The sequence below is a fragment of the Balaenoptera physalus genome, assembly GCF_965194825.1.
Source record: "Balaenoptera physalus genome assembly, chromosome: 21".
Classification (NCBI taxonomy): domain Eukaryota; kingdom Metazoa; phylum Chordata; class Mammalia; order Artiodactyla; family Balaenopteridae; genus Balaenoptera; species Balaenoptera physalus.
In genome coordinates this window covers 11,328,214-11,389,161 of record NC_138902.1, presented here as the reverse complement: position 1 = coordinate 11,389,161, position 60,948 = coordinate 11,328,214, and the positions used below count along the sequence as shown (strand labels likewise).

The 60,948-nt window shown below is 42.5% G+C and overlaps 4 protein-coding genes across 16 annotated transcripts in view; 2 read left to right on the top strand and 2 right to left on the bottom strand.

Annotated features, from left to right (window-relative positions):
- Positions 1–843: 843 nt before the first annotated feature.
- POLB (DNA polymerase beta) lies at positions 844–20,037 on the top strand. Of its 2 annotated transcripts, none has more exons than XM_082444362.1 (14): positions 844–1,042; positions 1,367–1,424; positions 3,713–3,779; positions 5,056–5,130; positions 5,748–5,806; positions 7,238–7,287; positions 9,148–9,199; positions 10,775–10,829; positions 10,927–10,999; positions 12,144–12,214; positions 12,803–12,889; positions 18,101–18,165; positions 18,662–18,801; positions 19,802–20,037. In XM_082444362.1, exons 1-14 carry the CDS (start codon positions 982–984, stop codon positions 19,894–19,896), a joined length of 1,008 nt encoding a protein of 335 aa, XP_082300488.1. In that variant the 5' UTR covers positions 844–981; the 3' UTR covers positions 19,897–20,037. The 2 variants fall into 2 exon arrangements, with proteins under 2 accessions (XP_082300488.1, XP_082300489.1); XM_082444363.1 differs by having other exon boundaries at positions 968–1,042; positions 1,367–1,446.
- A 123-nt stretch (positions 20,038–20,160) lies between these two features.
- On the bottom strand, positions 20,161–34,472 carry DKK4 (dickkopf WNT signaling pathway inhibitor 4). Of its 2 annotated transcripts, XM_082444373.1 has the most exons (5): positions 32,254–34,472; positions 23,985–24,206; positions 22,819–22,969; positions 22,234–22,386; positions 20,161–21,360 (listed from the first exon to the last, which is right to left on the bottom strand). In XM_082444373.1, the coding sequence occupies exons 1-5, from the start codon at positions 32,317–32,319 to the stop codon at positions 21,110–21,112; spliced, it is 843 nt and encodes a 280-aa protein (XP_082300499.1). In that variant the 5' UTR covers positions 32,320–34,472; the 3' UTR covers positions 20,161–21,109. The 2 variants fall into 2 exon arrangements, with proteins under 2 accessions (XP_082300499.1, XP_082300498.1); XM_082444372.1 differs by lacking the exon at positions 22,819–22,969.
- A 175-nt stretch (positions 34,473–34,647) lies between these two features.
- VDAC3 (voltage dependent anion channel 3) lies at positions 34,648–47,601 on the top strand. Of its 4 annotated transcripts, none has more exons than XM_082444365.1 (10): positions 34,648–34,872; positions 37,065–37,133; positions 37,956–38,005; positions 40,981–41,133; positions 41,971–42,023; positions 43,113–43,340; positions 44,885–45,035; positions 45,859–45,916; positions 46,915–46,944; positions 47,072–47,601. In XM_082444365.1, the coding sequence occupies exons 2-10, from the start codon at positions 37,067–37,069 to the stop codon at positions 47,161–47,163; spliced, it is 882 nt and encodes a 293-aa protein (XP_082300491.1). In that variant the 5' UTR covers positions 34,648–34,872; positions 37,065–37,066; the 3' UTR covers positions 47,164–47,601. The 4 variants fall into 4 exon arrangements, with proteins under 4 accessions (XP_082300491.1, XP_082300494.1, XP_082300493.1 ...); XM_082444367.1 differs by lacking the exon at positions 34,648–34,872 and adding an exon at positions 35,074–35,098; XM_082444366.1 differs by lacking the exon at positions 34,648–34,872 and adding an exon at positions 35,145–35,473.
- A 9,791-nt stretch (positions 47,602–57,392) lies between these two features.
- The window catches only part of SLC20A2 (solute carrier family 20 member 2), a 107,197-nt gene continuing 103,641 nt past the window's right edge, over positions 57,393–60,948 (bottom strand). For all 8 annotated transcript variants that reach the window (XM_082444335.1, XM_082444337.1, XM_082444332.1 and 5 more), the window contains one exon: positions 57,393–58,853. In XM_082444335.1, the coding sequence (XP_082300461.1) occupies positions 58,689–58,853 (165 nt within the window). In that variant the 3' untranslated portion in view covers positions 57,393–58,688. The remainder of the gene's footprint in view (positions 58,854–60,948) is intronic.

Sequence of the window (60,948 nt, the reverse complement as noted above, 5' to 3'; positions counted from 1 at the left end):
GTTACTTTTCTATTCACCTTTTATATATTTCTTAGATTTTCCTACAGCAACCATGTATCATTTTGTCAAGCTTTTAATTTATTTATGCACAAAGCAATTGCCTGGAATTGGCAGTTGAGTATGAACCCCAGGAGTTACTCTTGTAAATAAAATATTGCTGATGTCACATTTCCATTTCTTAAGCAGAACTGTAAATTTCTCAGATATAGGTCATCATGTTGTAATGACAGTTGCATTGCTCATTATCTAGGTTAAGGGCTTCTTAGTGGTTTTTTCACTTTGGCCCCTGCCGCAAAAGGAGGGGAATAAAACATAAAATATCTTTTGACACTGGTTGGCATATCTGTTAAAAAGTTTAGTATGGGAGGCATTCCTGTGATCGGCAGATTTCATTCCAGGCTCCTGCCGCAGCCTTACAGGACTCCTCTGCAGCGTGGATTGCATTGCGGTCTATGTACTCTACTCGCACCCCATCATCTTACATACCCCACCATCTGAAGTTTTGACTTCAGAGTCAAAACCAGACTTCCCTTCTAGGGAGACGACTGCAGAAAACGTTATGCCTGGGAAGACAGGTACAACGCCTTAGGTTAGGAGTCCAGGTCTTCCCATAGGGACCCCACTGGGTTGTAATCCTGAGGCTCCCATTTCCTGTCCGCCAAATCTAAGCTTGGGTCCACCATCCTTCTCCCGGTCCTGCGCGCGCCAGGCTCCTTTTTCTCTCTCGCCGTTGAGGCCCCGCCCCGGCCCCGCCCCCTTGCCCCTGGGGTCCCGGCCCCGCCCCGCCCCGAGCGCGTGACGTCACTCGCGCGCCGCGCCCCGCCCCACCCCGTCAGACGCCCTCATTGTTCAGCCAGTCGCTCTGGTTTCGCCGCTTTGGGTTGGCCCTGCGTCCTCTTCAGGTCCCAGCCCCTCCCGAAAGCTGGGCGAGGGGACCGTCCCTGGCTGTGAGCTCTCTGCGGTCCTCGGGTGCAGGCCACCATGAGCAAACGGAAGGCGCCGCAGGAGACGCTCAACGGGGGCATCACCGACATGCTCACAGGTTAGCCCGGCCCGGCGCTGCTGCCTTTCTCCTCTCCTCCCTCCCCGCTGCTTTCCCTTCCTTCTCTCGCGTCCCGACAGCCCAAGGATGGGGTTGGCCCCTCGCAGCCCGGAGCCCTCCGTGCGGATCTTCCTCCGGCGCCGGTGGCAGATTGTCAGTCCTGCTGGGGACCCTTGAGTCACGCTTGGACTGCCCTTGGCCTGGCCGATGTACAAGCGGGGGTCCCTGTCCCTTACGAGGTCGTTACGCCCCCTTCCAGGAAACTCAGTTCTCGTTTGTTTACTCGTGGTTCTTGTTCACCCGAGCCTCTTGTTGCCTTTTCAGAACTCGCAAACTTTGAGAAGAACGTGAACCAGGCTATCCACAAGTACAATGCCTACAGGTGGGACGGGGCGGCATTCTCTGTTAGTATGCGTTCTCGGATGTGTGGCAATTAACGGGGCTGAGGGTCCAGTGGATATTAGGACCGTCTGTAGGAAGAGAAAAAAAGCAAGAACTGAGGGTATTGATTCTGGTGGCACTTTACTGCGATATTTCTGGGAGAATTTGGGCAGAGTTCTGTAGGATTAGTTTTGATTAGTTGCCAATTCTGATTGAAAATAGGCTAATACGTATTTTTCCCATCATCGAACGTGAACTACTGACAATGCAGTTTGATTTTAAGTCATAATGAAAGATAGTGGGTGAGGTCTGTGCTGTGAGATAGATGTGGTTCAGGGGACTCTTTCCATCTGGTTGGTGTGCGGCTGATCTGTCACCTTTTAGATCTCATCCTTGTCCATTTCACCAGGGCCATTATCCTAGCCGTTAATGCCATATGCGCCTGCTTCCGCCCCTTTAATCTGTAAACATGTCCAAGTCCCTCAGCTCTTAAGAGTGAAAGCAAAGCAATCTTCTTCACCTCCCTCTGCCCTCTAGCTAGCACCTTTCTCTTTCCTCCACTTTACAGTTAACCTTGAATAATCTGTATTCCTTGCCTGGATTTCCTCATCCCCAGTCATTCTTTATCTCATTGCAGTGTAATTTCCATCCTGCCATTCCTCTGAAAAGGTTCTCACCCATATCTCATCTTACTGGGCTCTCAGTGGCATTCATCTTGACTCCCATGATGGCACAACCTTCTGTCCTTTCTCCTCTTCTATCTTACCTTTTAATGTTGGTAGTTCCCAGAGGTCTGCCCTTAGCCCTCTTTTCTCACTTTTATACTTTCCTTGGCAATCTTACCATTCTTGGCTTTGAATACCAGTCAGTGACTCCAGATCTGTGTTCACTGGGCTTTTCTCTAGATTTTCAAGCCTATGTTACCTTTGTCTCTACCCTTTCAAAACTAAACTCAACTCCCATCTTTCCTTCTCATTCACCATAACTAAAAACTGATTACACTCCCTTTCTTTACCTCCTGTGAATTCCTCTGTAAAATATTTGTACTGTTGTCCACACATTTGATGATCTCAAAATCAGAGAGAGATTCAACCCTGTATTCTACTTGAGTCTTAGGAGGCTTCAGAGAGGAGGTGTTTAGTCTTCAAGGAGATAAGGGAGAGGAGGAACAATCTAGAGAAAGGAAACAAAATGAGCCAAGGCACTGAGACATGAAGGGGTATTGCATTTTCTAGGAAGTCAGTAATTCAGTTTGCATAAGGGGTATAGTGTGAGTGGGCCGTAAGTCTGGAAAAGCAGGTGATGCCCTACCACCCCTGCAGGCTCCTCCCCACCCCCCAGTCCCCATATATGTTTCTCTTGATGTGACCAAAGTATTCTCTTGAATTAAATACTTCCTCTTTACCTTAACAAAACCCCAAAGCATCTGCATACAAAAGGCTTTTCCTGATTTAATTCTTCTTCCCTTTCAGGCTTTGTGCCATAGTGCCAGTTATGTGGAACTGCTTGTCTTTGCTGAAACAATTTCCTCCACAAATTGCCCTCAACCTACCTTTCCAGACTCATCATCAGTAACATGCTAATACAGAAGTCAAAATCCAAATCTGGAGGTTATATGTGCTAGAACAGAGTGAAAAACTAAGGCTTCAAAGACTATCCAAAAACTACATTTAGCATTGAAATTATAGACAGGATACCATCAGTGAGCTCCCAGGGTGGACCCAATCTGTCACCAGACTACTAAGCTAGGTATGTGTGGAGATGGCAAGGATACAGGTCACTGCTTTATGTGGAACCGAAATGAGAGCAATGAAAAAAAAGAACTGGTACAAGGACATAGGGGAATACAGTTTTAAGCCATGAATTTAAAAATAACCATCCATAAGCCAGTTTGGTATGTAGTAGTTTGAATACTTCGAGGTGGCACATTTTTTATGAAAGAGAGTTATGAACAATTTCTAAAAACTAGCTATTAAAAAAAGGCTCAATGATATTTTCCACTTAGTCCCAGAAAGGAAAGGCTACTGGTTTCCTGAATCTCCCTGGTTTTACATATACGGTTAAAACTGTGTTATTCTCAAATGCGAGGGTTTTCAGGATACTTTTACAAGTTAGAGATGCAGGTGGTCTGTCAGCTCATTGAGTTTTAAATTTTTACACGGATGTGGAAAATAAGTTATCTTGGTGAAAGTTTAAGCTGCATATTTGTTTGTATGTATATTCCAGTTTAAGAAAAACTAATACTTTGCTGGCTTTCTAATTGGTTTTCCTTTTTTTTGTTACTTGTAGAAAAGCAGCATCTGTGATAGCAAAGTACCCACACAAAATAAAGAGTGGAGCAGAAGCTAAGAAACTGGTAAGTTTAGGGAGCAAGTTGATCGAAGAGCTCACACATGTACCGATCTGATGGGTTCCCACAAAATGAAATTTGCCTCCGAAGCTGCCTTGACCCACACGGGCAGATTTCACTGCTTTCTTGGAATAATATTAATGCTATTTCAAGCATACTTTTTCAAGCTTGGAGTGTTTTTATTGGGGGAGGGGGTGGATTTAAACATGTTTTTAACCTACGTAATTACAATTTTCTTTCTCTACTTTGCCATATATATATGTACTCATTCTCACACTGCATTTCAGCTTGAGTGTTAGTCCTCAAGGAGAGTGTGGTAACAGAGTGGTACTAGCATGTCTGCTCGCTAGCTGTTCCTTCTGGTCCCCAGGTATAGGAACTTATGTGACTCAGTGTTCCCAAGGAGATCTTACCTACTAATAAGCACATGATTAAGCCCCTTTGCATATTATGGCATTTAGCCCTGTTCTCTGGAATTTCCATGAAGCCCTGTATGCTATAGTGTCACTCAAAGGTGGGACTTGGCATCCTCTGTTCTAACACATCCCTCAGGTGATGCAGGTGTATGTAAAAGCCTGAGAACTTCTGTTCTAGAGGAAGTCCACGACAGCATTGTTGTAATTTCAAAAATTGGAAAACATCTAAATGTTCTCCTGTAGGGTATTTTTAAAGTAAATTATGATACATTCATACAATAATACACTATGCGGTCATTAAAGATGTTGTAGTTTATTTATCGATATAGAAATTTGTTCATGATGCATTTTTAAGTTAAAGCACTTTACAAAGCAGTATGATTCTATTTTTGTAAGAAAAAAGTAGGCGTATGTATACACACACACACACACACACACACACATATATATACACGCACGTAACTTTGCATATATATATATGAGCAAAAAAAGAAGTCAGTATATAGCAGATGTTAAATGGCAAGGTTACAGGTTATTTTAATTTTCAGGGTGATGAAATTAACAAGTGATTCTAATATTTTCTTTATGCAACTTTATATTTTCTAATTTTTCTACAACAGAAGTTAATTTTGAAGAAGCAAGGTCACTTAGAATTGTCTTATTAGGGCTCCTCTTTTGCCAATTATTTAAACATTTTGTCTTTGGGAGAATATATTTTTACTGGTGCTCAATTTTCTGTGTCCTTTGTTTGAAAACTGGTCATGTGATGATCATTGTGTTTTCATTTCTCATTTTTTCCTTTATCTTTTAGTGATTTGGTAAGCATAATATTTATGTGACTTTTATATTTTTTATTTTCTATGTAGCCTGGAGTAGGAACAAAAATTGCTGAAAAGATTGATGAGTTTTTAGCTACTGGAAAATTGCGTAAACTGGAAAAGGTAAAATGCTAACTTATTCGTTTGCTTATAGTGTCTGCCTTTATGGCCGCTGTCACGTAGCACCATTGCAGGGTGGGTGATGTCATCCGCCCTCTGCTAGATTCAGTGAGAAAAGGAAGGAGCAGTTTATGGCTTTGTAAGTGTCCTGTATTTTAAATTTTGAATATTGTTCTTATAAACTGTTCACTTATTTTATGTTGCATTTAAGAGACTATTAGCATCTGTGATAGAATTACTTCTTTATTTTCAGTACCATTTAGAAGGGAGATTATAAACTTTGACTAAATGATTGTTATCTTTTAGAATTTCTATGCTTAAACTCTCGCAAGCATTTTTATGGTTTTATTTCACCCTGATGATAGTCATTATATCACTTCTGGTCTTTTTATGAATAAGCCTTTTAAAAGTATTGGATAAATTAGAGAAGAGCCGTCTTCATCTGCTTTCTTACTCACCTGTAACCACTGGGGTTTTGCATGAATCCTTCTGCATGGGTTATCCGGGCAGTGTTAATGGCTCTTCAAGTCTCTTAGCAGCCTAGTGTATTTCTAATAAGATCATCTGAGTCCTCAAAGCATTCCTAAATCATTGTAAGACTTTTTTTTTTTTCCTTAAAGATTCGGCAGGATGATACGAGTTCATCCATCAATTTCCTGACTCGAGTTAGTGGCATTGGGTAAGAATTATTTTTTAAGCAGACACAGTAGTAGGGTTGTTTAATTTTTTTATGTCAGCCAAACTAAAGTACATGCTGTTTCTCTTCAAAGCCTGTACCTTTCCACCTCTGCGCCTTTGCCCATGCAGTTCACTCACCCATATTTTACACGTCTCAGGCTGGTTCTTCAGAGGCTGCCGCGACTTTAAAAGCCCCATTCAAGGCACATGAATCCAGTTTGAGTCCCCAGCCAGAAATAATCTCTCCTTCCTCTAAGCTCCATTAGCACTTGCTCTGTGGACTTATTATCACTCCCTCCAAATTGTGGCTCTTTTGCCTCTCTGAGCGTGGTATTTATCTTAAACATTTAAGCTTTTTCTGTAGTACCTGGCATATGAGCTTGGAACAAGCACTCAAGTATTTCCTAATGAAGGCATCTCTATCTTAAATTTGAGCTAGCAGAGGCTTCTTTGACACCGGAGAGAGTAAAGGTTAACACTGAAATATTAGGGCTGCAGTGCATTACTTAACTCTCATCTTGATGGAATGAGGCCATTCTTTTAGGTATATGATGATTGTTCCTTAATGGCAACCATTTGATGAATGTTATTTTAAAATATATTAAATTCCTAAACCTAGTATACTGAAAAGGAGCATGACTCCTTGGGGACCCAAGACAATTATAAAATGTTAATATTTGTTTAGAGAGCGTCTGTTACATTATTCTCATTTTCCAGGCAAGAAAACTGAATGCAGAAAGTGAGATAGCTGTTGCAGGGCCAGAATCAGAACCTAGGTCTCCTGGCTCCCAGTTCAGATCTATTATTTCTATGCCACATTGCCTTCCTGATATGAATATCAGTTTCTGTACTACACAGTTTCTGTACCAAGGCTCTTTGTCATTAAAATCTCAGTTTAGATATCATCTGAGAGGCCTTTCCTCACCACCCAATCTAAAGAAGATCCAGCCACTCTGTCATATTACCCTATTTTAATTCATCTACCAGATATTTTTCTTTGTTTATATATCTGTTTATTGTCTCTCTCTAACCACTGGAATGTAAACAGGTAAGACCAGGGCCCCTATTTGTCTTATTCCTGCTGTATTTTCAGCACTTAGAAGAATATCTGACACATAATAGGCCCTCATTAAATCTCATTTGAATGAATGGTTTTCAAGTGCCTGTATGTCTGGTGTATGAATAATGTACATGGGCATTATGCCACCTAGCTGCTTGGATGTCTTTTTCATATCTAAATTTATGACTGTCTTCCTAGATTAAGGCTTCAGTAATTTGAACATTACCAAAGTAACCACACAATAGTTTAGCAGGTGTTTTCTTTAGCTCAACAGTAGCTTTTATGTTTGGCAAGAGGAGACATAACTGGTTATTTGTTACAAGGATCCTGAGTTTCACCTGATACTGAGATAATGCTCTTCTTTCTTTGTAGTCCATCTGCTGCAAGGAAGTTTGTAGATGAAGGAATTAAGACATTAGAAGGTGAGTCTGTACAGTAGGTCACTAATTTCAGGTCAGATATAGTCCTGAAGGACCATGCTCTAACAAACTGGAATTTGAAAAACCTTTCTCAATTAGTAGCAACAAATGGTAAGATTTTCTTTTTAACTCTGCAGTAGAGAACAGATATAAAGTATAGTTTATATTCCCATTTTAAACATGTTTTGGTCTATAATTTAGAAAAAAATCAAAAAGAACAAGAAATGGCTTCTTGGTTTAAAGGCAATGATTCACTTGTAGATTTTTAGACAATTTTTAAATTGCTTTTGTTTCCGTAAAGTCCTATACATTCAGCCTAAAAGCCAAGTTATGTATATTGAGAAAAATTCTGTCAAGAGGCTTGCAATGCTTATTGAAGGGATTTTTGCTTTCAAAGAAGTGATAAAAATAAAAGTCAAGTAATTATAAAACATTTTCCTTAAACCTAATATAGCAATCTTTTAAATATAATTTATCTCTTCATGCTTTCAAGGGTGTATACTATATGGATTCATTACAGCACATCTGTGGCACTTGGGGATTAATATTTGTGGGCTCAACTATTTATAAGCAACCCAGATGGTTAGGTGGACAGATTTTGGAGACTGACCTGGGTTTGAATCCAGTCTCCACCCCTTTATTAAAATAGATGACTGTGATGCGTCAGTCTCTCAGCTACAAAATGGTATCATAATATCTCTCTCATATGATTTAATGCAGTAATGTATGTAAAAGACTTAGCAGAGTGCTTGGTACCTAGTAAGTACTTAAAAATAGTAACTGACTCTTAAAAGGCATGATTAATTAGTAATATTATTAACTTAAGAATTTGTGTGAGTCACATAGCTAGAGAATGAATTGTTCTATATATGCATCTCAGAGAGGGTTTGTGCTTTTCTGCTTGTGGCATATATAATTTACCTGAGTGAAATATTGGTTAAAGAGGCCAAGAGTTTGTTTCTCAAAGGTATTCCGTTGCATCCCTTGGGAGTGTCAAGGATCTACTGTGGTGGTTTTACATTATTTCACCATTCACAGATATGTAATGTAATAGCTGTCGATATCCCTCTCTCCGTATATAACAAACTCAATATTTCTGTGGCATTTTCGTTCATATACCTTAGTGTTTTCTGTGTGCACACAATTATGAGAAATATTACGTGCTTATTTTTAATAATAAAGGTGCTTATTTTTCTCCATTTTATGTCTCCAGAGAGAATTTATGCTTGTGAATATAACGGTGACCATAGGAATTGCTTTTGAAGCATACTTATCTTGCCGTTTCTTTAACAAGGCTCACTCCTGTGCCTGTACCCACTAAAGGACCACCCAGATGGAACTTGGTCACTTTCAATTTAAGATATTACAGTTTTCTTGATTAAAAAAATGATAATACTACCTCTCCTTTCAATGGGATTTTTAGCATAGTGCCTGCACAAATCGGTGCTCAATAAATATTAATCCAGTGAAGGAGTGAATGAACAAATGAACAGTATGAATGAACTTCTCCTGCTGCTATTAACTGTAAATTAAGCAATATAGGTTCTTAGAAGGCTGCTTTTTGCTATACTCAGTGAAGTTTGGTATGATCCTGGTATGTTTTATCTACTGTTCTATGTAACTATAATTGAAATTTTGATTCAGTAAATAAAAATGATTATGCAGTCAGTGTTGGGTTTTACTATTGACTTGAAGAATCACTTTTATCTAGTTCTTAATATCTGAAAGTTTTTTTCATTTTCTCTTCAAAGTCATTTCAGTGTGTTTTCCAGGTTGTTCTTTGAAAAAAAGGATCACTGAATTTAGCATTTTTTTTCAAAAATGTTTAAATCAGCATCTCAACTTTATTTATCTTCTATACAGATCTCAGAAAAAATGAAGATAAATTGAACCATCATCAGCGAATTGGGCTAAAGTAAGATAGCAAATTTTCTTTTGACACTTGAAATGTAAAAGTAAAATTTTTTATAGCCATTCTTCCATACACCATAAGTCTTCAGACTTAGCTAAACACAGCCATTTTACTATTCAGAAATGCTAAGATTTGTTGCAGACTCCTGTAGAGAATAAGCTTGTATTCACACGTGTTTTTTTACTGCCCTCTAGTTTGCTTGTTTTGAGTATATCCCACATTCCCTTGACTTTAGCTGGGAACTTCCCCTTAAAATACATAGAACTGAGGGCCTCAGTCAGTCAGGGTGTTTATTTCATGCTTACATTGTAGAAAGCACTGCCTCTGAGGTTAGGATATAAACAGGTTCAGTGTAGCTCTTAAGAAGTTTAGAGTCTACCTGAGAAGATGGGACATGACCATGAAACACTAAATTTTTTTAAAAAGGGAAAGGAAAAAAACCCATACACCTAAATACCAGAATAGGAATAACTAGTAGACGTGTCGTCTGTCAGCATGGGGAATTACTTTGTCAAGTGCAAGATACAGACCCCCCCTTCTGACTGATTATTTACAGCACGTAGTGTACACGCATAAGCATGTATCTCCTCTGGTCTTAGGTTGTCTTTTTGGCCATTCAGTCCTAATAACCTTCTGAACTTCCCTGTTGATGCCTTACCACAATATTTTAAAACTTACACTGCCTTTCCAAAACTCTGAACCAGTAAAAGATCAGGATGGTGTAGTTCTCACTCTCCTTGCATTTGCGTAGTAAATGGAGATCTTCTGAAGAACTTGCTTGTTGTGAGAATTGGTTTTGAACAGGCACTTTATCATTCTTAGATGTTATTTAATACTAAGATAATATTTTTAATAGCCTTATTGAAATATCATTTCATATACCATGTAATTCACCCACTTAAAAGTGTGCAATTCAGTGGTTTTTTATATTCACAGAGTTGTGCAACCATGACTGTAGTCAATTTTAGAACATTTTTGTTATCCCCAAAAAAGCCCAAACCCATTAGCCATCACTCCTCATTTCTTCCCAACTGCCCTTCCCTCCCCCAGCCCCTGGCAACCACTATTCTACTTTCTGTCTCTATAGATTTGTCTATTCTGGATATTTCATGTAAATGAAATCATAATATATGGTCTTTTGTGACTGACTTCTTTCACTTAGCATAATGTTGTCTCGGTTCATCCATACTGTAGCATAATATTTTAAAATACAAGTATTTTTCAGGATTTAAGAGCAATAAACTGTAATCCCTGGATTTGCCAGTAGGGAGCAGTCTAACTTGGAACCATATTAACTTAAATATATTTATTTACTCTTGGTATGTGAATGTGAAGTTTATTTAAAATAAGTTTGGATGGAATATCTGAAATATCACAAAGCATGACACTTAAGGATTTTGATCCAAGTTAAGGAATAAACCTCTCCGCACCCCCCCAATTTTACTCTTGTCGTAATGAATTTTAGTCTTGATTTTTGAAAGATCTGCTTGTATAAGGACACTTGATAAGGTAGGCAGTTTAATTTCTAAGATTCAAATTTCACAAAAAATCTTTTGTCTACTTATTCTGTCTTTATAGATATTTTGAGGACTTTGAGAAAAGAATTCCTCGTGAAGAGATGTTACAAATGCAAGTAAGAGTGTGCTGAATTGTATTCTTTGATTAGGATTGAGAATGTCAATTGGTGAAAAGCCATTTTTAGAATACTGACTTAATTTTTCTTCTATTAGGATATTGTACTAAGTGAAGTTGAAAAAGTGGATTCTGAATACATTGCTACAGTCTGTGGCAGTTTCAGAAGAGGTAACATACTTCCTAAGCTTAGGTTATTCATGCCTTGCTGTTAAAATTGCCCAGTGTATATGAAAAACATGGATTAAAAAGATGTAATTTATGTTACTTTATAGATTTACTAAGATCTAGTAGTATTAGCTAAATTTATTTGTTTATAAATGAGAATATAAATTAGAGGAAATTCATCCTGATTTTATTATAGGACGGGTTTTTTTGATGACTAATTCTAATAAAATTATTATAAAATAATTTTAGGTATATTAAATATTAATTGTGGTTATCTGGCTAGATGCTAGTGAAGCCATGAGTAGTTTTTTTGTTTGCTGTTTTACTTTATTTAATTTTCTAAGTTTTCTGTAATGGATCTAAGTTTAATGTCTCAGAGACATCAGTTCAGAACCAATTCTCAAAACAACCAGGTTCTTCAGAAGATCTTGATTTACTATGTGAATGTGAACAAAGTGAGAACCACACAATCCTGGTCTCTTACTGGCTCAAAATTTTGGAAGGGTAACCTAAATTTTAAAATATTATCTTAAAAAATTGAAATAGAACTTTATTTAAAACCTTGAAATAGATGTCTGACTGAATCTCTGGCCACCTCTGGAGTTTTGCTTAGGAAGTGGTAATAGGCTATCAGAAATTCTCTGGGTAGCTGCTATAAGAATCTAGCATTCTTATCTATGATGCCATAATAGTCATTGTTACCAGTACTCATTAAGTGAATTCATTCAGAAGAATTGAAATGAATTTTCTGATTAACCTTTGCAGAGTTAGAGCATATTGTTTAATTTGAGATTTTTAAATATTTAGTGTTCATAGATATATTTTAAAGGTATATTTAAATGTTATTTTTATTCATTATTGAGTAGTTATTTAGGTACATTTTTAATAATATTTAACCAATTGTATGCAACATATATCTAACATCAATTACTGTTGTTATCCCAGATTCTGCTGTTTACATCAGTATACCTGAATAGTTGGACAGAAAATTGAACTCTTTTAACTAATTCTGAATATGAAGCACAGTGAAATAGAAAGTTAGTCTGTGAGAAGTAAGACTCTTCTATGTGTGTCATCACCTTGGTTTTGTGTTTGCTTAGTTGATAAATTTACAAGGAGAATTCCATACACATTTTTGCTGTCATAGGTGCAGAGTCCAGCGGCGACATGGATGTTCTTCTGACCCATCCAAGCTTTACCTCTGAGTCAACCAAACAGGTGCCTCAGAATTTATAAGCAAGTGTGGTCGGTCTTACACAGCAGTGAATATCATTTTCTAAATGGTAGTTGGATATTTTCAGAATGAGTTTTTGTTCTAATCTTTCTGAAAGTCAGTTGAAGTGTTTTGTACTGACTGAATTCGTTGAGAGGCAAAGTAAGTTGTTGGAAGGGATATGTGTTGTTTGCCCACAAAGAATTGGCAGGACAGTCTAACATGTGAAAGAGATGAAATTTAGTAAAATACTTCCAGAATTATTTATTGTCTATCAAGAAACTTAACCTCTGTTAGAAGACCCATGAAGGCAAAATGCTTTTGATTTTGGAATATATACCTTTTAAAGATGAAGCAGGTAACTTTTTGTTTAATGAAACATAAAGACAAATGATGTCTATTTGGGAGTATCATGATATTGGTGAAAAGTGGTGGTTTCATTTGATAAGATGAATTTCTGTTAGAAAAAGTACTCAGAACATAGGAAAACTAGGCATTTCTGCATAGAGCATCAGAAAACTCATTTTAAAAATGCTCTCTTGCTGTAACAGAGTAATTGCTTTTTTTCTTATTCCCTAATTATGGTTCTATAGCCAAAGCTGTTACATCGTGTTGTGGAGCAGTTACAGAAGGTCCATTTTATTACAGACACTCTGTCAAAAGGGGAAACAAAGTTCATGGTAAGTACTCGCTTGAGTTAACACATTTAAAAAAAAAAACTGTGGAGACTGTCCAGTAACCATTCTGAGTGTGACCTCACTGTAGCTTAGTGTCACAAGTAAATAGGACATCCTAGACCTTAGAGGAGATATATTCTCTAATCTGAGAATGTTTTAGTAAAGAGGTTTTTTTTGTTTTGTTTTTGTTTTTGTTTAATTTATTTGGTTGCGTCAGGTCTTAGTTGCTGCAGGCGGGCTCCTTAGTTGCAGCTCAAGGGCTCCTTAGTTGTGGCATGTGAACTCTTTGTTGCAGCATGCATGTGGGATCTAGTTCCCGGACCAGGGATCGAACCCTGCATTGGGAGCGTGGAGTCTTAACCACTGTGCCGCTAGGGAAGTCCCAGTAAAGAGTTTTGTTCTAAATTCCCCACTTGTAAATAATCTGTGCCATTGGAATAGGTAATTGGCATAATCTGCTATTTTTAAAATATCCATAATGACTTTGATACATTATATTTTTTCCCTAAAATAGCAAATACTCTTTGACTCAGAATATATTAATAAGTGAGATTAGAATTGTCTGAAGAGTATTAATCTATTACAAGACCAAAGAAAGAAGGCATCAGGGTACGTGACAGAACGTCCAGGGGAAGAACCATGCTGTGTGAAATGATAAGTAGGGGCTCGTAGAGGGGGCACCTGTGCAGTCGTCCCAGTGAAACCCATTGTGATGGACCGTCAAAGTCCTGTGTTCTTCCTAGGGGATTAAGACTTGAGGATTCAAGACAAATAGCAAATGGATTAAAAACATTAATAAATGGTCCTGTATAAAAACCGAAGGCAAACAGAAATCTAGGGCTATTGTAATAAAGGCTTACATTTATCTGCTGCTCACTTAAATACAGCATTTGGGCGCTCTTTTCTCCATGCCTCCCTTTTCCTAAGTCATGTGACTGAAAGGAAAGAGACTATGCTTTTGGAGCATGGACATGCTAAAATTAGCAGGGGTCTCACTGTGTAGATTTGACAGTCTTAGCCAAAAGTAGAAGAAGATGGTTGAGATAGGTAATTGAATTACCATGTCATTCAAAAAATGGAACGGTGGTTGCCAGGGCATGGGCGGGGCAGCGGGGAGATGGGGAGTGAGTGTTTATGGGGACAGAATGTCAGTTGGGGTAGATGAAAAAGTTCTGAAGATGGATGGTGGTGATGGTTGCACGACAATGTGAATGTACTTAATGCCACTGAACTGCACACTTAAAAAGGGTTAAAGTGGTATATTTTATGTTATGTGTATTTAATCATACATGCAAAAAAACATGTCATTTGATTCAGCATGGTGATTTTAATGGGCTATGAAAGTATATTGCCTAAGTTGTCACACTTTATCAATATTTTCAAAAGAACTTTGGGAAAGGTAAAAATAAAAATTCTAGTCAGTTTTTGGGAATCACATTTATGATCTGTTCTCCCTTGTCTGTCAGGTTTTGAGCTCTTACTCTATGCCCAAAAATATATGCACACATGAGATATTAATAAAAATAGGATTTGTACATGCCATATGAACATCCTTTTAAATTTAGATTGACTTTAAATCACTCAAAATGAATGTGCATAAATCTTACATTTAAAGAACATTCAATCAGATAAAATTCTAAAAATCATGTGCTAGACAAGTTAGGTTGTTTTTTTCAAATAGTAGGAAAGTGTCCTGGTACTCCACTGGGGACCCCTTCTGGCCTGACTCTCTTCCTTCAATAGTCATCTCTGTGAAAGCACTGGACTCTCTCCGGGGGAAGTGCAGCAACTGTTTTCAGAGTTAGCCACCGTTTTGTAGCAAAACGGTATTTTTTACACAATAAAAAAGCAGAAGCATTTTTTTACAGTCTGAACAGTATTCTTCTGTGCCCAAAGAGATCCCGAGGAAAGACCTACAGAGGCTGTAGTAATCCAGCTAGCAAGAATACAAGGAAAAATTACAAGCTGGTGGGCTGGGTGTAACCTGCAAAGGAAGGTGGGTAGCCAAGTATATGAACGTAAAGAGTTGCTGACATAGTGGAATTGGGTTATCCTAGTAGCTGCTCAAAGAAGAGAAGTCCTTTGTCTAGGAAGGTCAGAGGCAGCCAAATCCCAGGGATGCTGCAGAGTCGGCCGGTTCAGACCTCACAGTACATGTGGTATGTGAAAGACTAGGACCACTCACCCATCCTAGGATACGGGCTGGAGTTGTGGAAATCTTGGCTCTATCTTGCCTTCCGTTCTCTCGGTCATACCTGGCAGCACATGTACAAGTATTGCCAGAAAGGGAATCCTCCAAACCTATTTCCAGAAGAAAACAGGTTAAAAAATAAGAAAGCAGGCTTTTTGTTTGTTTTTAAAGTATAGAAAACTTAGACCACAGTAAGAGACTAAGGCCTTTATGTTGTGACATAGGAATCCATCTTAGTGGATGGTCTGTATATAAAGTTTGTATACTGCACATGTAGTTCATGTATTTACTGAAGCTTAGAAAATGCAATGTTTGAGCCTGCTGTTTTGACATTTATAATTAGTATTTGTTAGGATGAGAAGCACTCCAGGTCAACTTTCAAATCATTTTATTTTGGAGGCAATAAGAAGTGATTTGTATCTTGTTGCAAAGACGGTGGGTGTTGGTATGTTGCATCGTAGGAAAGTAGATTTGGATACAGAGGCTTTAAGATCTTTTGGCTCCATTACCAATTTGTTGTGTGACATTGACAAGTTGCTTTACTTCTCTAAGGCCTTCATTTTCTTATTTATAAAATGATATCCTTGCCCTCTGTCAAAGGACTGTTATGCAGATCAGATTAAGTAATATATGTGGAAACGTTGAAGGGTTTGTACAAATATCTTTTGAAGATACTGAATCTTCAAAGAGTTGTGCAGTGTTATACTAGTATAACACATAATAATAATATAAAAAATAATATATTTCTATATGGAAATAGATCAGTTGGAGAAAGGTAGTAACCTGGAAAGAATTAAATTGGGGAACAGAAAAAGGGATAGAAAGAGAGAAGATGGTGCTATGAAAGAACAAAGTGGGGAGAATGAGTGTCAGTAGGAAAGAGAAGGTGTATTCAGTCAATGCACCAAATACCTACTTAGCATCTACTACATTCTAGGCTCTGCTCTGGGAGCGTGGGATAGATCAGTGAATTTAAGTAGAACTATTATTTGAGGGTATGGGAAGGGACTGCTACTTAACAATGAACATATTAAGTAGGTAAAACATTAGGTTAAGATAATAAGTATTATTTTTTGAAAAGAAAGGGAGTGCAGGAGACGGTATTAAAGGGGACGGCCTTATTGAGAAGATGAGACCTGGGGAAAGACTTGAAGTAAGGAAGTTGGGCAGGCAGGTCTCTGCAGGGAGAGAGAGGCAGGCAGGAGTCAGGGCAGTGACCCTGAGCACATGAACATGAGCAGAGATCACCAAAGGAGTTAAGATCTCTAGGTTTCTGAAAGGAAATTGGCTGCAAAATGACTTCAGCTTATGAAGTGGAATAAACTCCACTCCATATCGATCCACTTGATTTCAGAACATCTTGTTGCACTGACTAAATAGTTTTAAAGATATGACCACCTGTGTGTTTTTTAAGTTATCTTCAAAACATCAATTCTCTTAAACTAATAGTAATCAAAGCTTAGGAAAGCCAGGTTATTCCAGATCTTCTTGTAAACTCAGGGTCTTTAGTTAATTGAGCTATTCTTCCTGTGCATATAATAACATTTGGAAGAAAAACCAATTTCCTCTGCATTTAGATGCCTTTTTACTTTATATATGGTGAGTACCACTCAAATTTTAGCATCTCGCGCAGGTTTGACCTCGGAGGATGATTTTCTGTGAAATATCTACAGCGAGGATTCACAGGACAATAGAAGATAGCTTGGCTACACTGGGGAAATGAAAGAGGTTCTATTTCAGACAGTCAGCATGAAGCTACCTAACTGAAATGCCAGACAAAACAAATCCACTCAATCGAATAAAGAATTTACAGTAATACAGAGAAATTCTGTAACATTAGCACTTCAGAAAAAGTGTAGGAAATAAAATTAGCCTTGAGGAAAGGAACAAAGCCATTAGATGAAATCCTATTACTGATGTGACAAACAGAAAGATCATTGCCTGTGGGTTCAGACATCCAGATCAGCAGGGTAATGCCTCATGGTAATTCCATTTGAAGGTTGAGTTGGAACTTGTTAGTGCCTAAGAAGGTAGGTTTCATATTTGAAGATAAACAGGTTTCATTAATCTCTCAGGAATAGGAGTTGCTAAAGAAAATACCCATCTTAGATTTTAGATTTTGATTTTTCTGTGTTGCTGAGTGAAAAGTATGTCTTTTAGTGACGTGTGTACCAACTCGACTGCTCTTTAGGACCAGAAGCCTGTCACTTGTGTAGTTTTCTTAGAATGTGGCATTTGAAGCGTTAGATTTGAAATTCGGTGATGTTTGTATTTCTTTCTACATATTTATGCGTTGCCGCCCAGTCTGTAAACTTTCCCCATTTTCCTGGAAGAGGAAAAGATAACAAAACAGACCTTGATAATTGTTGTTTTAAAACTGCAGAAGTATTAAAAAAGAAAACTGCAGAAGCATAATGAAAACTCACCTGTAGAGAAGGAAGAAAACGATCCTCTAATTTTCTTATCTTTTAAATTTTTCTTAATTTTCCTCTCTCTGTCTTTTCTAACTTCTGGGAGATTTCCTCATTTCAAGTTCTTCTACTTCTGTCATATTTTAAATTTTGATTTAAATCTTTTCCTTGAGTTTTCTTTTTCTGTAGAATTCTGTCCTTATTTCATGGATAAAAATCTGTGATCTGAGAATATCACTGATAGCTTTTGTGTCTGTTTTCTGCTCCCTGAGTAATCATTGTTTCTTCCAAGTTGCTTTTTTCTGTTTGTTTTGGTCTCTGTCTTTCACACTTTCCTTGATTATCTTCTTGTTTAGAGTCACACAAAAGCCAGACCCTCATAACCGGAACCCTTGCCTGCTGTTTCATGTGGTTTTTTAGTTATCACGAAGCACAATAGGAAGGCAGGGATAATATATAGTGCATAGAAAAGCTACTAGGTTACAAGCGCTCACAATTCTAAAACTGCCTCCATTTAAAGCAAAAATAACTTCACAGTTAACAATATTTGATTAGAATTAAGCCTTAAGTTTAAAAAAATCTTTAAACATTATTTTTAAATATACGTTTTAGGGTGTTTGCCAGCTTCCCAGTAAAAATGATGAAAAGGAATATCCACACAGGAGAATTGATATCAGGTATTACTCAAAATTTGTTGCTGACCTGTTAACTTTTCCCTTCTTTTCCCCTTTTCCCCCTCCCTCTGTATGTCTTGGAATTTGCATAAATGTCTAAGACCCCTTTTCATTCCAAAGTGCCATATGTCCCTGCAATAGACAGTGTTTAGCCTGAAAGTATGTAAAGAATAATGACTGTCTACAGAATCTACTTTATTATCTCTAGGTTCACCATGGTGCCTTCTACAGCTCAAAGTAGATCCTGCCTGGGGAGAGTTGGTTGTGACAAGTGATACTGCTTTGCATTTGTCCATACCTCTTGCAGAGCATAGTTTACTGAAACCTCAGCTAACTGCAAGGTTGAGGTCATTTGAATGAATGGTCTACCTAATGATGGTGTCCTCTTCAGTTATTGGACCACACAGACTTATTTTGTGCCTTAATGATTTTAAGAGTCCTATTTTTGCTAAATTGGAAATATGTAGTAAAAGATTGGTGAATTGTTTATTGTTTGTAGGTTGATACCCAAGGATCAGTATTACTGTGGTGTCCTCTATTTCACTGGGAGTGATATTTTCAATAAGAATATGAGAGCTCATGCTGTAGAAAAAGGCTTCACAATCAATGAATACACAATCCGTCCCTTGGGAGTCACTGGTGAGTATTTTTGTCTGCATTAGAGATAATCCCAGTCATCTGGATATTTTGGTTTAGCAATTTTGGTTTTTCTAAAAAGCCTTCAAGTAACCGTGCCAGTTAATTGCAGTTTCTTTGGTATTGTTAGTCCCTCAGGCAACAAAAAAAGCTTTAATCCATAGGTGCTCCCAGGCCCTCAGTTGAAGGCCCATGATGACAAGATTCATTTATTTCCAGCTCTATTAGAATGGATTAAATTCTTTCTACCTCTGATGGTCAGTAAATAATCTTATTGATCTAAAGTGTTTTTGTTTTCTTAAATGTATCTCCAAGACTTCCAAAGAACCCAGGTATTATTGCTTTTAGTGCCAGGCCAAACTTGGTAGCTTTGGCCCCAAGCTTTTCAAGTTTAAAGAGTAAGAATTGCTTAATCTCTGTTTTATAGATGTTGTTAACATTTCACAATATACTATGTGGTTTACTATTCTCTACTAGGAAAATGAAGATTTTGTCTTTTTGTCCTAAAAGTGTTTTTCCTCCCTGGTAGACGAGGGCTGGTTTGTTCTCACATGTCAATGTGTATACAAACCATGTGAGAACCTCGTTAAATGCAGATTTTAATTCAGTGGCTTCTGCGTTGCCGGTAAGCTGCCAGGTGGTGCCAGTACTGCTGGTCCGGGGACCGTATTTTCAGTTGCAAAGGAACTCACTAGAGTATTTTCTCTAATACGGTGGAGATCCAACAGACAGAAAAATCATGGATTAGGGCCACTTCAGATGGCCAGAGTTGGGATACTGAGGTTCTTTGTGTAGCGCCGGTAATACGTGCGGCAAAGCACAGACACAAGCTCATGGGGGAGGGGGAGGGCAGTCAATATCTTTTTTTTTTTTTTTTTTTTTTGAGTGGCTTGGGGACTATTTTCTTTTTCCTCTGAAAGTGAGTCCTGTATAGCTCTCATTCCTGAATCCTCTAAACTCCAGAACTGGTTCATGAGGAAGGTTCTGTTCTCCCTCCTTGCAGGAGTTGCTGGAGAGCCGCTGCCCGTGGATAGTGAGAAGGACATCTTTGACTACATCCAGTGGAAATACCGAGAACCCAAGGATCGAAGTGAATGAGGCCCATCCTCCCCGGCACAGCCCAATAGGTCTTAATTTATTTCTTAACCTTTGCTACGTAAGGGTCTGTGGTGTTTTTAAATAATTGTTTCTTCATGCTGTAGCTTGCATTAGTCAATAAAACCTCTTGTACTATTATCAGATGATCTTGTGCCTATTTTATTAGCAAATATGTTTAAATTTATACTGTTCATGATCACACTTTACTAAGGGTCAGTGGAGAGGATTAAGAGATGAGATGATAACAAATCTTAAATGGGAATTTTTGTTTCCTCATTTTCTGCCCTTATGCTATAAACCACATTACCTCATTACCTTTCCTCCTATTTACTGATTGTAAATTAGTCAGTTAGGCAAGACTTTGGAAGAGGGTTCAATCTTTTTTAGAGACTTTTTTCTTTGCTTGGCCCATATGCGATTTTGTAACATATACTTATAACCTAATTCCAAGAACAGGTGTGTGGTTTATCTCTTAAATGAAATCTGTAGCAGTTGATTATAATCCATCAGAAAGAGCTTTCCTAATTAAAACCACTTTTAATATGTACCCATATGTATAAAATATGGTCTCTTAAACTTCGAGCAAAGATTTTACTTTTTTTGCCCTAGTTTTCCTCCAATGTAACTTTTAAGTTCAGATGGTCAAAATGTATAAGTAAAAGCACTCCTTGAAAGCCCTATCTTTGAAATATAGAAATTATGTAAATACAAAATATAGGAAGTTCTCAAATGGTAAGTAAAGCTATTGAAAACAAAATAATGTAAAAATGCTTTGTAACTTGCAGTGGGCTATACAAACATAAGATACTACCTTTTGAATCTTACTTCTTTATTAACCAAGTTATTTTGTAGCAAAACGGTATTTTCCTTCCAAGAAATAAATGATTATAAACGATGGGGGTTTTCAGAAAAAATAAAGCATTTGCTGTGATAATTTTCCCTGCTAACTACTGTCAGGTACCATAACTTCACCAGAAATTACGTAAAGATTTATTTGAACTAACTGAATCACTAGATCAGTTAAATTTGTTATAGAATCACATCACTTTTCTGCAGAAATAGACAACAAGCCCAAACTAGTTTCCATTCATCACAAGGCAGCTTCTCCAGCTCAGTCTATTTCACTTACTACAAGATTTGATTTTAAGAGTTATTTGTATGGGAAGATTTTTAAGTTCTTGTCTGAGACTTCTGCTGGAAGACGTGCAGCCGTTTAGATTTTCTGGCACACTCTTAACCGTGAGTGTTGTTGATTTCCAGTCGCCTGACTTCGACATGATAGTCCAGGACCACAGTCACAGCTCTGGAAGATTTCTGGAGCTTGCGCGGTATCTTTGTGTCCTCTCCTAGAGCAGACCTGTCCCTCCAATGGGACCGGTTTACAAATTTTAGTCCAAAAATGACGAGCACAGCAAAGTCCAGGTCCACAGTCGAAAGTTCTAAGACAGCTTTCTCCCTCTTGTCCTGTAACAAGATTGATACGCGCTTTAGTAATAAGCAGGGGGAATGGTGGCTTGTGAGGGCGCGACTGGGTTAGGGCGTGGGGTGTAGGATAAGGTCGCAAAGTAAAGATAGAACAGCATGCCTGGCTCCTGGGCTGAGAGCAACAATGGCGTGGACATCTCAGTCTTCCCGAACAGAATTTACTGCTTTATAAAGTCAAAACACTTATTAAAGAAAGATGGGATTTCCAGTCTTGAGACGTGAAATAAGTATCATTCATCAGTGTTTGATTAAATGGGATTTGTACTGACCCAAAGAGAGACCACTACTTACACAGGGGGCAGTTAGCCGTCTTCAACAAACAAGAATGGCCAATTCACCACCTTCAAAATTCTAGCTGCTTTATGTCAAAGATTGGAATTTGAGACTACAATTTTGTAAAAAGCATCTTAGTGAAGTTTGTATTTTGTCTGAGAATGAAAAGTTATTGCATCTATGTTCATCTCTCTTTTATTTTGTATGCTGAGGATCTAGAAAGGGAAATTTCTATTTGTTAAATTATAGGCTGTAAAAAGATGTGCATATAAAATTTAAACAATTAAAGGCTTTCTTGCTAATCAGCCCGTTATTATAGCTATTCCCCGTCCTCTTGGCCTGCCAGCTACCTTGTGCTCTTCCCCCCATGATCTCCACAGCTGTTTACGGAGATTAGAAATAGGACATGCTCCCTAGGTGTTTTCTGGGGTGGAGAGGCACAAGTCAGTTTCAGCCTATCCTTAAGAGCCTAGGAGGAGAAAATGTTTTCCTTAAAAAAAAAAAAATATATATATATATATATATATATATATATATATATATATATATATATATATATGCTTAGAATGCTGCTCTCACCCTTACTGCCTTGTGATTTTTTAATATTTGGCTTCCTCTTGGGTTTGTTTTCCTGAATTGGGTGCTCAGTTGTTCCTTGTGTATCTGTGTCGTCTTGGTCATCGATCTGCCTCTCCAGTACTGGGGTTGCATCTTCCATCGCAGTGCAAACATCTGAGAGACAAGCAGGTGGAGTTAGAGGATGAGAACCACGGACAGGCTCATTATCAGACTGTCACAGGGTTTGGCAGTACTTCCGCCTTCAGTTTCTGTATAACTTTCTAGATTTCCGGGACACAGGCACTAAATATTTACATCTCACATACGGCAAAGCAGGTGCTTAAGTAATTAATGGAATCTAAGTGAAAACAGAAGAACTTGAAAGATTCCAACTTGAACCCTTGCTTTAAAATCATCTCCAAGTTGCTGGCAAGAGTTGCTGCCGGGAAAGAAACTATTTTGCTGCATCGGGAAGAGGCAGCTGCGGAGAACCACTCTGGAGCCTGTAGAGAGTGCCTGTCGTGGAATGCCCTAGTCTAAGAGACCCGGGTGCTGTGTCTGCTGTTTGGGAGCGCTGCAGCCCTTCAAGTCTCCGTGCTGACTCGCCATTCACGCAGAGCGTCCCCGGGCAGCACACGGCAGCCCGCTGGCACCACCTCCGTAATCCACGACAGGTAGCGCAGGATGGCTTCTCATCCTGGGGTTTGAGGCAGAATTTTCTAGTGTTGCAGTCCTTGTCAGACACGCACTGTGAACCCTGTAAAGAAAAGCTGTTGTCACAGGGCTAGGGAATCCAGCGAGATGTGAAGAGTTTTTATTCCAGGCAGGAGATGGAGAAAGCCAAAAAGAGAGGCACTTTAAACGCTGAGGCAAACCTCAAGCAGCATCTTGACTTTTCACTAGAATTGGTTTTCTTTCACAAAGGGGAGAGCAAATCACCAACGAAGAGACCTATGTGCTGCAAAGGTTATTTGTGTCTGAAAAATTGTCCTACTTTTAAACATAGAATTTCATCTTTTATGCTCTCTGTGAAAATGGAAGAAAATGTTTTCCCACGTGTGTCTTAGAGACAGTTATGAGATTTTTGATATGTATCTAGAAGCCCTAGATGCTGTGCGATAGTTTAATGAAATGTTGGTGTTTGTGGCATCCCTATTTGACCTTTTACTCCAGTGAATCACATCAGTCACCATTTGCCAAGTAGACCCCTCAGTGGGCCCGCTCAACCATCCTTTGATTTCTAGTGATGCCTCATTTGCGGAGAAACAGATACCAAATACTGATTTTTCTCATCTACGGTTGATGCTTTTTCATATGTATATGAAACATTTCCTATAAAACAATTCTGTGAAGTGAGAGGGTTGGCACGCAGCATGTAACTTCTGACTCGCATATTCCCTGGCTGTGTGGCCTTGGTTAAATTCCTCAGCGTCTCTGAGCCCATTTCCGCCATCTGTCATTAGGAGATGTGATAGCTGTCTCAAGCTCTGAGGAAGAGGAAATGAGATACTATGTTTAAAAGGCCTGGCACGTGGTGTATAGCTTTCTAAATATGAGCTTACTCCCTGATTTATAGGTGAATTGATAGCTCAATGCCCTGAAAAGCCACTTGGCTCATCTGGTGAGTTAATGCTAAAGCAACTGGATTCTTCCAGGGTGCCTTCCACAGCCTCAATCCAGCCCGCCGTCTAGATGAGCTATGTCAGATGCTCATCTGCGTGATGGCTTCACTCGAGCCCAGCGCCCAGCCCTCCTCCTCCACTGAGCGTTACCTTCCGGGCCCCTTGCGCATCCGCAGAGCTCTTGATGTTGTTGACATCCAGAACCAGGGCTCCCAGGGGGGCACACAGCCAGCCGAGCCACAGCAGGACCACCACCACTATCTTGGACCTTCTCAGCTCTCCCTGCGTCCTCCTCGAAGCTGGGCTGCTCTGAACCCACGATGGAGCTTTTGCCAAAATGGGAACTCGGCAAGTCACCTGGAATTGCTTTTTCTGAAAGAGAAGCAAATCCTCATTGGAGGAAGGTGTGTGAAATCGGACGAGCGAGGTCTGACCGGCGGGTTCCCTCTGAAACTGTTTATAGACGTGCCCCCTCCTTTCTCTCCTCCTCCTTCTTCATTTCCTTCCTTCTTACCCCACACAGGCTTCAACAAATCCCCTCAAATCTGTTTGATCAATAGTTCAAAACAAGGACTCAGTAGAGGGGGAGCAGAGGCAGGGCTACAGCCGCTGCTTCTCCAGGGGTTGAATCCCTCTTAATTAGTGCATATCAAAGTCAGTTCAAAGGGCCAGCAGAAGAGCAGGATGTCTGCATCAGAAGCAGACTCTGATAATCACCTGCATTTCCTACCTTCAGTAATCCTGTGAGGGTGGAGGGAGTGTGCTCTAAGATCTGTTTTCACAGCTAGTTGTGATCCAAGAAAGAACGAATCCTGTTAGCCAGTACGCTCTGCGGGATGCCAAAAACTAATGAGTTACAAAAACTATACTGAGAAACTTTACACTGTGCTCGGATAGTGAAGACAGATAGAAAAGAGACAAAATGCCCCCTGAGTGTCTCTGGTATTCAGATGTAAAAATCCCAATAGCTTAAGAGCTGTGAGTGTAACAGCACCTGTCCTGACTAAATGTCAATTGGAAAATAATTCTTCTTAAAATGAAAATGGAACTGTTTGAAGTTAGGATTATTTAATGAGGAAGATAATGATTTATAAAAATTGCCTTTTTTTAATGATAGGGACAACCCCAGAAAGCCCATTTTATATACAGATTTATACAATTTAATAGGAAGTTTAGGTGTATTTTATGAGCAATGGATTTAATTTGTGTTGTATGATGTTGAAGTGACTTAAGCAGAACAGGCTCCAAGACTCTAGCTCATTTCAGATGGGATTTCATGCATTTTCAAGTTTCCTAATTTGAATTTTTAAAAAATGCTTCATCCCTTTTTCTCTGATTTTTTTTTTTTTTTTTTCCAGCCAGACTGTTAGCAAAGTCAAGTGATTTAGACATGCGCTTATCACTGTCTAAGTCCTTTAAGGGTAGATCTGGGTCCCAAAATCCCTTCATTGTTTGCTTTGTTCTCAGGGTAAATTCATCCCCGTACTTGGGGTGTAAGGCGCCGTTTAAAATCTACCAGTGCCCCTTATCTATGCCATCAATGGTGACCTTAGTGTTACTGGGTCTTCCTCCAGAAACACCTGACATCAGTCCATCAAGAGGTACCTGGACATTCTGTGCCAGGGGACCATTCCCAGCCTCGAGGGGCGCCTGGTGCCCAGTGGCTGGGGCAGGTGACCTGAGGCTCTGTTACCTGGCTCTCTTCCTGGGGTTGGATGCCTGTCCCCATCGTGTGGCACAATGGAGCTATTTCTTCTGCAAGTACTACTTGTTTTCATGTAAACTGACAACATCAAACAGCCTTTGATAGTAGGATACTCCTGGTGACTAGGTGTGTTAGAGAATTTATTTTGAAGTTGGACAATTATGGCCAAACATAAAGGAGAGAGCCCCAGGGTTCGCTCTTTGCTGGGTTTCCCTGCTTCCTGTTACCTAACAGAAGAGAGAATACCAGGGCACCAGAGGCCTCTGGCAAAACACACAGACAAAAAGGACTGGAACCAAACGTTCATTGAGTACTTTGTACTTAACAGAATCTATGTGTAGGTGTTGGGAATAAAAGATAAAACACAGTCCTTGCCCCTGAGGGGTTAGTGTCCAAGAAGATCTACATGTAGAGATGATTTTGATATATTATAACAAGCACTAAGATAAAGGTAGAAATGTGGGGCTGAAGGATCACAGAGGAGGGTGTGAGTAGACCTTCTGGAGGAATGAAGGAATGCCTCTACACAGGTGGGGTCATTTGAGCTGGGTTTTGTGGGATGAGTAGGAGTTTCCTAGGTTGAGAAGCAGGGGATGGTCTTACCCCAGGCTCAGAGGGTGAAGTGTGTGCAGGGGCAGGGAGGTGCATTTTGGTTCTAGAGAATCTGTGTGGCTGGGGCAGATGGTTGAGAGACAAGAGGAGGTTAGACTGTGAGGAACCTGATAACAGGCAAAGGACACCGGGTATTATTTCATATGCAGTAGAAAGTCATCGGGGGATATTTGAACTTGAAAATGGCAGGATCTAATTTGTTTTTTAGGAAAGCAGTGCTGGTGGCGGTGTGGCGCTAGGGTTGCAGTGGGTTGAAAGCGGATGCTGGGCCAATGAAGAGGAGGAGGAGGAGGAGGCAGAGGAGGGCCAGTGTAAGGCAGTGACACGGTGACAGTGAGAACCAGCCAAGGACGGGATTTTGCACTTGAGTCCCTATCATTTGATGTGAGGGGTGGGGAGTGAGTGAGACAGAGGAGCTGAGGTTACCCTGACGTTTCCAATTCCGCGCACAGGTGGATGGCTATGGCACTGAAGATGGAATTCAGGATGGAAAGCAGATTGGGGGGGAAGGGTGCCTGAGGCCAGGAGAAACGTGATCCAAACCATCAAGGCTTTGCTGGGTATCTTAACATGGAAGATGGAAGATTAACCCCCGTGTCTTCCAGGAGCGATGCTCCCACAGACCGAGAGGGGTGAGGATGCAAACACCCCAGACGCAGGAGGCTACAAACAGGGCAACAAAACCGAAAAGCGGGCTCCTCTCTGTCTCTGTCTCCACCTGACTTTCTCTCAGCCTTGTAAGAGTGCCGGCTTTGGAGTCAGACCGACCTGATCTGAGCACCAGTCTGGCCTGCCCTGTAGCCCCCGATGCCCCCACTGTCCCAGGCATCCAGCTGCCCGCCATGGTGTTTATAAAACTCTATTGTGATTGGGTACTTCTTTGTCCTACTTTGAGGTGATAAGCTCTGGGTGGGCAGGGCTGTAACTGTTCATCCTTGTATCCTCATGCTTTGAGGGCCTGGCATATGATAGAAGCTCCATAAGTTGTTTTATGTGATGGATGGCTGCAGAGATAAATGGATTTATAGTGACTTTGTGACCTTGAACAAGGTGCTTCACCTTTCTAGGCTGTATCTACACATCTGTAAAGCGGGCACGACCTCCCCATAATGACTATATTCTGAGGGTTTAATGTGTGAATACGTGTAGAGGGCCTGGTACCGTAACTGGTGCTCATAAAACTCTATAAACAAATGTCTCTCACTCATTTCCAAGCCTGGACTTTCCATCCTCACGTAAACTTCAGGACCTAGCATGACGCATGGCCCTCCCATGGAGGCTCTCAGTAGAAGTATGTGCAACCCAACGCACCGAAGAAAGATCTCCCCTAAATAGTCTATTACTTCTAGGTCTCCCAAAAGCCAGAGAAGTTTTGAGGAACTAAGTACAAGAAGTGTCCCTGGAAGATGACTTTCGGTGTATTTTCAGATCGGCCGAGGCTGCTTGCGCGCTAATGATCAGTGTTCCTCAGCCAGGATGCCCTGTGGCCACACTTAACCGCCCTAAGGCTGAGCTCAGTGACTGGGGATTGGAGATGATGGAACAGGGCTTTATTAGTGTTTCTGCTTAAAAGGCGTTTTTTTTCTGCTCTTAGGTCAGGGCCCGGAGTTCCCAGACGCAGACAGCAGAGCACGTGCAGAGCCATTCCCCCCACGGGGAGCCGTGGCCCGCCAGCCCCACAACGAAGGAAGCCCTCCCGTGCACTTCCAGCCAGGATGCTGCCACGGGGCGCCCCCTGGCAAGGACTGCGGGCCAACTGGCAACCCCGCGCCGGTCCTCCTCGTGCCTCCGGGGGCTTCTGGGCAGTACTGACTGAGCTCAGAGGAAATGAAAATTCTGGAGAAGAAATTCCCTGGGGCCCCTGGTTCAGCACGGCGTGGGATGCCAGCCCCCGGGTGACTCCTGGCCAGGGCGGAGGTGTGGCGTGGGCTGGTGTGTGAGTGTGACACCTGCATCCTCCGGGGACAGCTGCTGTAGCTCCCGGAGCTCACGGCAGAGGTGGCGCCGTGAGTTACGTTCACTCCGGAACGGAAAGTTTTATTTGTTACGTCTCCTGTGTCGGCACCAGTGTGATTTACATACACTTTGCTTTTCTTAAAAGCAAATCAAAGGAGCCGAAACAAGCGGGTCTTTGGCAGGCTCTCACGGGAAATGGTCAGTAAATGAAAGATGAGGGGGCGGGTTGATGAGGGCAGACAAAGATCGCAGGATCTGTATAATCACAGCGCTGGTGTAAGCGCTGCCCCTGAGGTACCTGAGGTCAGGAGGTATGTAGCTGTCGGCCCAGGAAGCGGGTTTATCAGATGTCTTGCCCCTCCGGGCGGGCCCGCTTCCAGAAACGGCGTGGGAGACTGGGTCCAGCCCATCACCGATTGTGTGGCCTTGGCTAGCTCACGTACCTCTCAGCCTGGGCTCCTCACGGCCTGCAGGGCTCCTCCAGACCAGTTTTCCGGGAACGTGTGATGCCGGGGGGGGGCGGGGGGAAGGGGAGGGGTTGGGGGGTCGGCCACCATGAGGCTCACCCCAGGGGCACCACGCAGACCGGTGTCTGTGTGAGCGGCCCCCTTTGGAGTTGGCCAGCCAACCACGTGGCGCTGGGACCTGCCTTTCCCGTAAGGCAGCCTCCGTTCTCCTGACCCCAACCTGGCGTCCAGCTGGAAACAGCACCAGGGGCCCCGAGCTTCCTTCGTCAAGGTTGTGCTCGGCCTTCTTTTTGCTTAAAAAAAATTAGATGATGTTGTGTGTGACTCGTCAATCCTAAATGCCTTGTCCACCCTACCCCATTCCTGGGCACTCTCCGTACCTCTCTGTAACAAAAATCCCGCGGACTAGGTGCTTCTATCCAAGCTGAAGTCTGAGGTCAGGGTGCCCGTGTGGTCACGTTTATGTCAGGCGAAGGCCTGCTTCCTGGCTCATAAACGGCCACCTTCTCGCTGTGTCCGCACGTGGAGGAGGGGGAGAGGGGGCTCTGCGGGGCCTCTTTCACAAGGGCACGAATCCCGTTCATGAGGGCTTCACCTCATGACCCAAGCACCTCCGGAGGCCCCCCTCCTAACACCATCACACTGGGGGTTAGGATTGCAACGCGTGAATCTGGGGACACGAGCGTTCAGGCCACAGCAGTGCTTTTCCTCCTCTGCGTCCTGCAGTCCCTGACACACTCGTGTTACACAAGACACAGAGGTGGGGGTAGTGACAGCAGATGCTGTGATGAAAAGGCAAGAAAAGGTTTGTAAAAAGCTGACCGTATCTCGATACACATTCGCTGGGAACAGCGTCTCTTGTCTTAGGTCACAGCAGGAGTCAGCCTGTTGGACCCCTGCGGCGGTCCGCACATCCCAGGACGCCTGTTTCAGGGAAAGAGCGTGCAAAGGGGAATCCTCCAGCCTGCAGACAAGATGGGTTCTGCTGTCTTTGGGTTTGGACCCTACCTGGGGTCTGATTCTTTTTCCTCAAAGGTAGGGGGTGAATCCCATAGCGTTAGGAGACCCCAGACCTGCCTGGAGTCCCAATTCTGAAGACGCAAATTTTTCTAAATGAATGGCTCTGGCAACTATAGTTAACAATTCTGTGCTGTGAACTTGAAAGTTCCTGTGAGAGCGGAGCTTTAATGTTCCCACCGTAATAAACAACAAAAAAATGGTAATTATATGAGGTAAAGGACACCGTTAACCAACCTTACTGTGGTAAATATATTTTGCAATATATATGTGTATCAAATCATCACACTGTACACCTGAAACTTACACTGTGGTTCATGTCAATCACATCTCCATAGAGGGGGTGAGGTGGGGTGGTGAATGTCTGCCCTGAGCTCTGCACACACGGGCTCCCGAGTCCCCACTGGAGGGGTGGGGCTACAGGCCTCGCCCCTCCCTGGGGTGTTCTCCAGGGGCCCCTAGCTGTAGACTCCCTCTCCGCAGCCCCTCCACACCCCTTCAGGGTGAGTCTGCGTCTGGCTCCTCCATCGCCCTAGGGCTTGTGGTGTGTGTGACTCACTGGTGTGATCTGGCTCCGGCCCAGGATGAACCCTGGTGTGTGGTCCAAGCCTCCTCAGAACTTTGGCCACAGAAAGCCATCTGGTGGAACCCCCTGGGTAGGCCCCATCTGGACGGCCGGTGTACTCCTGGGGACCTACATTTTAAAGATGAAGACACCAAGGCTCAGAGAGGTCAAGTAACTTGCCCAAGGTCACACAGCCAGTGAGTTGCAGACCTCGGATTTAACAGAAGTTTTCTGGTTCCAAAGTTGATTCTTTCCTCTACACCACACTATACAGCTCACTAACCTAAGGCCATTCCCCAAAACATCAAGTTGCCTGAAACACAGCTATATATTCACTAAGGGGACACTGCCTATTACTATTTTTAGGTTCCGTAGGAGTATGCCACCCTCTTTTTTCTTAATTTATGGTGCACGTGTAAGTGATCATAGTGCTTCACTAGCAAGTGATTAAGGTGAGCTAATTTGCAGGTTGTGTCAGCCAGGCTGTACCCTAATCCACATGTGGAACGTTGACAAAATTGGTTTCCTCATAAAAACAATTTGTAAATATTTGCTGCCATTTTGACACAACTTGGACTCTAACTTGGGTAGGAAAGCCCCCATAACTGTGTTCACGACCGTATGGAGAGCTTGGATGAGGCTCTGGGGGCAAGGGGAGGACAGGGGTCATCACCCTGACTCGAGTCCCAAGCCCCCTGCCCACCGGAAGGGTAGGCTATTCTTTACCTTGGCTCCTTGCGCCCCCTTGTGGCCAAGAGTGAAGGGCGCTCCCAGAAGGCCCAAAGTAAACTCCAGGGACTGATCCCAGAGGCATTTCCCAATTTTGGGTGGAAATTGCCCACGGAACAGCATGCCCTTCTCATGAACCTAGGTACTTCCCCACCTTATGAAAGTGAGTTTAACTTTTCTGATTATAACAGAAACACGTTTCCAAATTTTAGAAATTTTGGAAAATACAGAGAAGTGTGAAGAAAATAAAAATCACATATACTCTGACCCAGCAGAGATAGTCACTGTCAGATTTTGGAAACATTTTCCCGATTTTTTTTAATGTACGTACATATACACACACATATACAGCATCTGTTTATTTTATTTATATATATGTATATATATATATATATATATATATATATATATATATATAAAATATATGTATTATTAATCTATAACCAGTCCAGAATTAGCCATTACTAAAGCCCACATCTACCCATGTGGGCCTCCTCTACCCAGTCTCTCTGTCTGCCCTGCTTCTTCTTAAAGTAAAACTGTAACACACACGCACACACACACACACACACACACACACACACACACACACAAGCACGGAATTACACTGTACTTAAACTTTTGTTTCCTCCCCCCTTTTTTAACTGAGCCTTTCCCCCAGATCATCATATATTATCAGAACACACGGCTGTACCATATCCCAGAAGATGGGTGTATTATACTTTAATGAATCCTCTAAATGTTGGCCGTTAAGTTGTTTTTAATTTCTTACTACTGTAATTCATTCAAGCTATTCAAGATGAACCTTTGCACGAGTCTGACTGTTTCCTTGAGAAGAGTCCTCAGACATGGAATTTCAGGGTATGATATACACCCTGAATATACAATAACGCAGTCTTGGGTCTCTGTCCCGCTGCACTGCAAGCCATGCCCCTCTTGTCCACCTGGCCCATCCCTGGCACAGCGAGGCGCTCTCACCGCTGGGTCCCTGTGCTCTGCTGCCCCCTGGAGGAGGCCCAGGGATGGGGCTGGTCCCTCCTCTTCTTCAGAGATGCCAAGGGGATCCTCACCCTTCATCAGAATTCTGAAGTCCTTGAAAACAAACAAGTTTCTTTTTCTTTAAAGAAACAGGGAATTAAATAACACCGCTGGCTTCAGAATCTTAATTTTCCTTACACTTAGGGCAATTGAGCTACTAAATCTTCATAGTGGGGCTTCTGTTCTTAGGGTTGTTGTTTTTTTTTTTTTTCTCATTTTTGAGGGTAAAACTATACTAACCTTCTGAGATTTCCTCTCACAAAGGTAACGCAGGCAGACGATCAGGTTACCTTGACTACAGCAGGTGACCTGTTTTGGGAGTCTGCTCACCAGGGCCTCTGGACGCACACAACACGGATGTGTCTGGGCGTGTGCTCCTCCATCAGCTCCGAGCATGGCGTCCTGTACGCAGTAAGCACGTAGCAAACGTCTCACAAATGAAGCAGTCTAAAGCCCCTTCCCTGCTCTAAAATTCTGGTTCTAGACATTTTATAGGAGAAGAATGCCAGGTGATTAGAAGTTGGACTGAGAAAGTCCTTTCTACGCTTCCCTAGAGCTTAGAGCCCACTGTGGGTCGGGAGTGAGCAATGGCTGTAGTTTGGAGGCGGCAGAGGCCAGAGGCTTGATGTGGACGTTGAGGGTTAACGTGGATCCTGCTAAGGTGACGGGGCCAGAGAGATGGGAAGCAAAGGAATGGTTCCCTCTGCAGCTACCGTTTTCCTTAACAATTTCTTTTATCACCTTCCTGCATCAGGTGTTGGGAGAAAGAGGAGGTCTCTTGGTGCATGACCTGGGACTGGTGTTATCAGGTTCCTTCAGAAGAAAGGTCTCTGGATAAAGAAGCCCAAGGAAGGAATGTTGCCAAATTCCCATTCAAAGTGCTCTTTACAGCCTTCAATGGCCTGTTGTACCCGACAAAGGCCAGGTCTGTGCCAAAGTACAGGCTGAAGTTGTGGCTCTAATATGCATACGTATGTGAATATCGTAGTTTTGCCTGTACAGCTTTTAATCACTTATAGCATATTAATTTTCATCTGTGTTATTAACTAATGAACATTTTCCATATGCCAGGTAGATTGTTACATGCTCTGGATACATTATTTTCTTTACTATCCACTACAATCCTCTGAAGTAGACCTTATTTAGTTCTGTTTCACAGATGTAGAAACGGAGGCATAGAGAAGTTAAGTTGCTCGCCAAACACCACGGAGTTGGCAGATGCGAGATACAAACCCAGCCTCTTTTAACTCCAAAGCTCATTTTGTTTAGCCTACTAAGTTCTATTGCTTTGCTGATGACATTTATCATCTTCTGCCTCATTCGGCAGGTATTTGCCCAAGTCTTACATTATGAGTCCTTTGGGAACATTTATCTTATCTCTTATTAGCCTGAAATGCCTTACACACAGCAGGGAAATAATCTTTGCCTCTTGATTCAAGCAGCAACCTGGTACCAGGAACTGAATATCAAAGACTTTGTGGGGTTTTTTTCTTCCCAACTTTTTATTTTGAAAAATTTTAAACTTATCGGAAAGTTTCAAGAATAATGCAATGAACATCCATATATGCTCTACCTAGTTACATCAATTGTTAACATTTTGCACGTTTTTTCCCTTGACCATTTGAGAGTTAGTTGCAGACACATGCTATTTCACTCCTAAATACTTCAGCACGTGTCTCCTAAACACCAGGCCATTTCTGCATAATCAAGGTATAATCAACACTCAGAAAATTTTACATGTTACAATACTAATATAGTCGACATTCAAGTTTTCTCAGTTGACCCAAGAATGATCCTCAATAGATGCTTTTTGTTTTTTGATCCTGGGTGCAATTTAGGATCACATTGCCCTTGGAGTCATATCTTTGTCTCCTTTAATCTAGAACAGTTCACTAGCCTTTTTCTTAATATTTCATGAAATTTACATTCTCCAAGAGACCAGGTGGTTGTTTTGCAGAATGTCCCTCAATTTGGATTTGTCTGATTGTTTCCTTGTGAATAGAGAGAAGTCACTTTTTTGGCAAGAATGAGCATGTGATGTCAGTCTGTACCATCCTTGGTGATGTTAAGTTTGATCACTCGGTTGAGGGTGACTTCTTTGATGTGAAGGTACCCTTTTCTCTTCACTAAGTAACCTGTGGGATGACACTTTGGAACTGTATGAATATCCTCAACCGTCCAGCATCTATTGATGAATTTTTCTTGAATCAGTTATTGGTGGCTCCAAAGTGGTGATTTCCTATTTCTATAATTTCTTCTACACTTAATGAGCTGCAGTTCGTCTCCGAAGGAGAGCTTTCCCTCCTCCATCTCCTCTCTGCCTTTGAATTATCATTTACCCTGTGTCACCTTGAATAAGTCACGTCACTTACCCCCTCGGGACCTATTTTTCTCATCCTTAAGATGAGATGACCTAAGGGCCACATTCTTGAATTTTAGTCACCCTGAGACGAAATCCCCACACAGATCGGCCAGGCATCTGCCAGAGAAGGAGACGCCGGGGTCGGCTGTGCCAGCATCCACCGCGGAGTGGCTGGTACCGCCGCATCCACCGCCGCGGCCCCTCCCCTGGCAAAGGTAACTAGTAGCCTTCGCGCCTTCTCGCGAGAGCGGGTCCCTTGCGGACAAAGGTGCGGTCCGCCGGCCTGCGCGCCCCACGTCCACCTCCGCCCTTCCCTGCGCGCCGGACCCTGCCGCGCACGCGCGCACTCGGACGGTTGGAGGTGTTGGTCCGCCTCGGGCCTGCCGCGCGCGACCCCGGCGCGACACTCCGGCGCAGCCGCGACGCGGGGCTCGGGGCGCGCAGGCGCGGACGGCGTTGCTCTGAAGAAGACCGCGGGCGTGGGGCCGCGCAGGCGCGGACGGCGTTGCTCTGAAGAAGACCTTCTTCGGTGCCCTGGCGGAGCGGGCGGGCCTTCCTGGCTGAGCGGACAGGTCCTCCCGTCGGAGGTGAGGCGAGCCGGGGCCGCGGGCCGGCGGCCGGGCGGGAGCGGGGGCGGGGCGGCGGCGGGGCGGCGACCGGCAGGGCCCCGCTGGAGGAAGGGCCGCCTAACGGGGCGCGGGCCCGCTGGTGGGGGCGGCGGGGACCGGCCCCTCGGGTGATGGACCGCCGCGCCGCCACCTGCTCGCGCCCGGCCGGCACCCAGGACTCTCCGGGCGTCAGGTCGGACGGGAGGTTGGTTTCGAGGGAAGTAGGGTCCTGGAACCCCGAACCCACCCCCGCCCCCGGCTTCCTCCCCGGCATTGGAGTCCAGCATCAGGGGGGCTCTTCCACTCCCTGCCGCCGAGGGGAGGATGCTGAACGTGCACCTTCAAGGGACGAGGCGAGCTGACGGTCGCGTTAGTAATCGTGTGAGGCTGGGTTATAACTAACCCGCCACCCCCCATCCCCCGACTGCGGCTCCTGCAACCCCGGGGCGCTGTGCGTGCCCACGGACAAGTGCATTTGTAGTCATGGAAATGTGCGAAACGTGACGTCTCTGGGGCTTCTCGAGTTTTTGCTTGATCATACCAGCAGTGCACTTCCCATCAGGATCCTGGGCCTGAAAAAGTAAGCTTGAACTAGGCAAAATTGAGGTCCAACCCCGTACATGACTTTTGCAAAGTGTCTGGCAAGTGGTTTTGAAAAAGAAGCAAAATGCTAAAAGACTGTAATGGGTCCCTGGATGGATGTTTCTAAACATTTAAGTGTATCTTTTCTCTTGTCGGTAGATAAAAAACCAGACTGTAAAGCCTTAACATTTCTATTTGAATACGTAGTGCCTGCTTTTTAGACTGAACTTCGGGAAACATTTCAACAGATACCGGCATCGGTTGTGATCATAAAGAGTAATATCAGATTGCAGTTGGCAATGTGTAAAAAGCCTAAAATTGATCCTTTGAACACAAAGGACTGAATTGTAAATCACTTGCTCTGGGAGTGAACTATGAAACCTTGTGGCTTAGAACAAAGCTTTACGATGCTATGAGTCAGTACATTTATCTCCTTTCACCTTTACTCTTTTTTCTTAACTTTATATATATTTTAATACTCCGTTCTCTTAACATATCCTAATACCTGTCATATTTGACAGGTTTAGGTTAAGGGACAAATTTTAAGTGAATTCACAATTACGAAGTGCACCATAAAGTGTGTGTTGTGGTCAGGTGTGGTGGGATAGGCAGAAACTTAGCAGAAGGGCAGACTAAGAGCTCAGCCAAATAGAAATAAATAGCTTCGGTTGTGTAGGTGATTCAGGCATAGTAATTGCAAGGGCTAGCTGGTGCTCTGGATGTTTCTGGTGTAGTAATGGGGCCAGAGGGGTTGCTTGAGGGGGTTCTACGACTGGTTGGATGTGGCTTTTGAGGCTGCTGCAGGAAGAGGTTTCCCGTCGTGCAGAGGGCAAAGGAATGGTATGTTCAGCAGTGTCGATAGGCCTGAGATTTTGATGTGAGGGTCATCTTGGCAGTAGAAAGGCTGGCCGAATACTGAGTAGGCAAGATGAAAAGCCAAGCCTCTTGGGTTTTGAAGGCTGTAACTTTAGAGTGTATACCGATTTGGGGGAGCAGACTGCTGCAGGTAGACCCTGTCCTATATCTGGTTACTAGGTAAGATTATAGCACTTTATTTTAAGAAGAGTTTTGAGAGAGGGCATACTCTGGGTGAATACATTTCAATTAGTGTGGTAATTCTTAAGAACTGAATGTCAGAGTGGCAAAAACGGTAACCCTGAAGATGTTTAATTGCATCTGTTTTACAGATCCTCAGAAAATTTACCTTGACATCTTACACAGCTCTTTGGCTTTATAACAGCCCAAGAAATGTTTTTCTAATGTACATTTTTGCATTTTTTTAAAAAGTAAAAGTCCAGTTTAACAGAGCATCTCCTTCAGCCTGGGAGAAATTTCTTTTCTTTGCAATGCAATCAGAAAGATGACCTTTGTGTATCTCATGAAAAACGCTTTTATTCTCTAGCATTCTGGAAAGCTCTTTTTAAAGGAGCAGCATGCTTTCTCTTAACTTGGCTTGCATTAGGGCATCAGCATTAATGACGCAAAGGAAGAAAAAACTGTATACCTCTTCTCACAGAACTAACCAGTTGAACAGTGAATAAATACTAAATAGTTACTTCTACTCCCTTGTCCTCATTTTTCTTTATAAGATATGTGTAACACACCGACTTACTGTGACCTAGGAAAGGCTGCCAAGGATGTCTTCAACAAAGGATATGGTAAGTATGCTATTGTGAATTGCCAATTTGGGGGTAAGCATTAGTACTGAATGCCTACTATACAGGAGATACTGTGCTTAGTAAAATGAGGTTAAGTCAGCATTAATCTATTTTACAAGATTTAAGGGGATCACCATTAGCAGGTTACTAGACTTCTGTTTTTAGAGGTAGAGTCCCACAAGCATTAAAAACTGTTGTGTACATTAACACATACATAGCATTTGCGTATTTAATATTATCTGTTGGGTGAAATCATTTAAATCTGTAATATGTGTGCCTCCTTTGGTTAGCCCTGGGGACAGCTAACGTAGGGGGTGTAGTTTTCCTCCTCCAAATAATGGCAGTGTTTTCACGAGGGTGAAGACACAGCTTTTGACTTCTTTGGAGGAACATACAGTGTTTGAAAGCAAGTGGACATTTATTTTTAGTTTTAAAAATTTAGTCTTTACATTTTTAATTTTTTGTGGTGTACACATTTGATTTTTTATTAACTAGTAATGTTAATTATATATTTTAAGCTTGTATATATATATCAGCATAATTTCTGATAATTTTGGTTCTTAAAATAGTACACATTCCTTTCATCCATTTGTTTTTTTAACTTATATTTTCAAAATATGTCTTTATTATTTTGAGGGACTTAAAAATTAAACTTAAATTATTTTGTTATAATTCAATTCCTTGTGGAACTCTCACCTAACAAGAATACTGAGTATTTTCCATATGGAATGTACTATGGACTATTTTCGTAATTTCTAAGTTGCAGACACTGGAGTGCATGTCACATTTTGTACATTAATGGTTTTTTTTTTGTGTGTGTAGGATTTGGCATGGTCAAAATAGATCTGAGAACCAAGTCATGTAGTGGAGTGGTAAGTACTTAATATATATACATTTTTAAATTAATTAATTAATTAATTTTATTTTTGGCTGTGTTGGGTCTTCGTTGTTGCGCGCGGGCTTTCTCTAGTTGCAGCGAGCGGGGGCTACTCTTCGTTGTGGTGCGCGGGCTTATCCTCGCGGTGGCTTCTCTTGTTGCGGAGCACGGGCTCTAGGTGTGTGGGCTTCAGTAGTTGTGGCTCGTGGGCTCAGTAGTTGTGGCTCGTGGGCTCTAGAGCGCAGGCTCAGTAGTTGTGGCGCACGGGCTTAGCTGCTCCGTGGCATGTGGGATCTTCCCGGACCAGGGCTCGAACCCGTGTCCCCTGCATTGGCAGGCGGATTCTCAACCACTGCGCCACCAGGGAAGGCCCTTAATATATTTTTAATAGATGTAGCATAATTAACTTAAAGGAACCTGTTTAAAAATCATTGTGTAGTCAAGTTACTTGAACAGGCATACTTTTGGTGCTATGCTGTCTTCCCTACAGCTTTGTCCTGCTCTCAGATTTCAGTGAGCCGCTCAGCCACTTGAGCCCAAGGACAGTCAGGTTGAATTTAGGGGAAGACCCTTTGTGTTTGTCATAATAAGAGTATTCTGAGTCTTATTCTCAGAAGATACAGAATATATGTATACATATGTATGTATATATATGTATTTTTTTTTGACCCATGCCATATCTTTATACTTTCATGAATATGTATATGGGCACTAAAATCTTTGCTTCCCTTGTATTGGGTTCATGCAAATTTTGTTGCCCTTTTACAAAAACAAATTAATTTTAGTCTCTGTCCCTTCGTGATTAGTTGAAACAAATGTAGAAATGCATGTAGAAGATTAGTCTACAGTTTTTATTAATGTTCATAAAGTCTTTTTTACTGGAAGTTAAGAATATGGTAAAGGACATATCAGTGTATTATCAGAGCGTCACTAACCAGAGCTTTCTTTAAGTAAGTCTCAGCAAATAGATCAACTCTACCTTCACCTTATTCTCTGATTTCTCTTTATTGGCTGCATCTTTTTTGTTTGGTATTTACCTATTCAAACCAGTGTAAATTTTATTTCTGGATATAATGATTTAATTAGAAGGGCAAGAAGCATGTGGAGTATTTATGGTACTTTGTCTTAGGCTTCATATAGTCCTGGTTTGTCACTATTATTCTTTCCCTGGGTTTTCTAGTAGTAAATAAATATGTATGCAGCTACCCTACTAGGATGGGATTTTGTTATATCGTCTATGAAAATAGAAAAATTATACTCATTTTGATTAGTACCTCAGAATTTGCTCAAGGTAGGTTTGTGTTGCAAAAATCAACAACTAAAATTTTATCTCCCTTTCATGCTGCTGTTGTGTGTGAATATTCATTCAGATGGTAAGAAAAACAGTATATTTGTGTGCTTGTTTTTATGGCTGCTTTTGTTCTCTGGTACTGATTTAGGGCAAATTTCATCCACTGCTCCAAACTTTCTCGATCGTATCTTGGTATTTTTATGATATGCCATCTATAACAGTAACATTTTCATGATTGTTTTGTTGCATACCAGCATTTAATGCAGAACCATAGATGTTATGTGCATGTTATAAATATATTTTGCACTGTTTGAGCTAATTATGAAATTAGACAAAAACTGAAGCAATTGTGAGCCTGGAACTCAACTTAGGAAAATTCTAGCCTTTTCTTTGAGATTTGTACCTCTGGCATTTTAGATTTTTGACAGAGCTTCAGACTAAGAAATGATGATAAGAAAGAAATATAGACTAAATACTCTTTTACCTTTATTTTTTGCACCAAAATTAAGGTTTATATTTGCTATACTTGCAAGTTTATGAAAGGTAAATGTGAAAAATAAAACACTAGGTAGCTGGATCTACTAAAAGAAAGTGATGTGAACTATTAAACATGACTAGCATTTTATCGTGTTTTACCAAGGCCTTGCCCCTAGTGTGCAGTGTGATATTCTCTTTGAAAACTTTCTGCGTGGTGTAGATAAAAAGATCACAGTTTCCCAGTTGTTTCATCAGCCTGTAGAACGAGCGTTAGGGGGCAGGGTTGGCGAGGTTTCATTACTGTTGGCAATATTTCAGAAATGTTCTTTAAAAACAGGGCCAATCAGAAATGTTTTTTCTTGACAGTTCATAGATTGACAGTGACAGGTGTTGAGTGCTTCCCCCAGAAGGAGATCTATTTCTAATTGCTTATTGTCATCTGACTGAGGGACACCTAACTGGGAGGAGGATATATTTTAAGGCATTCATAGTAACTATTTGACAGGGAAGAGGGATAAGTTACAACATTCCATTTTCTTGTGAAAAATGGGTATTTTCAATTATTGAAATTGTTTATGCTGATAGTCTTACGGATAGTTTTGTGGACAAAAGCAATAAAGTTTTTATAACAGTGTGAATGTACTTAATGCCAGTGAACTGTACACATAAAAATGGTTAAAATGGTAAATTTTATGTTAAGTGTATTTCACCACAATAAAAATAAGGCTTTTTAATGCAATAAAGTTCTGGCCCTATTAAAAGGGGGCAATCTAGGGCTTCTAGTGTTTGGGGATTTTTAAGGACTTTAAAGTTAACTAATAGTTCAAAAGGTATGATAGAGAACTGATAGTCTTTTTCATGTCATGAAAGTACATATTTAAGATTCAATATTTTTGTCTTTTTAGAAAAGGCATTTATTTTCAGTAAAGATATTTTTCTTTTAAAAGAGAGATTCCCATTTAGTAAGAGAGTATATGGCACAGAAATATCAGTAAGAGAGGTGGAGTAATGGGAAGATGCAAGACTGGTTAAAATATTTAGAGATTGGAAAGAAGGAAGGAAAGCAGGAAATAAGTTGCTGCAGAGTAGGGCTGTGGTAAAAAGTAAGTTGTGTTGGTTTCTGCTACATTGAACATTACTTTCTGGAATGAATATTTTCTATCTGATGAGCTGATTTTAAAGTAATTATTTTTTCTTACCAGGAATTTTCTACTTCTGGTCATGCTTACACTGATACAGGGAAAGCATCAGGCAACCTAGAGACCAAATACAAGATTTGTAACTATGGACTGACCTTCACCCAAAAGTGGAACACAGACAATACTCTTGGGACAGAAATCTCTTTGGAGAATAAGGTAAGAGAGTGTTGAAAGTTATCTGTAGGGTAAAGTTATCTTGGGGATAAAATGATGAACAAATCCCAAATATAATCTGAATGAGATCTTGCACCCTGTCTAGTTTTCGTATTTTTTCTCTGCATGTGGCCTTCTGTGGTATGTTTTATGTTTTTAGAAAGTAAGGTTTTGTTGCTGCATACATAATTATGATATCTTTTGTTCTGACCAGTTCTATAATACTTACTGTTATACAGCTGAGCCTCTCCTGAGTAGACCAAGCTATTTGTAGTGATGTAATTTAATTTTGTTTTTTAATCATTGCAAAATTGACTCCACAGAAAAATGTTTCTAAAATTCTTTAATGTTTTCAAAGAGAAAATCTTTCAGCAGTTATTTGTCAAGTGCCTGCTACATTCAGGGCACTATTTTTTGAAGTATGTTTATTTGCACATCACCATATATAGATAATGCATATGTATGTATAGCTAAATAAATTACTTAGGTTTTAAATGTCCAGTTATAATAATTTCAAGAGGATATCACAGTTATTTTGCTGTATTGGGATTTTGTGGTTTTGTACTCTAATTTACATTATTGGCTGTAACAGGATTTGACCTATATGTTTTAGCCTTTTTTTGGGTGAGAGAATCATGATGAAGCCTGGGGGTGAGGGGAGTGGGATAGGGGGCAGGGAAGGAAGAAGAGGCAATTTATTAAATCATTTAATATTTGGCTTTCTTTAATGACTTTCTTGTTTGTTAGAGAGGAAGTTAGAGAAAACTTTAGAATTGGTTTTTCAAGTCAAGAAAAGAATTAAAAATAGCTGATTGTTAATTTGAAATCTTTATTTTTCAGTTGGCTGAAGGGTTGAAACTGACTCTTGATACCATATTTGTACCGAACACAGGGTAATTATCCCAACCCCATTTTCTGAAATGGTCTTGTGGCTTGAAGGGATAGAGAGGTCTAGGGCAGGGAACTGCAGGAGGAGCTCTGGAGGTGAGGGGCACAGAGACCTGTGTGTGCAGGAGAGAGGGAGGGACACTCCCTGAGAACACTCCCTATGTGACACTCAAAGAGGCACATAGAAAAAATTTAGGAGCTAGAGGGGTCTGAGACGAGATATTTTTTAAGCTGTCCTGAAGATTCATGGATGTGATGTCTTGCTGAGAAGTTAACATCTTAAGAGAAGAGTGTAGTCTCCTGGCACCAGAACACTGCAAAGAATAGTTCTGCTTACTTGATTTCTTAGCCTTTATGAATCCCCCAACTTCTCTGACTCAGTTTTTTCATCTGAAAAATGGGGATTATATTGTTTCCTACCTGCCTCTCTCTAAAGGACAGGTGCTTGATGGGGGCCACGTGGCATTTCTCCTCCAATGTAACAGCAGGTGTGTCCTTCCTGCTACACACTTGTGTTGTCTTCAGGACAAGCGCAGGACTATTAAGAACTGATTTCGTGTTTTCAGTATTGTCCTTCAGAAATGTACAGTTCTGTTCCATCCATCTAACATTGTCCAGGGAGAAAACACTGGCCTAAGGAAAATAAATATGCTTATTAAAAAAAAAAGTACACTTCTCTCTATGACAGGTTAATAGTTTAGAAGTTTGTTGGGCGTTACCTTTTGTAGCATTTGGAAACATTTAAAGAAATTTGGTTTCTTGTGTGTCTGTTTACATACACATTCAGATTATTAATTTGGTACTGAAATATCTTACACCTTTTTATACTTATGCTTTCATGAAATTAATCATGAAATATCCTATTCATTTGAACTTACAGTGAGGAATAGGTAAAAAATAGTATATGTATTTCTAATCCTAACAAAATTACATTTGTAGAGCTGTCATTTGAAACATTTTTACTGTATATGTGCCACCTGCCAAAACAGTATTTACATTGTGGGAGAGGAGGGATCTTACTCTAAAGATTTCTGGACAGCAGTGAAAACTTGTGCTGTTTTCATTGTGTTGTTTTTGTTTGTTGTTTTTTACAGAAAGAAGAGTGGGAAATTGAAGGCCTCCTATAAACGGGATTGTTTCAGTCTTGGCAGTAATGTTGATATAGATTTTTCTGGACCAACCATCTATGGCTGGGCTGTGTTGGCCATTGAAGGTTGGCTTGCTGGCTATCAGATGAGTTTTGACACAGCCAAATCCAAACTGTCACAGAATAATTTCGCCCTGGGTTACAAGGCTGCAGACTTCCAGCTGCACACTCACGTGTGAGTGTTCATAGTTGAGAGTTCCTCCTTTAGCGCCGGCACGGTCGCGCAGAAGGGTGGTAGCCATTAGCATGTTGAGAAGGTTGGGAGGGGTGGCGCGTGCGTGCAGTCATGCCTTGGTGGACTCCAGCCTCACTGTGCTGCTCACGGTCGGCAAAGCGCTGCAGAGCTTAGTGCACTTGGCGCTAGTGCTGTGCTGCTGGCGGCTGCTGGCCTCTGAGCCTGTACCCCAGCCACTGGGATGGAGGGAGCCCGGGGCAGGGGTCACCTCCTGATAGAAGGGATCCTTTGGAGGCGTTCCTGCTTCCTCTGGTTCCCTGTTCATCTTGGCAGTTTCTAGAAGCAGGTCTGTTAGGATCATGAACAGCCCCCTAGTTGATCTGAGCGTCCTGGAACATCCCCGGTGTAATTCTGTGGAGGTTTTCAGGTACCCTGGTCAGAACCCAGTTACCTGGGTTGTATTCAGAAGTAGCGGAAGTCCTCAGAGCAGTCCTGGGTTCAAGTCTGTAGGCTGCAGCCTGTTGGTTACATGAATTTGAACTTTTTTTTTTTTTTTTCTAAATGACGACTGCTCCTTTGGCTTGGTTGGGTCTTCGTTTCTGTGCGAGGGCTTTCTCCAGTTGCGGCGAGCAGGGGCCACTCTCTTCATCGCGGTGCACGGGCCTCTCACTATCGTGGCCTCTCTTGTTGCGGAGCACAGGCTCCAGACACACAGGCTCAGTAGTTGTGGCTCACGGGCCTAGTTGCTCTGCGGCATGTGGGATCTTCCCAGACCAGGGCTCGAACCCGTGCCCCCTGCGTTGGCAGGCAGATTCTCAACCACTGTGCCACCAGAGAAGCCCTGAATTTGAACTTTTAAACTGTGTTTTATGTCTTGGCCTACTGGGCACTGCTGCTGTCCCAGGTAGAAAAGCAGAGGATCAGCTCTGTGTTTTTGAAGTGTTGCAGATTGCTTTCCACTAGACACTCTATTCCACTTATGGTGACTAAAATAAAGTCACTAGTGGTGTAGAAAGGGGCATTGAAATTGATGAAACCGTATTATGAAAACTCAGGGACTGACTTCCGGGGTGCTCTGAAGGAATACGTTGCGTGCTTCCCTGGGGCCATGCACTGTAGCTATTGTATGGGGGCGCTTTCTAACGCGAAGACTGTGTTTTCAGTGAAATCCAGAATTGGCTTGTACCACTATATATTTTTTTTCACAGAATCTTTATGTAACTCTACTTTGAAGTTTCTAAATACTGTGAACATCTCAGAGACATACAGATCATATTTACTTGAGGTGTCTGCCTTTGTGCATAATTGAATTGTGTCTAAGAAATTCATATCACGTGGAAGAGCCAAGTAAATGAATCAGATGTTACTATGCTTTAATTAGGTGGTTATAAATTACATAACTGTTTTGTTTGGAAGTCAGTTATGCTAGAAGTTTGGTGAAGTCTGTAGCTGTAAAATAAGACCCTGATTTAGATAGTCTTAGAATTTGTTTCCATATTGTAACAAACTAGATATTTATGACTTTTCTTATGCTGTGAAAACAGGAACGATGGCACTGAATTTGGAGGGTCGATCTACCAGAAGGTGAACGAGAAGATCGAAACATCAATAAACCTCGCGTGGACGGCTGGCAGTAACAACACCCGTTTCGGCATCGCCGCTAAGTACAAGCTGGATTGTAGAACTTCTCTATGTGTAAGAATGTGCTGCAGGTTGGGTCTGCTCTTAGGGTTTCGTCTAAGTCGTAAATGGATGCTGTGATGTGGTTGTAGTTTGCATGTTCTTTATTAACTTTGAGCTAGTCACTGTGTAGTGAAAAGAGCATACACCTGAAGTCAGGAACTGTGGGTTCTAATCTTAGTTCCTCCTGTATTTGTTGTCTGACCTTCTCAAGTCATTTTATCTCTTTGGCCTCAAAATTTTCTTATCTATAAATTCCTGGGTTTCGATTACTATTCCTGTTGCCATTGGTAATTCTTGCTAATAACACTAATTGAGCTCTTAAATTTCAGGTCCCGTGCTAAGACTTTATGTGTATTATCTCATTTAACCCTCACAACTACTCTATTTGGTGAGTAGTATTACCCTCATCCCCATTTTATAGATGAGGGAGCTGAGACTTAGAGAGGTCAGGTAACTTGCCCAAGGTCACACAATAAGAGACAGTGCCAAGATTTGATCCCAGATCTGTCTGTCACCAGAGTTCATGCTCTTACCACTGTCAGAGGTTGTAAAACTGGTAACTCAAAAGAATTCAGTTCACAGGAGGGATGTTTGGCTGCACAGTGTTTTAAAATTTTGCTCGAGGCCTTTAAGCATGCATTTTCAAGGTCCCCTCTGTCCCCTACTGACTTCTTAAAACATTTATCTTTTATTAATTAAGTTTTCAGTTTTACTAATTCTGGATTGGTCCTAAGATGTTTCAGCTTTGGAAATCTGATGCATGGAGTGGTTGTGTTGGACTTATATATGAAATTGATTGTTTTCTAACTGTTTCTATTTCATCTCCTAATCTTAGGCTAAAGTGAATAATGCCAGCCTGATTGGACTGGGTTATACTCAGACCCTTCGACCAGGTGAGTAAAGGAGTGAATAACTATGGGCTTGGGGTAGAAGGTGATTGAGGAATAATGAAAATAACCTACAGACAACCTGCAATCACTTTAGGTTGACTCAGACCGTTTTGTAACATTTGGTTGTTCGAAGTAAAACAGATTAAGCACTTTTGTTTAAAAAAATGTTTTTGTACAGTAAGTTCCCTACATATGAACGAGTTCCATTCCAAGAGCGCGTTTGTAAGTCCAATTTGTTCGTAGGTCCAACAGAGTTAGCCTAGGTACCCAGCTAACACAATTGGCTATATAGTACTGTACTGTAATAGGTTTATAATACTTTTCACACAAATAATACACAAAAAAACAAGCACAACAAATAAAACATTTTTAATCTTACAGTGCACTACCTTAAAAAGTACAGTAGTACAGTACAACAGCTGGTACACAGGGGCTGGCATCGAGTGGACAGGCAAGAAGAGGTACTGACTGGAGGAGGGAGAGGAGGTGGGAGATGGTAGAGCTGAAGGATCGTCAGCAATAGGAGACGGAAGGCAAGCTGCAACTTCACTCATGGCTGATGTTGATGGCACAGGTTCTGGCTCCTTGCTGGATTCAATTCTGTCTACCCTCTTGAAGAAATGATCCAGTGATGTCTGGGTAGTACTGTACCAGCTACATCACCACTGCTTTTATGCTTGCTTCTGAACATCCTGGGCTTGAAATAGAGATACCATACTACTGTATTCTATACAGTACAGTAAAGTACACAAAAGCACAACCACTTGTAGAGGATGCACACATATGTGACAGTGTATGCCAGACACATGAACTAACTTACATGACTGGACATGTGAACACACGTTCGCATCTTTGAAAGTTCACAACTTGGAGGTTTGTATGTAGGGGACTTACTGTATTCCTAATAATAACTTGGTTACTGTGGCTTGTGAGTTTGGTTGATCACTCATCATTCTTAACCCTGAACGCCAAATAAAGTGTGCCGTGACTGTGCTTTACAGATCGGGTGGCTGTGGATAACCTGGCGTCGCGTGAGTAACAGATGTGATCCCATAGCCAGCTGTAACCCATGCCACTGACTCCACCCGTTGCTTCTAGGAAATGCAGATCTGATGGTAACGCTTGTTACAAGTGACTGTGGTGTTTGCTTCTTCCTAGGAGTGAAACTGACCCTGTCAGCTCTAATCGATGGAAAGAACTTCAGTGCAGGAGGGCACAAGGTCGGGCTGGGATTTGAACTAGAAGCTTAATGTGGTTTTGAATAAGCATCAGCTTTGTCCCTGGAGGTGAAGAGAAATGAACCCACTATGTTTTGGCCTTAAAATTCTTCTGTGAAATTTCAAAAGTGTGAACTTTTTATTTTTCCAAAGAATTGTAATCCTCCTCACACTGAAGCCTAGGTATCGAGTCCAGCCTAAGGGAGGTGTGCTTGAAGGCATGCCCAGAAGTTGTCACATTTGTGCCACATTTCAGTTCAGTTCCGCAGTGTTATTTTCAGTGTGTTGCTCAGCGACAGTGTAGTGTCATGTTACAGAGGAGATGACCCGACCCTCCAGTTGTCCATCACGTCCTGCATGTCCCACACCACTTTTCCATGACCTTGTAATATATTGGCCTCTGTGCGGCAGTGGAATCTTTCGTTTTGCATCAGAGTAAAATAAAATAAACCCATCACATTTGGAACATAATTGCTCATCTCACTTGCCAGTGCTGGTTTCTTGTATTTGGTGTGATTGATTTTGTTGTGGAAAACACTCATCTGTGGGATTTGTGTCTGAATCATCTGTGCTGCCGCCCGTCCCCGCCACTCTTGTTTACCGCCCTCCTGCTGCTCTTCTGCGGTCAGGCCGAGTTGTCGAACAGTGCATTTTGTTCTGGGGGGTTAGAAGCACATCTGCTGAGGTCCTTGCTACCTGTTGCAGTGTGAGAGACTATATCCTGTTGGTAGTTTTGTAAAGCTGCTGAGGGAGAGTGAGCGTGTGAGTGGATGAAAAGAGGGCAAAGGAAAGAGTACAACTGGGGGAAACGCTGCCAGGGAGAGGCTGGTGGGAGGGGTCACAGCTGGACGGGGTGCATCCGTGGCCCCCCCGGGCCTCAGGACAATGCCTTTGATGACTAGATCTAGAAGAATGATGGCCAGAGGATGGAAATAGCAGTTTAGAAAAGAAATGAGTAGACTGTGATGTCTTCAGGGCTTACTGGTAAATCATCTTTCTCAGAGTAGAGCTCCTTTTGAAAATCTTTTTTTTTTTTTAACAAAATATGTGCTGGTTGCTACAGATTCAGTCAGTGTAGACATAAATAAAAGTGAAAATTCCCATTCCTCTCTCCAGTCCCTCTTTCTTCCACTGCCACTAATAGCTTGGCATATATCCTTGCGATATTTTTCAGTGTCTTTAGAGATCACATAAATATCTATATATATAAAATGTTAAAATGCGTATCTTGTCTTGCAACATACTTATAAAGTTAACAGCAGAGTCCTCTTTCTGTTTGTATAAATATGCCTCATATTTTTTATTTTTATACTTTTGTATAAATGTGGCATTTATTTATTCCCCTTTTTCCTGTATCCAGTCTGCTTTACAAAGAGTGCTGCATTGAATATCTTTGTCCGTTTATCTTTGTCCACTTCCGTGAGTATTCCCATGGCAGCACGGCCCAGTAGAACTTTCTGTGATGATGAAAATGAGGTATGTCTGCACTGCCCCACACGGCAGCCACTAGCCACGCGAAGCTGTTGAGCACTTGAAATGTAAGTAGGTCAGTGGAAGAACTCAGTTTTTAGTTCTATTTCATTTAAATTACTTTTAAAATTGAATAGCCACATGTACAGTAGGGGCTGTTGTATGAGAGGTGCAGGTCTACGGGATCGGTTTCTGGAAGTGAGATTGCTGAGTCATAGGTTGTGCACATTAGGTAAGTAGTACAAAATCGCCCTTCAGAAATTTTGTACCAATCTGTGTTTCTACCAATGGTGGTGAAGAGTACCCATTTCCCCATATCCGCAAAAACGCTGAATGTTACCAGACTTCAAGATTTTTACCAGTTTTAGAGGTGAAAAATGATATCTTGCTTTAATTACATCTCCCTAATGGCCAGTGAGATGGAGCTGTTTTCATGTGTTTACTAATCATTTATAATTCTCTGATTTGCCTATTCAAGTTCCTTGCTCAGCTTCCAAATGAGTCATCTTAAAAACAACTGGACACGATCGCTTTTGGAAAATTTCAGTGTTGCAAGGTATTTCCCTACCACCACCAAAGATTATCTTTACTAGAATCCAAATTCCAACCACCACTTCTTATGTCAGAAGATATCTGTGATACCAGCCACATGATACAGTTTTATCTTCTCACTGTCTTTGTGGGTTGAACCACCATTACAGGAGATTAAGTATAACAGAAAAGGAAAAGGGAATGAGGGGCGTAAACGACAAATTCGTTCTGTGTTGTTGACGCCTGTATCTTACAGGGAGAACTCTGTGCAGCCTGAACGGGGATGGGATGCTGAGCTGGGCCGGCGGCTGCACCGGGAGCTCCTTGGGTTAGAGGGGTGCGGCTGTGGACGTGTCTCTTCAGTCCGGTGGTGTTCAGGGCGGCGGACGGAAACGATGGGGCTGGGGCATGAGGAGGTGCAAGGCAATGCTGCCGAGATGCTCCCCTAGTTAACTGCTTCGTTACTTACCTGATGAGGTTGGTTGTATTTACGGCCTGAGTTAGATGGGAAGGAGATTGCTGTAGGTCGGTGCTTTTTCCTTCCTTGTGCTCTCCCTTTTAAGTGACGTGTTCTTACAGAGCTAAAAAGCCAAACTTTGTGTTGATCCAATAACCCAGACATGAACGTAGGGATGTGAAGTTCAGCCTTTATTCCACAGTTTTACTGACCCATATTGCTGGCTGGGCTGTGTTCTGAGTACCCTCGTCATTATGTTGTAGCAGAAAGGAAAGCACATTTCTTGAGCTTCTGTGCCAGGCCCTGTGCTGGTCACCTATGTGATGTAATCTGCTGGCCGCTCACACAAACAGCTTGGAGTGCAGTCGCCCGGGAGAGGAAGCCATGCCAGGGGTCCTGGGACAGAGGTCTTCCTTGCGGTTTCTTATGTGGAAATTCTCAGTACTAGCTCTTCTCTCCTGTAAAATGCACCTGAGCAATTCCCCCCTCCGCTGCCGCCCCCGTCTCTCTAGTTTAGCCTTGTAACTCCTGTGGCCACTCATTTATTTGATCTTATTTAATTTGAAAAATTATCCATTCAGGACCCTGCTGGGATCCTCATTCTTGAGCCTTACCCTCAGGGTAGCTTATTTGCCCTTCAGTGCAGCCTGGGAGCAGAGAACCAACATTCCGGTTTAGACGCATCTGATGTCAGGTGGTTCTTTGATTCGGTGGCTCCATGCCTGGGAATTTGCCTTAAGGAAATCATCAGAGATGCACACACATTGATGTACAGGGTTTCTCACTGCAGTGTTCTTTATAACAGAGACACATTGATCACTGTTCAGATGGGGATGATGAAATGGATGGGGAATGATGGTGTGTCTGTCCATTAAGTGGAATATTACTCAGCCATTAAAAATCACGTTTTTGAGGAGTAAGAATCACTGAGGATTGTTCACAATGTTACACAGAAAAAGCGAGGTAAAAAACTAATCTCAGTTTTAAGAAAAACGTTTATGCAAATACAGGAGAAAATACTCCAGAATATTAATGTTCATTACCTCAGGAAGGTGGAGTCATAACTAATTTTTATTTGTTTTATGCTTTACTACAATTTTTCTGGTTTTCTAAAGTGAATTTCTCATTTCTGTAACCAGGGGCAAGCTCTTCTAATCGATGTTATTGTGACAAAGGCAGAGGGCTCCTCGCGGCCCACAGCAGGCAGCGTGTCTGGCAGTGGTGAGTGCGTTCAGGGCTCGGCAGAGGACGCGCCCCCCAGTCGCAGGGTCCGCGAGGCTGGCCATCAGCCAAGGCAAGAAACACCAGTGGTTCCTGCTTGCTCCCCTGGGGAAAGTCACCCAGACAGGGACACTGAGCAAAGTGTTGACGTTGCTCGTGATGAGAAGCTAATAGGCATGAGGTTTTTATTAGATTTTGTAAGAAGAGATGAAAGTTCACACACCGTATTTTAACTATTAATTCCCTCTGCAAGGGACTGTGCATCGCTAATCCAAAATCACAGTCTGAGCATCACTGCTCGGGGGCAGAGGGCAGTCAGTGTCCTGAAGCTTCATTCAGGTACTAAGTGTCTGTGCTTGCAAGCTCACTGCCAACTGGGCCAGGCTCAGGTTCTAGAACCTGGGACAGAAGGAGCCCTGAGAGAGCCGGGGCTGTCTGTGGGCCACCCCGCCGTGTTCTCTGCACGCACATGCACGTGGAGCCCCCCTTCCCTTTAAGCCCGCAGCTCTGTGTGCTCTTGGGTCAGTTCCCTCAATCTCTTCCCCTTTAGAAACAGCACCCCTGTTCTTTTTTTTTTTTTTTTCTAACATCTTTATTGGAGTATAATTGCTTTACAATGGTGTGTTAGTTTCTGCTTTATAACAAAGTGAATCAGTTATACATATACGTATATCCCCATATCTCCTCCCTCTTACATCTCCCTCCCTCCCACCCTCCCTATCCCACCCCTCTAGGTGGTCACAGAGCACCGAGCTGATCTCCCTGTGCTATGCGGCTGCTTCCCACTAGCTATCTATTTTACGTTTGGTAGTGTATATATGTCCATGCCACGCTCTCATTTTGTCACAGCTTACCCTTCCCCCCCATGCCCTCAAGTCCATTCTCTAGTAGGTCTGTGCCTTTATTCCCGTCTTGCCCCTAGGTTCTTCATGACTTTTTTTTTTTTCCTTAGATTCCATATATATGTGTTAGCATATGGTATTTGTTTTTCTGACTTACTTCACTCTGTATGACAGACTCTAGGTCCATCCACCTCACTACAAATAACTCAATTTCGTTTCTTTTTATGGCTGAGTAATATTCCATTGTATATATGTGCCACATCTTCTTCATCCATTCACCTGTTGATGGACACTTAGGTTGCTTCCATGTCTGGGCTATTGTAAATAGTGCTGCAATGAACATTTTGGTACATGACTCTTTTTGAATTATGGTTTTCTCAGGGTATATGCCCAGTAGTGGGATTGCTGGGTCGTGTGGTAGTTCTATTTTTAGTTTTTTAAGGAACCTCCATACTGTTCTCCATAGTGGCTGTATCAATTTACATTCCCACCAACAGTGCAAGAGGGTTCCCTTTTCTCCACACCCTCTCCAGCATTTATTGTTTGTAGATTTTTTGATGATGGCCATTCTGACCAGTGTGAGATGATATCTCATTGTAGTTTTGATTTACATTTCTCTAATAATTAATGATGTTGAGCATTCTTTCATGTTTGTTGGCAATCTGTATATCTTCTTTGGAGAAATGTCTATTTAATTTGTATGGAAACACAAAAGACCCCGAATAGCCAAAGCAATCTTGAGAATGAAAAACGGAGCTGGAGGAATCAGGCTCCCTGACTTCAGACTATACTACCAAGCTACAGTAATCAAGACAGTGGTACTGGCACAAAAACAGAAATATAGATCAATGGAATAGGATAGAAAGCCCAGAGATAAACCCAGGCACATATGGTCACCTTATCTTTGATAAAGGAGGCAAGAATATACAGTGGAGAAAAGACAGCCTCTTCAATAAGTGGTGCTGGGAAAACTGGACAGGTACATGTAAAAGTATGAAATTAGAACACTCCCTAACACCATACACAAAAATAAACTCAAAATGGATTAAAGACCTAAATGTAAGGCCAGACACTATCAAACTCTTAGAGGAAAACATAGGCAGAACACTCTATAACAAAAATCACAGCAAGATCCTTTTTGACCCACTTCCTAGAGTAATGGAAATAAAAACAAAAATAAACAAATGGGACCTAATGAAACTTCAAAGCTTTTGCACAGCAAAGGAAACCATAAACAAGACCAAAAGACAACCCTCAGAATGGGAGAAAATATTTGCAAATGAAGCAACTGACAAAGGCTTAATCTCCAAAATTTACAAGCAGCTCATGCAGCTCAATATCAAAAAAACAAACAACCCAATCCAAAAATGGGCAGAAGACCACTGTTCTTTTGCCCTCCACTTAAACTTGACGTTCAGGTTCTGCCCTCAGCCTTGGTTATTCTCTAACTCGACGCCCTGGGGGTATGTTGGAGTGAGGAGCTTTTTCGAATGCCCCGGCCTGTCCTCCCTCACTGGGGCTGTGAACAGACTGCGGGTCAGGACAAGGTGGCTTCGTCCTCACCACTGTGAAGGCTACTTGACACTAGCTCGGGGCGACAGTGACAGCAGTGCTGGGCCGGGCTGCCCAGCCTGGGTGGCACGGAGGAGAGGGGTGCCTGTGCTCCGACCGGGCATTCTCCCCAGTGCAGCAATCAGACGCGCTCCCTCCCTCGGGAGTATAAAATGTAAGGGCACAGAGAGGCCCTCATAGTGTGATGCTGACGGTGGCCCATCACACGGAGGAGATGTCCGGCATGTTCACGCCTGCTGTGTGCGCTTTTACCCCTCCCTCCCCCGGAGAGATGGCCAGGCAAGCTCCCGGCTGGCGGTGAGAGGGGCGTGTGCTCCCTTCCTCGCCCTCGAGCTGCTTCTCATCCCTCACCGCCCACCGCGCCTGTCTTCCTTCCTGGACGGCTGAGCCTCTCCGGACCTTTCCTGCGAGCGGCCTGTCAGACGCCTCTTCTCTGCTATTCTGCCGGCATCTAAAAGGCGCCATTTCCCAATGGAACCAGTGCTCTCACTGCCACTCTGCGCTGGGAATCTTTGCCAAATTTCTGCCTCTTCCATGAAAGCTTTCCTTCCCCAGGCTCCTAGCGTCTAGAAACATTTCCCCCGGCGGCGGCAGTCACATCCTACGGCAGATTTCCTTTCCCGACTCCCCCTGAAGATGAGCTCCCAGAGACCAATCCTGTCCTCTTACCCTCTGTCCTCTTACCCTCTGTCCTTTTACCCTTCTGTCCTCTTACCCTTCTGTCCTCTTATCCTTCTGTCCTCTTACCCTTCTGTCCTCTTACCCTCTGTCCTCTGTCCTCTTACCGTCTGTCCTCTAACCTCCTGTGGCCAGGCCAGCACTTGGCACGTGATGGGCGCACAGTGGTCATTTACTGAATGAAGAAAGTGAGCCGTCAGGCGGGTGGGCCTGGTTTGGAGTTTCTGCATCCGGATTGAGGTCCTCCTTTGGCAGGTACTCATAGTTATCTGTGGCCATCAAAGCAGCACAGATAATTCCTGACATTTCTAGCAACTCTTTGAATTATGACATAATGAACATTCCATGAGGTGACTTCACTGCTGCAATTTAAAAACTTCTGGAAAGAGGGCCATGACCGCAGTTACATCTGACCCCACTGGGTGCCGCTGTTGTCGCTGCCCATGGAAGATGGTGGCCCGGGGGTGGGGTCCCTGCCTTCTGCCCTGGAGGTCAGTCTGTCTCCTTCCTTTTGCCCTCCTCCCTCCCTTCCCCAACACCTCCCAACTCAAAGTTTGGAATCTACTTTTCGGGTTTGGTTTAACCTCTGAATTTCAGGCCCTGGGGAACAGGCAGCAAATCCATCCTGCTCTGGCTCTGTTCATGGTCTCATTTTGTTCCAGGCATTGGAGATTGAGAGCAGTTGCTCACCCTTATTGAGTCTGAAATTCCCTACTTAAAATCAGATTTAATTCCTCGTGTTTCTTTATAAAAACAGAATAACCCTCTCACCCTTTTCCTGGGCTTCCTTTCCAAGGTCTTAATCGTGTTCCTTCTCTGACCCTTCCTCTCTTGCCCATGGCACCGTCCTTTATCTAGAGACCACATTTGTGGACATGGTCTGACAGCCGCTGAACAGGAGACGGAGATCCAGTCAGGCCTGGGGCTGCTCCGTCCTGTTACCGTTGGGCTGCCTGAACTTTTTCCTCATCCCGTGCCTCAGTTTCCCCAGTGGCTGGCCAGCTCCAGGCTTCAAAGGCCAATGTTTCTAAAGGAATGGCGGTGGGGTGACGGAGTGTAGGTGATTTTTTTTCTTAATATGTTTCAGGGGCGTTTCATTGTCTTTTCAGTAATAAAGGATGATGCGCTGTAAAGGTATTTAGGAAGGTGACAGTCCGAGAACAGAGTTACATCCCCTCGTGAGAGTTTAACCACATTCTGCCGGCGTCCCCACGCCTGCAGAGAAGCCATTCTCCCCGTTCTTTAGCCTCTAGTTTTGCCTCGCTCAGCTAACCGTGGTTAATCCACTCCTTTTCTTCATCACCTAATTCAGTGCTGCCCTTCGAGCGCTCCTGTGGGAAATCATCCTTGAAAAGTGGAAGGAGAACAGGCTCCTGTTTACGGAGCCCTACTGTGGGCCAGGCCCGGAGCGGCCCCTCTCCTGCCACTGTCCCAGGGACCCTCACAGCCCGTGTGGTCCCATTGCCCCGTGAGGAACGTGCGCCCCGGTGCCCCCGGGAGAACCTGGAGGCAGTGGGCGGGGCGGCCTGCACACAGCCTCCTGTGAGGCCCCCCGCAGACCCTGTGTAATCTCCCTCAGGCGCCCTTTTCCTGTCTCCCTCTGTACTTGAATAAACTCGCTGATGCCACAGATCTTTACACTTTACCATTTTCTGAGGGATGAGATGGTTTTAAATCTCTACTGTGCAGCTTATTCTGAGGAGACAGGGAGATTTATTCTTTAAATTATCTTCTAGAAAATGAACAAATGTGTTTACGTATTTGCTCAGGAGGTCAGTTCATTTGGAAAAGCAGATAATGAAGTACAAGAACCTTGTCCTGGAGCTCGAGCTCCTTCTGCAGCCTGTGCTGCATGCAGGCTCTGCCCCAAGGGGAGGCCGTGTCCCCAGGTGCTCCTGAGCTGCACGCTGCTGTCTCTGCACAGCGCCTCTGGTGACAGAGTCACAGTAAGGTGCCAGGGATGCGGGAGGGTCCCTTGTCCGAGGAGTGTTTGCATTTTTAGAGGAAGAGGCTGATTAACTCAAAGGAAAGTCTATCGGGCATCCCCTCCCCTGGGGGAGGTGGTGGGAATCCCTCCTCTGCCCTCATCCCAGTCATGTAACAGGCAGGGAGGGGCAGTGGGGAAGGCTTGTCTCTGCACACAGCTTAGTCATTGCCTAGTCTCAGTGTTGTGGTCAGAAAAGATGCTTGATATGATTTCAATTTTCTTAAATTTACTGTGAATTGATTTGTGGCCTAGCATGTGATCTATCCTGGAGATTGTTACATGTGCACTTGAAAATGGTGTGTATTCTGCTGCTTTGGGATAGAATGTTTTATAAACAGCAATGGACTGGCCTGAAGGCCAGTGTTTCTGGACTGATTTTCCATCTGGATGATCTCTCCATTGATGTCAGTTAGGTGTTCAAGTTCCCTGCGAATATTGTGTTACTGTCAGTTCTTCCCTTTATGTTTGTTAATATTTGCACTATGGATTTAGGTGTGCCTATGTTGGGTGCATATATACTTACAATTGTTATATCTTCTTGGATTGACCTTGGATTAATCCCTTGATCATTATGTAATGTCCTTGTCTTCTGTTAAAGTCTTTGTTTCCATTTGTATGGAATATCTTTCTCCATCCTTTCACTTTAAGTCTATGTGTCTATATCTTAAATGATTCTCTTGTAGACAATCACTGAGGGCCCAGTGTGGGTGTGACCTTTGTCCCACTTCATATCCAGGGCCTCTGCCACCCTGGCTGTGGGGCTGAGACAGCAGCCTTTCTCCCAGGACACAGCTTGCAAACTGACACTGTGTCGTGCTGTTATTTTTCTTACAAAGTTTAGGAGGAAAGAGAACTTCTTGAATGCATGGTTTTAACAAAAGCAGGGACATGAAAGGCTTAAAATGCTATTTAAAAATCAGGGTGGGCAGGTTTCTTTGTGGAGAAGAACTGTTTACACCTGGCCAGCTCTCCTCACCTCTTACCTTCCTGGCTCCAGAAGGAGATGGACTCCTGCTGCAGAGACTGGAGGATTTTCCTTCTGAAGCTCCTGATGCTCCTCCACGGAGCTGGGTTCTTGAGCTGCTCGAGCAAGAAAGAAAGGAGATAGGACGTGCGTTCCCGCTGGGTCCTCAGCTCTGGACGTGTGAGCTGCGGCCCCAACTCCCCTGAGTCTGGCTGACTTAAGAGCGAAGCGGCAAGACCGAGCAGAGTGTGACGGTCCCTTTAACAAAGGTCCCATGGGGGACCAGCCCTCCTGGCAGACAGCTCATCACTGAAGGCTCAGTGTGTGTGAACGCACGGCAATTTCGGGATGCCGGGCTTTGCGGGCCATTCTTTCCTTTTCTCCCTCACGTGTATTTTCTACACAAACATGTACTAGTAGTAAAATAAGAGAAAAAAAGGTATTTGAAAAATAGAAATAAACAAATTATAGCTTGTATTTTTGTGGAAACTCAATAAGAAACATTATATAGGTATTTAGAAAAAGACTTCAGAGGCAAACTTTTGAGGGGCATGTTTTTATTATAAATTTAATATGGTTGATTAATGAAAAATCACAATGAAGTACCGAGAAAATGTTTGTCAATATAAAAGTTTTAGCAGCATTTCCATAGTTTCAGGCTCTAGCATTAGTCACACTTCCTCCCGCTATCGAAAAAGAAGACGCCGGTGGGGCTCCAGCAGAACATGGCGCTGCTCCACCTAGTGAAGGCCTCAAGGAAACCCTCAAGTCCAGTGTACTAACAGCTCAGCCCTCCCCACTCCTGAGCTTCCAGGATGTCAAAGCACTTGCCTCCGTGTCTGAGGTTAGAGGGCCATCCTTCAGGCTGCAGGGGAGGAGGGGGCGGAAATTTAAACTGGACTTGATATGTAGTGTCAATCACGCGTCCTCGCCGCCGTACCTTCTCTGCACTGACAACAATGAAGGGCCAAGATCTGGCACGGGGCAGCGGTGGCAGCGTGGTGGCGGGGACGGGGAACAGAAGTGGGACGTGCACGTGCTGGGGGCTGGTGCCTCACCATACACCCTGCCCCAGGGCAGGTCAGAGCATGGCGGTCCTGCCGCATCCCAGGCTAATGGTAGGATTAGTGAGAAGGGGAGACAAACAGTATGAAAATATAATACTGGCAAACTATTCCCCTGCTTCTTTGGTACTTTCCAAACTTCTCTGATCAAAAAAGGATAAGGGAAGCACACCATTAAAAAATTACAGTTTTAAGTATTTACAGAAGCAATTATGATATATTACATAATCAATACACAGTATATGAACAAATTCTTCAGTGAAAGCACTTGTGAACTCCTGTTCCAGTATTCAATAGCACACTGACACACGTACACCTTCCCAAATGGGTATCACCCATCCTGTATCTCACTTACGTTACAGTATATGAAATGGGAAAAAAATACCATTTTCCAATCTACACTTTCCTTTTCAAAGGTTCTTAAAATTTGCCACTGAAATCAGTATGTACAAAGATTTGTTGAATATCGAATTCTAGGCAAGTGTCTCCACTCCCATTTCGAGTATGTCTGAAATAGCACTACTTATTATTCTATGTATACCATATATATTTAATATATAAGTAACCGCACCATGTTCTATCACCACGATACCAGTTTAGTGCACATGATTATGTCCAGTAGTCAAGTTAGCTCTGGAGGACGACTCTACACCTAGGTGGGCAGTGTGGTGTGGAACATCACAGAGGGTCGTGGAGGCGCAGGCGGGAGACAGCACGCAGCGCCCACACGCAGCCCGGCCCATCCCTTGTTTACCGGCTGGAAGAGGACCGGTCACACGAACGGAAGGATCCCGTACACGAGCAGAGCCATGACAGCAGCACTGAACAGCCCCGCTACGGGCACGGTCACGAACCAGGCCACAAAGATGTTCCGGAAGAGGCGCCAGTCCACGGCCTTCCGCGAGCGAATCCAGCCCACGGCCACCACCGAACCCACCTGGAGGGGCACAGGCGTTTCAGAGTCAAACCAGAGGCGAGACACAGTCTACACACTCGACCGATGTTAAATGGCTAATCTCAGAAATAAACTACACCACAGGATTCCCAATTCTTCCCCCTAAATTGGGTAAAAGCTTTTTAAAATACTTTTTAGATTTTAGGTACAATTATTTTAGGATTATTCCATTCAGAATATGGTTCTGATGCACTTTTCCACCTGTATTCTGCTCTATTTGAGTGGAAACATAGCCAACCAAATGTTTTCTATTGCCCCTGCACTTTATCAACTAGCAATGACCGCCCTCGTTTTAAAGATTACCCAGGCAGGATACTGCTTATTACAGTACGTGAGCCTGCTATAAGTACACAAGGAAATGGCAATAAAGTATCCTTCTCCTGGAATAACAGCATCATAAAATGTTGGAGCTGGAGACCTCTGCAAATATCTAATCCATCTAATCCCCGTGGCTTAGTTTGCAGAGAATAAAACATTTCCAGAGGGTTTCGGGCATGAGGAGATTTGTAAATCACGGCAGGTTGACAACTAGAACTGAGGCCTCTTGATCTTAAACTGGTTTTCTCCACTATCTCCAACTGCCTTGCAGTCCTTGTACTTTAGCTGATTAAAAAATTAATTAACTAAATGGAGCATAAATATAATTGGATCTAAACTGTCAATCATGCCTCACAAAATGATAGAGATACTTGAAAATCAGAACATTAACCTGGATTAAGATATTCTTCTGCACACTCGCAGTTCATTTTGTGATTTGTTGAAAATGTACAAGGGAAAACCCCACAACTTTAAGTATCTAAAAATGGAAATCATGAGAAAGTACAAAGCCTGTAGCATCTCACGCCTCACTCAGGCTCTGGTGAAGCTCAGAGACGGGCCCTTGACGGTGCCCTTGGCCCCTGAAGATCTCCAGGAAACAGGCTTCGTCTCTACTGACCCACAAATACTTCAGAGTCAGAAGGGGCCAATGAGGTTCAAAGAGCAACTGGGGTCTATTCTGGGGTCGACAGAAAAAATAAAATCCAACACTTTACTTGTTGATGGAAGCAAACTGGAACACCAAAACCAGCAGCATATTTAAAGGCAGTTAATCTGACATTTTGACAACCCAAGCCGTGATTAACCAGCGATTCCATACATGTCCAGGTAGCGACGAACAACCCATCGAAGGGGCATCAAAACGATCATTCTGTGTAAACTCCTTGTCTATAACCAGTGTCCTGCACGAACCTGCTCATCCTGCCTAGCTGTTCCCAGCACACGCCAGACAATCGAGACTTTTCTACCGCAAAAGGACTAGCTAGGCTCTGCTGGTCCTCGAATATGGTCAGATCCACTAACGCTAGTTTCCGAGATTAGACTCTCCTTGCTACCATCCCTCCAGGGCCTGTCCCTCTTCAGCGCACTTCAGCTCGGCTCACACACAGAGAACGTGCTCAAGTTTCAAGGTTATCTACGCCCTCTTCCTCTGTTAAAACATTTTTCTTAAAAAAGCATAAAAGTAATATAATCATATTATAGCAAGTTTATGTAATAGGAGTGGACACTTACCCCCTACTAGCGGGTTACCCCAAAACACCACTATTGTCATGTTTATATATCCCTTTCTACTACTGTTTATAAATATACCTTTATTTGTAAACAATAGGGTACACTTCTATTTCCTTTCTTTAAGAAAATAAGCATCTTCCCATAGTGCTCACAGCCTTCATGAGTATCATGTAAAATGGTACCCCCTTTAGGTGGATGTACCTTAATTTATTTAAACACTTCCAATTTGCCTCTAATTTTTCCCTATTAGAAATAATTTCATGATTAATATATTCATTCATATAGCTTATATTTAGGCTTTAAAAAATAATATTCCCTGAAACGGATTATTAGTTACAGGGGGCATTTTAAAAATATCTTGAAATAATGTGGAAACTTAGAGAAAATCTGCAACAACTCTCACACACCCCTTACGCAAATTCACCAATTTTTAATATTTTGCCACAATCATGAAGAAACATTTTAATACCACTGAAATATCCTGTTCCTCACCAACTGCCCGCCCACGCCTCCCCCCAACTTCTGC

Excerpts from the sequence above, each read along its gene's own strand:
- POLB (XM_082444362.1), top strand. The coding sequence starts at position 982 with ATGAGCAAACGGAAGGCGCCGCAGGAGACGCTCAACGGGGGCATCACC. Across the intron at positions 3,780-5,055 it reads GAGCAGAAGCTAAGAAACTG|CCTGGAGTAGGAACAAAAAT; the intron begins GTAAGTTTAGGG and ends TTTTCTATGTAG. Across the intron at positions 18,802-19,801 it reads CCGTCCCTTGGGAGTCACTG|GAGTTGCTGGAGAGCCGCTG; the intron begins GTGAGTATTTTT and ends CCCTCCTTGCAG.
- DKK4 (XM_082444373.1), bottom strand. The coding sequence starts at position 32,319 with ATGCTCGGAGCTGATGGAGGAGCACACGCCCAGACACATCCGTGTTGT. Across the intron at positions 22,970-23,984 it reads ATGCGCAAGGGGCCCGGAAG|GGTTCACAGTGCGTGTCTGA; the intron begins GTAACGCTCAGT and ends TTTTCTTTACAG. Across the intron at positions 22,387-22,818 it reads GGGGACGCTCTGCGTGAATG|ATGTTTGCACTGCGATGGAA; the intron begins GCGAGTCAGCAC and ends CTTGTCTCTCAG.
- VDAC3 (XM_082444365.1), top strand. The coding sequence starts at position 37,067 with ATGTGTAACACACCGACTTACTGTGACCTAGGAAAGGCTGCCAAGGAT. Across the intron at positions 42,024-43,112 it reads ATATTTGTACCGAACACAGG|AAAGAAGAGTGGGAAATTGA; the intron begins GTAATTATCCCA and ends TGTTTTTTACAG. Across the intron at positions 43,341-44,884 it reads TTCCAGCTGCACACTCACGT|GAACGATGGCACTGAATTTG; the intron begins GTGAGTGTTCAT and ends CTGTGAAAACAG.